A 72,089-nucleotide genomic window follows, 5' to 3' on the forward strand; every position below is an offset into this window, starting at 1 on the left:
CCTTTTGCTGCTCATTTTCGTAGGCTTCGAAGAAAGGTTGATGTGCTTCTATTACTCGAAAACCCAACGTGCGTCTTTCCAGAAAGATCCTTAACATTGGCCAGCCAACGAACAGTGGTGATCCGTGACTGCTGTCAATGATTTTTCATAGAATCTACTGATTGGCTGCAAGGCTCCCCTTTGCAATTGTAGAATACATTCCTTTCCACTGCATAGCATATTCTTTCTCTTTATTTTAGATGGCCAATGTTAAGGATCCTCCTGGAAGATGCCCGCTGCACTCTCAGGTTGCAGAAGTAGCCTTTCCTAGCAGATTACGGAAAGGAACAGCAGAAGGATTTAAACAATTGAAGTCCATCATTACAACTCTCAAGAGAGGTAACACATATCAAAATTATCAAATAAGAAATGATATGCTATACAAAAATCGTGTGGGACAGCAATGGCTCTTGATAGTACGGAAAAATTTTCGTAATGATATTCTAAGAATTTTTCGTTAGTCATCTGGGATTTGTCTAAACATATCAACTGTTAGTCATCTGGGATTTGTCTAAACATATGAACGAATAAGGCTTTTTAGGAAGTATTTTTGGCCAAAGGGAACACAGAACGGTATGTATCACCCTGTTGAGAATGCCAAAGACTGAAATCATCGCCTCAGATTCCACCAGGACAGCTTCATCCAATAAAAACTCTTTGACATAACGTTTGCCAAAACTGGTGTAGATTTAGTTGGATGTTTCCCTGTTATTCGAAGTGGGAACCAGTGGATAATTTATGTGCACAGATTACCTTACCATATTTATTGTTACAACAGCAGTACCAACTGCTGAGGCACCGAAATTGCCAAATTTATACTTGAAGAAGTTGTATTGAAGACAAGACAAAATTGTATACATCCTACACAATTCAAACAAAATTGTTTTAGTTATTAAGTTAACCATTTTTGTATTTTATACCAAATAGCTTTAATTATTGTAAATAGCCAGCTGGTGTGTCCGCTGGAGCAGGATTCTTAATTTTATTTCCTGTTTCTAGGGCAGACTTGCTAGCTCTTATAAATAGTTAAAATAATAAAGCTTACAAAGCTATTGTTAAAGCTTGCAAAATAATGTGAATTATTGTTAGTTTAGCATATATGCCATTATTCCTGCTAGTGCATTGGAATGGATGCACTGGATTTTCATACCATTTTGGGCCAGGATCTTAGTCTGCCATGCGACTTGCTCACCAGGCACACCCACCTTTGCCTGATCAGTATCTAGAGAATCTGTAGGCACGTTTAGAAATTTGTCAATTCATCAGGGAAAGGATTAACATGGCAACCAAGATGAAGACAAGATGTGATGTCAAGTCCAACGGAGACCAAATGTTGTAGTGGAACGTCCAAGTGCCATCAAGGGATCTCACCCAAGCTGCAGACCTCCTCGGAGGGGCAAATCTATATCATCCAGAAAATGAAGACATACTGCTATATATTTAAAGAACTTATAAATCTAATGTAGAACTCTTAATGATAGTAATAAGGGTTAATTGACTCTGATCATGGTGATCTCATTGCTCAGACATGCAAGTCCTTGGCAAGGGAGTGACGTTGTAAATTTCCGTAAATATTTAAAAATTCATTTGATTGCAGTACTGCATTATTTTATTTGTTGCTCTTAGGGAGACAATTTTAGGATTTGTTTTTTGGTTACATGTTTAGCATATAAGTGTCTATATCTCCTTGTTATACATGTTTGGTTACATGTTTTGCATATAAGTGTTTATATTTCCTTGTATATCCTTAGATCTTTCAATTCTGAATATGGTAGCATTTAAATCGTTAAAATAAGTCTAAAGAATTTTTTCAATACAAACTGCTACATTGTTCAGGGTGTTTGTAGCTTGGATCTTTAGTTGAATTAAAAATAAAGTACTTACCCTAAAAAAATCATGCTTCACCGTGAAATGAGCAGATGAGCAGATGTGCAGACTGAATCAGTGCGGTATGCAGACTAAATCAATCCTAAAAGCAAAGTCGAAAATGTTATATATCTATTTATATACCAATTAAGTAGAATTGTTCTAATAAATAGCTCTAAAGAAAAAAATATATATTTTATTAGCATTCATATACAAACATCTACTCAAATCAATCACCAGTTCCTTCTATTTTAACCATTAATCTTTATTAACCAATTATAATAATATATGTACACTGCTCAAAAAAAAAAAAAAAAAATGGGACAGTCCTATATCTCCTGATCTACTGGGCCGATTGACAAAATTCAAATTGCGTTCTTCATGTCTCGAAAGCGCGACTTAGGATATATATTAGTTTTATATATAGCACTATTCTAACATAGGTATTTTGACACAAAATCGGACTTTTTCTGAAATAACATACCAATTTTTTTACATATTTCGATTCTACGACTCAAATTACGCCTAAATATGAAATTTTGTAAAATTTGGAGCGAAATTTAGGGAGAAATTCACAAATTTATGTTGGCACTTTTTTGTCAGTTTGCGCCAAGAATACTTCACTTGGCGAACTTCTTAATATATGGCAACCTAGTTTCCTTTCCTGTGAGCAGAAAAAAAGTCACCATCGTTCCTTTTTTCCAAATAATATTCTTTATATTATATTTTTAATTATAACTTATTATTTTAAGTAATTTTTTCTTTTTCGAATTTCATTTTAATTGTTTAAGTTGCATGTTTTTTTTTTTTTTTTTTTGAATAACTATTTTAAAAATTTCTACTTACCTATTCGAACTGGGTAAATAAAGGTGCAGCATTTATTTTTTTTTCAAATAGTTTTCTTTATATATATTTTTTGTCATAGTTATTATTTTAGGTAATTTTTAAATTCTTAACTTTTATTTTAATTGTTTGTGTTGCATTGTCTCTTCAGATAATTGTTTTAAAATTTTCTATTTATTCCTTCGAATTGAGCATTTTAAATATATTTATTAATATAAATTTTCCAGAATTTGATTTTATTTATTTGAATTGCGTTTCTTTCGGAGGAATACTTTGTAACCCAAACTACGATGCGTTTGAAAACTGCATATATTAAAAGAGAAAATACAGTAAAGCACAGTTAACACGCCTTTCAATGTTCCGTTCAGAAAAGATATATATAAATAAGAGAGACATTTAACTTAGGATTGCGACATTTTAACTTAGGATGACTTGCATACACTGCTTTAAACAGTTTTATCATTGTGCCCATTGCTTTACACAATTTTATCCTACATTTGGCTTCTTAAATGTTATTCATATTTTAGTCAAATATTTTATTTTTGAAATCGTAAAAATCAAATATCATAAGATTAAAAAGTTTTAAATTAAAAAAAAAAAAAAAAAAATACAAATACAAATACTAAATTTTACCGTAAAATGTATTTTTTCTTCTCTTTTTCTTCAGGCATTCTACTTTATTCTTGCTCTTTTTCTTTAGGCATTTCGCAAGTATATTAAAAAATATCCAGTTTTCGAAATATCTTGATATTTCTGACAATCATTTTAAATAAAGTTATCGCCTTCCATTTCATAAAGGCCCACAAACGGCCGAGCGGTAAAGTCGCTGAACACTGATAGTTCACTCCGGGGTTCGAATCCCGGTAAACGGGCTGGTTGCATGGGTGTTTTCGTGGATTTTCTCATGTGTACCGTGTATGCCAGCTGATTTCCCTTAGAAAGTTCTTCACAAAGGCATCCTTCCTTTTAGGCAGATAGCCCTGCTTTGACGTAACTTAATAATTCAATTCAATCCATTTCATCAATATTTGGTCAGAGCTTTTATCAGTCTTTAGAGGCTAAACATTTTGAAGGTATGAGATGAAAGGAAAGACTGGTTTCATCAAGATGTTTTGGTTTATTTAATTATGACAAAGCACACTAGGGCTATCTGCCCAAGGGGAGGGATGCCTTCGTGGAGGACTTTCTAAGGGGAACTGGCTGGCATACACGTTGCAGAAACCACGAAAATGCCCAAGCAGCCAACCCGTTCGCGGGATTCGGACCTCGGACAGAACTACCAGCGTTCAGTGACTTTATCGCTCGGCCGCTGTTTCATCAGGAGGAAAAAAAAAAACATCTTTAGGTCACATCCACATACATCACTGGATAAACTCCTGAATCTTCAAATAATTCGAATGAGAAAATCATGGGATTCTCCATTTATGATACGATATGATGTTCTATAACGTAATTTAAATTTATACAACCATATAGTCTAAACCATATTGTCTTTTCTGTTAACCACAAGCTCAATTAATGGTATTTGCTGGTGTACACGTCCAAGTGTTTTTTCTTTGAACACCTAAATTCATTGAAGTATCCTGAAAGTATCTTCAAAAGAGTCCAACTTTTTTAAACATCTTGGTATGTCTGAGAGCCAAATTTCCCTGCAAATTTTTGCTTACTTTTCTCCCTAATTTTCTTCTTTCCTTCTACAGTTATTTTCAGTGCACACACAAGAAAATTAAGATTTTTCGATTGCTAGACTTCCATAAATTTTGCTTTCTTGTCAATTTTTTAAAATATCAATTACATGAATTGCGTTTCAGCTGAAGACAGCTTTTCATTTTCTAGTCATTTTAACTATAAATAAAAAAAAGCGAAGTCCAAAGGATGAATATTTTAATTAAAAGATTTTTGCTAAATGACAAAGAAATAAAACAGTCCAGCAGGGTTAATTCTGTACCACCGAGTAACCCGATTTTTATATCGGCTGAAACAATCTAAATCATATTAAAGATCATGTTTTTTTATACAATCTATAACGCGAGAGAAAAATTAGCTTCTTAAAACATTCTTTCTAAGAGGATTAATACAAAAGATTATATTTATATATATATTTTTAAAGCTGGGACTTGAACCAAACTGTAAAATTTTTAAAGTTTAATTTACATAGTGGTTATAATTAAAGTTCCAATTTGAAATGGCCATAAAAGGAAAACTACCGTACCAAATGTTATCAAACTTGGGAATCGTGTAAAGGAGGTTATGAGAATTTATTTTCAGCGAGGAAAAAAAAGTTAAAAAAACTCATCACCAGGGGGAAAGTGACGCTGTATACAAGATTCTTAAATGAAATAAGACACGAAAACATCTGTTTAAAATGTGTTTAATATTTTCCGAAACGTGTTACAAAGCATGTTCAATGTAGCTCCTAGCATTTTCCAAAAGCAAGTTAAATCCTGTTACTGCATTCTCAACAGCAGCTCTTAGCATATCGGGGGGAATGTTACAGACATGTCAGTGTTTAAACATTTTTCATTTCTGCCAAATTGTTTAGATTATCACCATAAACAGTGCTTTTGAGAAAACCCCATAGCTAAAAGTCACAGAGGTTGAGGTCTGGTGGGAAGAGGGGAAGTGTTGGCGTATAAGACGTTCATTCGTGAAATGTTGCCTAAGTAACTGTGCGACACACGTGAGGTGGGGCCCAGCCGTGCATAAAAATCGTAGTATCTAAAATGCCACGTTACTGCAGTTCATGTATCACAAAACATTTTAACATTGACTCTAAATGAGCTGCAATCACAGTAGTCCAGCTGTCGACTGTTCTTCAGAGAAAAATGGTTCAGTTATAAAACTAGCTGTCATTCCACACCAAACGGTGTGGAATGACTGCTATGCAATCAAATGCAGTAGGAGAATGCAATAGAACTAGATAGATAACATGAGGGATTTTTTTGGCCCAAATCGATTAAAAGCGTTTTGAATCAGTATCTTCATGTTTTAGGGCCGAATTCAGGCTTCAAAAATTACAAATAAGCGATCTGTAAGAAAACGATTTCCAGATTGTACGCACTTGTGCGAGTGATTTGCGATCTCACATTTTCTAATCGCTAATTCGTGGTTTTCACGGACAAATTTCTCTCTTACACGGATGGCGCACTCGACGTTTATCTAATTTAACGCCTTTAAATGGTAATTTTCTTACTTCAAAATTTCTTAAGGGTATGCAACATATTAAACCCGTGTAACAAAAGGTTAAGTTAGATTCCGACCCATATTTCGTTTAAAAATATTGCATACAGCGCCATTTTCCCCCTGGTGGTGAGGTTTGGAACTTCCCTTTTTTCGCGGAAAATAAATTCCTATGATTTCTTTTACACGATTACCGGCTTTGATAACATTTGATCCAGTAGTTTTTATTTCATGACCGTTTCAATGTGGAACTTTAATTATAAACACCCTGTATATTATTAAATTTTAATTGAAGCTATGCGTTATATGTATACCATGCGTAAGATTTCCGCTTTTATAGAAAAAATAAAGAATCGAAGCAAATATACTTAGGATAATGGAACAAAACTGAAAAAAATTCCCCTCCCTCCGAAAATAAAATATTGAAACTTCGACCTTCAATTTATTGGATTATCGAAATATTCAATATGACCTATCTTCTAAGTCCTAGTTCCGACAACAATTCCGTCAAAAATTCCGAATTACTTAAGCTGATGTAAAAGATTTAGTATATATTCACTGTATGTTAGTAAAGTAATCAGAGTGTAATAAAAATAGATTATAGAATTTACGCTGATGCAACATTTTGTCTGACTGCACAACATGTAATGGAAGAGAAGGCTTGTAGAGATCTGTTTTTGATATGTCTCTAAAAGTAGATGTCATACTCCTTTTGTCTCTTCAATATCAAAAAACTTTCCTTTGAGAGGCAACTTTAGTTTTTGGGAAAGAAAAAAAATCACAAGAAGACAAATTTGAAAAACATGCAGGACGATTGAGTACACATACTTATTTTCGGAACACAAGCGGTTCTCTGACTGGTTATTGCATAATGAAAAGATGCATTATCATGCAATACAAAACATTTGGAATACGTTGTCTGACTGAAAACGTAAGATTAAAAGTCATCTGCTTAGTTCACAACCATTTACAAGTCAACTAATGGGGTAATTGCAGAATCATTTTGATCCTGAGCTTCTAAGACAAACCTTATATCACTGGATTTAAACACTTCTTTAATCTTCCGAGAACGTTCCATCTTTAGTTCATATTCCAAGAATATTAAGTGAATACAATTATTGCAAAAGAAAATGAATATTCATTTGCACTACGGCTTGGTAGTTCTGCTTTTTATGTCTAAGTATACAACAATATTTTAAATATTTACAAATAAAATATTAAATTGGAGATTTAATTGGTCCAGTTGCCTAGCATTTGAAGATTGTTAAATACTAACTGTTTGTTGCAAAGTCTAACCCAGGGTTTTGCATGGTTGGTTTTCGTAGTTTTCTAGGTTCTCTTTACAAAGGTTCTCTATGAAAGCATCTTAACCAAATAGCTCCCACATTCTTTCTATGTTCAAATAACCAACTAACCTAGTTTAAGCGCGATTTCCAAATGAAGTTACTAGCAAAACCCGAATACTCATTAAAAATCATGTAGCTTGCCAATCAGGAGTAACATGAAAGATACGGCGCCAATAATTGAATTGCTGTTACGGTACGCTGTTTCTAAATTTAGATGGTCATTCCTTAATTAAATAGCCTACTAGCAGCCGAGCGGTAAAGACGCTGAGCACTGGTAGTTCGGTCGGAAGTTCGAATCCCGCGAACGGGCTGGCTGCATGGACGTTTTAGTGGTTTTCCCCATGTGTAACGTGTATACGAGCCAGTTTACCTTAGAAAGTCCTCCACGAAGGCATCCCTCCCTTTAGGCAGATAGTCCTCGTGTGCTTTGCCATAATTAAATAATCCAATCTAATCCTTAATTAAATATAATTGATTTGTAACTTCTACTAGAGCTGACGGTAAAAATTGAAGTGCAAATGAATAATATCGTGTACAATCTTGATTAATATAAATTAAAAATTTTGCATAGAAAAATATTTGCATTCAGACAGAAAGTTTTTTGAAATATTTGCAATTACTTTATAAGAAGGATTTATTAATAACCGTAATAATTACTTATTATATTACTGATGATTAGGATTCAGTTCTTGACAATTACATTCTAAATTAGAACTTTAAGGATATAATGAAAATAAGCTACGCACAAAAATACATTTTTACAGATTAAATTGACATTCAATACAAAAATACAGAATGTTGGGTGTCGTTTATATAATTATTCTTGCTTGTCCACAGAATCTGCTGACTTATCCAGCCATTAAGTAGCTGCAGATCATTTCTACATAACCATTGAACTTCCATTAATTCAGTCTCTACAGGGTTGTATGTTTATATCATAATTTGACTTTTATAAAAATCATTATTCAAAATCTTATATTTCTATAAAAATATACTATGCTTTAAAAATATGGATGATAGTATCTGCCGCTCTTTCAGCCACTTCAAAAGCCACAGTTTGTTTAGAAATAAATTATGCAGTTAATGTCATAAAATATTTTCATTAAATTCAAATAAACATTAAACGAAAATTCTCAGTTTTAGACAATTCGATTTAAACGAAGTAAAGTAGCAGACGATAAAACGCCGAAGGTAAAAATTTACTCTTAGAAAAACGTACTCTTATTTTTTTTAAAAAAGGATAAAAGAGAGAAATTAAAAAAAATTGTTAAAAATTTGAATAATATCATCTATAATTTAAAAAATAGATTTTCATATAGTATTAATAAATATTTATTACGTCTTATTGTGGGAAAAAATTTCATATAATTAATTCTCCGTAAAATTTTACTTGAAATTTAAGGTTAAAAATAGCTGTGGCAATTCAGTGTAACAAAAATCCATAGACCACATTTGGCGTTATTATCGCTCAAAAAAAAGATGCCAAATTTCAAAACGCGAAAATATGTAAATTCGTGTATATCTTAGAAAATTTTGAATAAAAAAGTCTAATTTTTTGCAGATATGCTTAAAAATACACCTACTTTATGATGATGGTAAAAATTTTATAGGTTATAATTCAAAATTTTTTTCGAAAAATTTATAAAAATTATTTAAAAATAGAAATTTTAAAAATAAAACACAAAAAATGGGTAAATTTTATTTGGAATGAACCTAAATTTCGAAATGTGAGAGAAAAAATAAAAAAGTTTAGTAAACAAAGAGATATTAATAAATATTTGCCGAATTCAATTAACATTGAGGAGCTAAAATTTTGAGAGCTAATATTTTAAAAACTACTCGTACGATTTTTACAAAACTTGGTATTCTGGCATAATTTGAGCCGTAGAATCGAAATATGTAAAAAAATTGGTATGTTATTTCAGAAAAAGTCCGATTTTGTGTCAAAATACCTATGTTAGAATAGTGCTATATATAAATCTAATATATATCCTAAATCGCGCTTTCGAGACATGAAAAACGCAGTTTGAATTTTGTCAATCGGCGCAGTAGAACGGGAGATATAGCACTGTCCCATTTTTTTTTTTTTTTTTTTTTTTTTTTTTTTTTTTTTTGCAGTGTACATATTATTTTATGACATTCGTTTCCAACATTATACTATTTATTCAAGTGCAACCCTCATTTCAGTGGAAGAATTTCGAACTGCTATTCATTATCTGACGATGCTTGCATTGTTATTTGATAAACATCTGTCATGCTTATTCTTAAATAAATAAATATATATATATATATGAGAGTATCAGGAAAGACAGGAAGATTCAACATAGAGAATAAATAACATTGAAACTATAGCATTAAAACCATTTTCTGGTATGAACGTATTATCACAACCAGTAGAGGCCACCTAATTTTAGAATGTGCCAAACTCTAACAACAATGGTTACACCTATTTATCGGGCAAGCATGCTCATAAGAATCTTTCAGTCAAGCAATGTCGCAATTTTCGTATGTTTCTTTCTGCTGCAGTCAATGGTTTTTATAGACAAATTGTGGTATTGTTTGCCTTAACCCAATTTTGAAATATGCACTTGTAGAATTTGTCAGTAATGGAAGAAACTGCAGTAGAATTTCTGCAGAAACACAGTATTTTGTTGCAAAATCACTAAAGGGAGACTATGAGATACGTTTGGTAGACAGCCAATGGGGAATGACGAGGTTGTGCAATTTTCTGTGTACATCAAAAGAAAAACATTAAATTACTAAACCTGATATACCGATAAGGTTTGTCGATAAATATCAACAGTTTGGGAATTTCTTAGAAAAAAATCGCAAGCTTCTTCCCAATAAGTAATTTTTACTTGGTTAATGCCAAACTGCAGTAAAATGGTTGTGTTTATATGTAAGTATCAAACAATCTATACTATAAAACAGCGGTTCTCAACCTTTTGACTAACGCGTACCATCTAAACAAAAATTGAAAGCCTTTAGTACCACCACTACATTTACAACGATTATTTTTCAATTTCTGACTAGAAATATTTTTAAAAAAATTGAAAGCCTTCAGATTTTATATTACGCCCAAAAGGGTATTTTTTAAACTTTTGGTGCATTACCTTTATTTATTAAATAGCATGTTCTTAGTACTTAAAACACATAAAAATAAATACAACAGAAATATCACAAAATATTGAAAATTGCCAAAACAGCATACCTTCAGAATTTCGATACACAGTCTCTCGCGCTGGAGATTAGAAATTGTTTTTTTCCGTACAGTGTTGCCACTGCTCGCCTTGAAATCGTTCCATTTGTTAATCAAAAGTTTGTTAAAGTTTTACAAAATTTGAAATAGATAACAAAATAAATCAAATTCAAAATTCGGGTTTATAAGTGGTCATGTTCGTTTGGAAGACTACATTATTCAAAATTTGATGGGTCTAAGTACCGTTGTTTTTTCACAATGCATTCATGCAGATTCTTCATTATTCTTCTTTAAATATAATACATGGCGATAATATTAGGTGGCAACAGTTTGAAAAGTAAATCAACGCAAATTCCCATGTTAGAATTAATAGCCCTTCTGAGCTTCCCTTTGGGCTAAGTATTTTGCATTTGCACAACTTATTATTTGAGTTAAATATGCACACATAACAGCATTATATTAACACTGGTTACCATTTTAACTATCAAAATTTAATTTATAATATTTTAATTCTAAAATTTAGTGCAAAATTTGGCCCTGTTTAAGAGAAATCAATGTATGTTTATGTCTGGTCTTATTTCACTTAGTTTAAGAATTTAAAGGAAAAAACTCAATCACGATGTTGGGGTTTTAGTTTTTGAATTTAATAGTTAAAAATACTTTGCTTCTTTGCGTACCATTCTTTTTCCTCTTGCATACCACCGGTTGAGAACCCCTGCTATAAAAGGTAAAGATGTAAATGAAGTCTAAGAGAAGAGGCACTTCCCAGTTTAATATTGGCTAGGAGATCATTTGACCTACTTAGCACATCACTAGATGCTCAGCATCAAAATATCTCCTAGGATGCACTGCAAGGGGTTGATCTACATTGCATCTTCAGGGAGAAGGCATATCAAACAACTCTTCATGATCCAGGATTCGAAACTCGGCCTGATGAAACTGGCTCTTCTAGCACAGCAACCAAATGATGAGCGAGAAACCCAAGTCAGTTTAGAACCCTACTACAGTACAAAGTCTGTAATCTGGACTCGTCGGAACTTCGGTGATTCCGAGGGTTTTTTCCGGATTATAGATCATCAATTTAAATATGGTAAGGTGGCATGCAGAAATTATAAAATTAAAAATAGGAAACCGTAATTTATGAAATAAAGAGCAATTATGATCTAAAGGGTAACAAAATTTTTAAAAACAAAAGCTTAATATCTATTTTTTATTACTTTATTAAACATTTCTTTCAATGTAAGTTGTTTAAGTTGCTTCGTTTTTTGTGCTAATACTTTCTCTTTAATTCTATAAACAGACATAATTTCTTGTTCAGTCACAAAGTTCCACTGTTCAAGTCCTGTAATTGCTGTGTCGAGAATACCGACTAACTTCTCAATCGAATTTTTTTCATTTTCAATAACCTCTCCGTCATTTTCTTCACTATCGGAAGTGGAATTTTCTGGATCTAGAACTATATTACAGATTTCGCCCTCTGTTAATTGATTGATGATTGAGGCATTGTCGTCGCAATGAAAACCTTCTGTTATATCATCTTCATTTATTACCGTTTCTCTACAATTTTTACAAAATCCAATAACTGAAAAATTTCACCTTTATTTTGCGATGTTTTCACCTTCAAAATCGTGGCTATCATCTTCATCGTCCTCACCATGAAATATGGTAGCTGGCCATAAATTATGCCAAGCATTTTTTTAGCGTATCTGGAGACTCATCCTCCCAACGCGCACGCGTAAAGCATACAAAAAAAAAAAAAAAAAAAAAAAAAAGGTTTCTGGCTTTGACGTCCGGATTATAGATCATTCCGGGTAATGAACGTCCAGATTACGGACTTTGTACTGTACTACCTCTAGAAGTATAGAGAAAATTTCAAAATGCTATCAAGTCTCGAGCAAGCTTACCTTATAATCAAACCCAAACAATAATATAAACGCTACATTTTCATAAACTGACCAAAATGTGATGATAGATACCATATTAGAAAATCTACTAAACAGTGTTAACTCCACTAGTATGTTAATGTTGATATGAAACATTGAAATTCTTTTTCTAGATAAGATATTTTGTACTTATTCCAAGTACTTCCCACTAAATGACAGGCAACAAAAACCAACTTAAAAAAATGAAAAATGTGTCAATGAAACAAGAAGTGTCCTGTTTCGAAATCTAAAATGTAAAGCTGCAAACAACGTTGCCACTAAAGAAACAATTGGGTGGGTTTTATAAGTTTCCCGACTTGCTTGGCTTTATTATGATCACAATTGTGATATTTTTTCCTTCCCTTTATTTTTATGCTAAGGATTAAGGGGATTAAAAATACATGTAAACCTTATGCTTTTAAACAGCAATGAAATATCTGTATAAACAGTAAATATTTTATCATAACTTTTGCAGAGTGCCGAAATAGAGATTGAGAGTTTGAGTTGCAATTAAATTACAAACTTGGTCATAAGATGCAATGTTTGAATCATACTCATCAATGGAATTTAATGACACTATTACAACTGATAAGATTCATTCAGAAATAGTAAATTATTGAGATCCCGAAGGACTGTTAGATGATTTGGAGCCAGTGATAGTAGATTTATAAACTCGACAAAGCAGCCAAATACTGATGATAAATTATGAATATTATTAGAAAAGGAACCTGTTCGAATGAAAAAACATAATAGTACTTTGTAAGGATCTTAGTGTTACTAACGTTTATTTTATTTTAAAACTGTACTGTCCTCTCTCATTTTCTACTTCCGGCCAGAATAAATATTATAATAAAATAACTTGTTTATGCAAATTGTGCTTGCTAACGCCTAAGTATTTAAGTTGTGGCTTTTTGCCAAGAGCAGAGTTAGATGGAGAGAAAGTGAACATCCTTGCCACTGTATTTCACGCGAGCTTGCCATCAGTTGCTGTCTGCCTTTAAGGCCAGAGGTTTTATTCCTCTCGAAAGCTAAGGATGTATTGTAGTTTTTCGCAGTTTGCATACTACATACGTAGTAATTTAAAAGGCCAGTCTTAGTTAAATGGTTAAAATAAGGTGCAAGTCTAAGGAATTTTTTCAATACAAACTGCTGTGTTGTTCAGTTCCTGGATGATATCTCAGGGTGTTTGTAGCTTGGATCTTTAGTTGAATTAAAAATAAAGTACTTACCCTAAAAAATCATGCTTCAGTGTGAAATGAGCAGATGTGCAGACTGAATCAGTGCAGTATGCAGACAAAATCAATTTATAAAAGGAAAGTCGAAAATGTTATATATCTATTTATATACAATTAAGTAGAATTGTTCTAATGAATAGCTCTAAAGAAAAAATATATATTTTGTTAGCATTCATATACAAACATCTACTCAAATCAATCACCAATTCCTTCTATTTTAATCATTAATCTTTATTAATCAATTATAATAATGTATGTACATATTATTTTATGACATTCTTTTCCAACATTATACTATTTATTCAAGTGCATATATATATATATGAGAGTGTCAGGAAGGACAGGAAGATTCAAGATAAAGAATTAGTAAATAACATTGAAACTATATCATTAAAAACATTTTCTGGTATGAACGTAATATCGCAACTACCTTAGTAGAGGCCACCTAATTTTAGAATGTGCCAAACTCTAACAACAATGATTATACCCATTTTTCGGGCAAGCATGCTCATAAGAATCTTTCAGTCAAGCAATGTCGCAATTTTCGTATGTTTCTTTCTGTTGCAGTCGAATGGTTTTTATAGACAAATTGTCGTATTGTTTGCTTTAACCCAATTTTGAAATATGCACTTGTAGAATTTTTCAGTAATGAAAGAAACTGCAATAGAATTTCTGCACAAACACAGTATTTTGTTGCAAAATCACTAAAGGGAGACTATGAGATACGTTTGGTAGACAGTCAATGGGGAATGACGAGGTTGTGCAATTTGCTGTGTACATCAAAAGAAAAACATTAAATTACTAAACCTGATATACTGATAAGGTTTGTCGATAAATATCAACAGTTTGGAAATTTTTTAGAAAAATTCGCAAGCTTCTTCCCAATAAGTAATTTTTACTTGGTAAACGCCAAACTGCAGCAAAATGGTTGTGTTTATATGTAAGTATCAAACAATCTATACTATAAAACAGTGGTTCTCAACCTTTTGACTAACGCTTACCATCTGAACAAAAACTGAAAACCTTTAGTACCATCACTACATTTTACAATGATTATTTTTCAATTTCTGAATAAAAATATTTAAAAAAAAAAAAAAAAAAAAATCTGAAAGCTTTGTGTAAAGTATTCAAAGTTAGCTTTTATTTAAATTTTAGTCAGTGGTTTTTATATTTTTACGTTCAGACCACAAGTGGTTGGTCTTTGTATCCCAAAGTGCGGGAGCGCCTGTGATATCGTAGAAAATAAATTTAAACCCTTCTTATCTTGTCATCCTTATTATACTCCACAGGACATAGTTTTTAGTCAAACTCACTGTCGAATCAGGACACGTCATGTTTGTCAAGCAGATTAAAAGAAATAGAAGTCCTGATATCTCTTCCAATAAAATGCAATGACGAGACTAGAGATGAAAACATTACAGAGGGAAAAGATTAAATCGATATACTGTAGAATTATATGGCTTATCATAGAGGACACATGTGCAAAATCCTTACTGGGACTCAATCCGGACCTTCCAACTGCTAGTCAGACGTGCTTTCCAATTATGCTACAAAGAAACTCAGCGAGGAAAGAACAAAACCTCAGAACACTTGAAACATTTCTTAAAATTGAATGAATTAAAATAAAGATATGAAAAACCAAACTAGTGTTAAATCTCACACATGACATTATATAAAAATGGAAAAGAAACATTGGTCCACAATTTTTATGAGATCAATTGAAGTAGTAAAATTCTTTTTTTTTTCGGGAGGGGGGGAGGAAATGTCAGTATTCAATTCTTAGAGAATTTTCATTCCGTATCAAAGAAATGATTAACATTTCCTGAAATTTCAGTATGAATATCAAGAGAAATCTCACAATCAAGAGAAATAACACAATTTAGATGCTATACGGGCATTATTAAGTAATTTATTTTTTTGCTACTGAAAACATATAATGATAATTTTAGTTTCTTACAGAATTTGTCAGAAATCGATAAAAATATTTAAAGGAAAACGATTTGCAAAATCTGTTTAAGAGTGATGACAGAAAAAACATCAAATACATATGCTTTATTTACACAGATGAATTTAAAACTCAGAATACTTTTGAAATTCTGTAATTAACTGCATCTTGCACTTTATCATTTTATAATTTGTATTAAAAATATTACTGACTTTCTTTACCTATTGATGTCAGCAATGAAACATTAATTTCCGAATAAATTAATAAAGATTTATTTATGTTTGAGCATGTTACAAGAAAGACTTGTGAATCTTGAATTGAATAGTGTAAAGACATAATTTTTAGTTTCCTTCAGTTTTAAATGTAGAAAAATAAAATTTCTGATGTTAAAAAACTTATTTATTCTTAAATTAACTAAATTTTTAGCTAATTATTCTTTATTAAAACATACTTTTGTTATTTTATTATGATCCGATCATGGATTTAGTTTGATCCAGTCATGGAAATACAGGTAGCTATATTTCTACAACAAAAAGACAGTATTCATTATATCAGCAAATATAGCCAAAATGAAATGCTTAATTCTTTAAGCTATGCAAATTAGGGGAACATATTTGTGACGTCTATTCGAAATGTTTAAATTTTGTTCAATAATCTTAGATTGCATACCAGATGGAAGTAAGACAAAACAAATAACTACTTTCTGCTCTGTTGTTTAGAGATACCAGACAATTCTTTTAGGGTTTTTGGAAGCAAATATAATTTCACTGCTTTTTCATCAAAGCATTGATAAATTATTTTATAAAACTTTTATGAAACAGTTTAACTTTGAAGCAGCTATCATATACTTGAGAAAAAAAAATCCAAACAATTACTCCTCTATGACAGTGGTCTTCAAAGTGGGGTACATAACGTAAGGTCAGATTATATCTTCCACGCTCTAAATAGTTCCATTTTAAAGTTTTTGGATAATATCCGACACCAATGAAATTTTACATTTATTAGAAAAAAATTTTTAAAGAGTTCTATAAAATAATAATTTAAGAATAACATCACGATTTATTATAAACAAAGATATAAAGTGATTATATTCTACAAAATTATATTCCCGTCCATCACAACCTTAATATCGTTAAGTTCCTTTCGAAATAATGAGAAAACATCTTCGTTAAAATTCGTAATTTTATATTTTACAATACAATATTCACTATTTGTAGAGCTAGAACTTTCCGAATATTCAATTTTATATTTTGAAAGTGAATTATCGACGATATGTAATTAACTGCATTTAAATAAATGGAGTTACTAAATAATAAAAATTTTCGGAAGATTTTTAATTCGAAATTAAGATTATAGATGGCAGCACCAGATTATTTTCGCTTGTGGAATGTGAACGAAAAATACGAGGGTAATATTATTAGTTCAAAGGGCTTTGTCTCTGAGGGACTATTGTTTTCGTTTTGCGATTTTGCCTCGAATCACTCTGAATGTCAGTTTCACTTTTCAAACTGCTGACGCCAAATATTATCGCTCTGTATTATATTTGAAGAAATTAAATAATGAAGAGTCTGCATCAATGTATGTATGGTTCTCGCATTGTCCTAAAACAACGCTACCTAGAGCCATCAAAATTTGAATAACTACCATCAAAATTTAAATAACGTAATCTTCCATAGAACATGGGATGGAAGGAAAAAGGAAAACTGTGAAGCGAAGCATTACTTCTACATGCAAAGAAGATGACAAACAAATACTCGGAAAAAGTATGTACTGTTCGTAATATTTCTAAAGATAAACCGTTGGTAACCAAAGAAAATTCGCCGACAAAGGAATCAATAGCAAATTCTTTAAATACATCTCTGGCACAATAAATAAAATAATCAAGCAAGATTTACAAATTAAAAAAGCTAAACAGCATTCACTAATTTTGCAGAGGAATATGTCGCTTCACACAAAACAATTTGCAAAACACTTGTATGAAAACTATCAGGAGTTAAATGGAAATACATTTCGACCCTCGCTGAAGCATGTGTTTATCTAAATCAACAACAACAAAAAAAAAAAAAAAAAAAAAAAAAAGGGTCTATTTGTATCGAAAACGAAGAGAAAAAAGTGCACAGACTTGTTTCCGTCGATATAAAGAAAAGTTTCAATGAGGGATTTATGAGAAATTAAAAATAAGAATATAAGGATTTTAAGTTTTACTAACGTTTATTTTATTTTAAACTTTGCTATCCTCTTTTATTTTCCATTTCCGGTCAGAATAAGCACGAGTAGAAATTGTTTATGCTAATGAGTTTCCAAACTGTGTAGGCATTTAAGAAGTGGCTTCTAGCCAAGAGGAAGAATTCTTGCTGCCCTGCCGCGCGCGTGCTTTTCAGTCAGTTTCTGTCTGCCTTTAAGAACTTAGTTACGTTGATATACGACACGTACTGTAGCATTTGCATTTCGCTTACTACATACGTAGTGTCAAAAAGCCAATCTTCCCGTTAATAGTCTCTGTGCAGAATTTAAGTTTAATTCTTATTAAGCCAGAGCTTAAATTGCGCCGGAGCCCACCAGATTACGGCTCCGGTACTTCTTAGATTTTGGGATATATTCTAATTCTAACTGGAGCGCCCTAAATAAGAAAGCTTCGGCATTTTTTTATGTAATGGAACAATTATTTTAGTAGAAATCTGATCTAGAAAATTTTATTTTTAGCAATAAAATTATATAAAAAATCGCTTATTAAATTATATAAAAAATCGCTTATTAAATTTTAATTTATCTCTTTACATTTTATTTAATTACTTTAATCTTTAATTATTTTAATAAATTGCGAATTAAAAACAATAATTACAAGTTAAATAATAATTAATAAATATTAATTATCAATATAAATTAAATAATTATTAATTTGATACTCATTAACTATTTAATTTTTAAATTATTAATGATTTTAATAGTAATTTTGTTTATTTATTTACTCTTGTTATTCTTTCGTGATGGTCTTTCATAGAGCTCCGGCACTTCTACTTTTAGAAATTAAGCCTTGAGTTAAGCTAGTTATTAAGCGTATATTTCTTATTTTCTACGTTTTAGACTAAAAGTTTTGGTCTCTGTATCCCGAAGTGCGGGAGCTCTTGTATGCTGTGAAAAATAAAGGAGTAAAGTTACCCTTCTTACTTGCGTTGTCTGTTCCACGCACGCACGAACGTAGCTTCCCGTTCCCATTCAGGATTACTAGATGTTTCCCAAGGCAATTAGAAGGAATAGCAGTTCTGACAAGAAGAGGGAAAAAATGTTAAAATAATGTTACTAGTAAGAAAAAAAAATTACGTATGATATTTACAGAAAAAATTCCATTTCTTTGTTCTAACAGATCGAACACTAAAAAATGTATTTTTCACATATTCGATATTAACTAAACTACTTCAAAATTGTTTTAAATGTGCAAACAACCTCTCTATAAAAGAAATATATTATCTTGAGTAATAAAAGTACTTGATGGTTTGAAGGAGTAATTTTCATAAAACTATTTAATATTTCTAATAGACATCTCATGATTTAAGTGCATTTTTATTTAAATCAACTGAATTAAAACTTAGAAAAACCATTCTTCAAAACTGCGTTTATTGCTTTGAAATCGCTTCTTGCGTTACTCGATAACAGACAGATTCAATTTGAAAGTTAAGTATCTTACGCTCTGCCAAATGGCAACACGTTGTCGTTGGAGGGTGAAAAAGGCATTTTTATATTTTACAGCAGGGCTTCTTAAAACTGTTTTCAGTCACGACTTCTTTTTATCAACTGAGATATTTTTCGCAACCCCAGGACCCCATAATATTTAGGAAAATTTTGTGGAACCCCATAAGCGTTACGCAAACCCGACACAAGCGTAAGTGAAACTCGTCAATTTTTTTTCACTTGTACTGTAATGTACTATTGCAGTTTTAGGTCATTAACTTTAATTTCTAATTTTAAGATATAAAACAATGTGAAAATTTTAAATAAATAACAGACGAAATGACAGCGTCACGTGCAAAGCAAGGGAAATGAACGTTTATAATATAAAAAGAACGCGTCGAAACGTTTTCGTTTTTTTCTTTGTCTGTATTATCTTATCTTTATCTATTTTAAGATGCACTGTGTAAAAATATTTGGTAATTGTAAAATTATTATAAGAAAGTATAACTTAAAGAAATATTAAAACTGCTAAAATTTTTGGCGACCCCCTCCTGCAGGTCCAGCGACCCACAGTTTAAGAAACCCTGTTTTAGGGAATGGCAATACAATGATCTTTAAATAGACAAGTATTTTCATTCAAAGTGAAAGATAATATATGTTACACTTTGCCGAATGGCAACGGACCGAATGTCCTCCATAAAAACCATGATTTACGTTCATTACTTTATATCGATAAATAATGTATTGAGATAAACTGCAAGATAACTGGAAGAATTTATAGTATGTGATTTGCAGCAACTTTCAAGTTTGCCAAGACGGGGCTTTTTTTCCCTACTACAGGCCGAGTAGTTATGATTGGCTGCTGGGAGTTCGACCCACCCAGGTTCGATCTCAGGCAAACGGGCTGCTTATTTGTTGATTTTCCTGCTATTTCTTAACTTTCCTCATCATTTGTAACGTGAATACGAACCTTTCCCTTAGAAAAGCCGCTTTGGAAGATAGTCCTCGTGTAGTCAGTCTCCTTTAGTGAGTACTTCACGAAGCCATCCATTTATCTACCGACACAATCCTCGCGTATTTTGCCATATTCGAATTACCGGGACTTTCTTCCAAAAGATAATGCATAACTGTTTCAGACTTTTCAAAAAGAATTTCCAAAGAGTTAAATTGCTTTTCTTCATCAACAGCATGCAAACAAATGTCACAACAATGCCGAACCTGAAATACACTGGTTATCATAAAATAAGGAAAAATCACAAAAATAGCGATAACTCCCTCGAAAATAAGCCAAACGGTGTAAAATTTGAATATGTTACCAAGTAAGAGTAGCTGAGTAAAACTCCAATATGCAAATTAGTGGCGCTGCACTCGGAATACGTCATCTGCGAGGATCATAAAAGTCCATGTTTGAGAGCAAGCTCACATATTTCACTGTGATAGTGACATCAGAAATCTAAGATAGCCGATTCGTAACAATGATCTCCAGGCATCATTTGCCTGCAGAACTACGACAAAAAGCCATTGGGAGACTAGAGGCAAGACAAAGTCCAACAGAAGTGGCCAGATGGCTAAATGGGAGTCCTTCTGTGGTTCATAGACTTTGGAGGCAATTTCAAATCACAGATTCGGCATCTAAAAAGAGGTTCAGCCAAGGACGGTTAACTGCTACGACGAGCGCCGATCAACGATATTTGACATTATGTGCACTCAGGAATAGAACCACTACTCCGATTCTTCTTCTTCCCTTGCTTCAGTCACCGGAAGGTTGGTGTCAACGTCAACTGTGCGTAGAAAGCTTCACGAAGGTGGTCTGTATGCGAGGCGAACAATCATTTGCGTGCTGCTCAAGTCACGCCATAGGAGGGACCGTTGGCAGTGGGCACGACAACATGTCCACTGGACGCCTGAGTAATTGAGGGCTATTCTCTTTACGGATGAGTCCAGGTTTAGTCTAGAATACGATAGTAGGCATTATTTGATGTGGAGAGAACATGGAACCCGTTATCATCCGTCAAACATCCGTGAAAGAGATGCATACGGAAGAGGCAGTGTCTATGTTTGGAGTGGCATCTCTTTGGGTGGACGCACAGACCTACATGTTTTTCTAAGGGAAACCGTGAATGCTCATGTTTATAGAGATGACATCCTTGATGCTTATGTGCGCCCATATGCCGGGGCAGTAGGTGATGCTTTCCTGTTACAGGACGACAATGCAAGACCACACAGGGCTCGCATCGTATATGATTACCTTCAAAAGGAAACAAGTATGCGCATGGAGTGGCCAGCTCGATCCCCGGACTTGAATCCTATCGAGCACGTTTGGGATGCTTTAGGGAGACGTCTAGCTGCTCTCAATCCGACACCTTAGACCCTTGCCGCTCTTGCAACTGCTTTGCAAAAACGATGACTCTCGCTTCCTATGAAACTGATAGACCGCATAATTGAAAGCATCACGCATCGCTGAATGTGCTGTATTGCTTCTATAGGCGATTATATTCCATATTGAAGGTACTTTTACTATAACAAACTGACATCTTCGATTTGTTCATTTTATACATGTGCTAATTTCTATACTACCATAATTGTCTGGTAATTTCTTTTTATGTTATTTGATACCTTACTATGTGTTGTATATTGTGGGTAAGTTTCATAAAATTCTACATGTAACTTTTTCAGTAATCGTGATTTTTGTGATTTTTCCTTAATTTATGACAACCAGTGTACTATATTACTGAACTTGATGAAAACAGATCATTCAACAACTTTCAAATCCATTTAATTTTCTAAGCACCACGGGTGCTATTAGTCCCAATCCTTACTATGTTGTCCGTATTACTTTTCAAATAAAAGATGTTGCTACCAAAGAAATAACAGGAGGAATATATATACATATACATATGGCAACGTATGGAAAGGACGCTGCCACCCACTGTTATCGGCATATATTGTTTTTTAAGAAATAATGTAGCGAATTCAAAAAATAAAGTGGGGCAACATGTATCTCGCATAACTCAAAAACGAGTAACCTCAGAATGTTTAAATTTTGTATATAGGACTGCTATAACATGCAGATGTGCACCTCGTATTTTGGTTGCAATCGGCCGCACCAAAAGTATATAAATATATGCATATATATATTGCAATATCTTGTTATTTAATAAATAAATATAATTATTGTTGAAGTGGCAACGCCATATTTGTATTAAATCGTTACTCAGTAACGTGAGATATTGTTTTAAAAGGATTAGAATTCTGAAGATTCTGAAGATAACCTCAGAATGTTGAAATTTTGTATATCGAACTGCTATAACATGCAGATGTGCACCTCGTATTTTGGTTACAATCGGCCGCACCAAAAGTATATAAATATATGCATACATATATTGTAATTTCTTGTTATTTAATAAATAAATAATAAAAAAAAAATCTGAAATGTTTCAGATTTTAAATTACGTTTTAAATTACGCTAAAAAAAATTTTTAACATTTTGTGTGTTACCTTTCTTTATTTAATATCATGTTCCTCGCACTTAAACCATAAGATCCAGTGCAACAGCAATATCGCAAAATAGTTTTAAAACGAGCATATCTTTAGAATTTCCGATACAGAGACTCACGCGCTGGACATAAAAATGTTTTTTCTGCACAACGTTGCCATTGCTCGCTTTGAAATCCTTGAGTTTGTTAATCAAAAATTCGTCAAAGTTTTAAAAAATAGGAAATCGATCATAAAACAAATTTCAAATTTGGTCTTCCACATGCTCATATTCGTTGGAGGATTACGTTATTCAAAATTCGATGACTCTGTGTACCGTTATTTTATGACAATGTGAGAAATATACATACATTTACGCAGATTTTCATTATTTAATTTCTTCAAATATAATGCAGGACTCTAAAATTTTATGGCAACAGTTTGAAAAGTGAACCGACATTTATCCGTCCGACGCAAAATGCCAAAACGAAAGTAATAGTCCTTCGGGACTCAAGTCCCTTTGGACTAATAATTATTGTTGAAGTGGCAACGCCATATTTGTATTAAACCGTTACTCAGTAACGTGAGATATTGTTTTAAAAGGATTAGAATTCTGAAGATTTTGCCAGCTAGAAGTAGTATAAAAATTTTGCCACTTAAGAATTGTATTAAATTTGTCTATCACCGTGACTAGAAATAAAATTTATGTTCTACTAAGAAGATTGTCTGTTTTGTAAATTACTGCAAAATACATTACAATATTCACTCTATTACTCGTGTCAGTGAGCTCAGTTTCTTTATTCTTATGTGTTTGCAAGTTGTGCATTTTTTGCTTTAAAAATTATCCACTTATGTTGTTCTTATCTTCCGGTTAAGGTTTTTATGCCTTTAGTAAATCTGCATGAAATTATTGTGGAATTATCAACAATTTAAAAGTGCAGCTAAGCCTAATGAATTTTGAAATGGCGGACATGTTTGTTTGCATTTCAAACTTGGCAAAATAGCGGATTTATTTTCAATCTAGAGAAACTAAGTTTCGCAACAACAAGGATAATGCCTTCTTTTATTATTGCGAATTGAATCATGTTTAATCCATTCTGGAATTTATTCGAGGAAATAAGTGTTTCAGATTTACTTCGTAATTTTCAATATAGATATTTTGAGTTTTTATGTATTTTTGCCTTGTCGGAAAGTGAGAACTGAATTAATTGAATGAGAAATACTGAATAGTCTGTGAATAACTGTTTCTTTTTTGTTTTGTTTGCTTAATTTTTTTATACATCGTTTTAGATTTATTACAGTATCTGAATAGAACATGTGGCAACGATTAGATAATTCTTCAAATAATACAGATTTATATGCATTCTGATTTATAATATGAACGAAGTGGAACGCTATTAAGTGAAGCTAGCGCCAAAGTGTGGCTGTGGTAAACAAATATAGTGAATCTTAAAGATTGCATTCATTCTATTGTGGTTTATGCGCTATCGACGAAGTAGATTTAATTCAATCCAATACGTTTAAATGAAATGCAAGAAAAAATGCGTATAGTTTAATATTCCGTGCAAGGAAGTCATGTGGTCTACACATCAGATTTGTTATAAATGTTCTCATATAAATCACGATAAGACGTCAATGACCTTTAAACCCTCAGACCTGGCTGTTGAACAGCGTTGGCTTTGCTTTTGGGGTTTCCCTTTATGATTTTTCCGGAAAAGTTTCAATGAAGATATCCATCCCTTCGAAAGAGAGGACGACAGCAGTTTAATTTGACACAATTAAATAATCCTTTTCTTCGCAGAACTGTCTAGAAATCCTTCTGTATCATCTAAATCCATCTGCAAGATCTTCGTCAGTGGAAACGAGGCCAGTGGTTAATTATATGCACATCGTCACAAAACACAAGAAAGCGGCTAATAATGTCAATATGTAGGAAACTCGAGTCACAAGAGTTTCTGCGAATTAATAACATCCCTAGATTATATCTACTATGCAGTTAATTCAATTCCTAATCCATCCATCATACAGTGGTTCCAAAGGTTAGATCAGATGCCTATGGCCATCGTATCGAAAGTTGCTTTCGTTTGTCTTCAGGGCTTCTTTCTACTCAGGTGCACCCATAACTGCTTATCTGGGCGAAAGTGAGTGCTGCCATTCGAACCGATTAAAAAAAAAGCCGAATAGCAATATGGAGGCAAGGAGAGTAGATCAGACCGTGGGCCTACTAACCCCTGACACCTGGACTTTCTTTGTCTGCAGGAAGAAGGAAATTCGGAAACGAATTCGACGTTCGGGTCATCGAACGCTTTTTCTAAGAAGACTCAAGAGCGGGTTGAATCATTTTCACCTGAAACTGAAAGTTCCAGTGGTCGGGTGGAGTGTGGCGATAGAGAAAAAAAAAAGGGTCGTTCACGTCTGGTCATAATTTAGATAAGATCGCTCTCATTATGAGGTTAAATTTGCAAAGTGGTGTTTTTCGCCCGAGCACGACCGAGATGAAAAGTGAACAAAAACGCATTAACGGCATTAAGAATGATTGAAACAATACCTGCTGTTGAAAATACGCAAGCATGTTATTTTTATCTAGAGCCGGGACAAAAGAGACGCAAGTGAGGCACTTGCCTCAGGTGTAAGGCTAGAAGGGGAGCTAAATTAGCAGCGAAACTTTAAAATAAGTTTAAACTGATAAAAATGAAAGAATTCAGATATTAGAGTCGCACTAGAGGATTTGTTAAGGTTTTTTAAGCTCCCGCTTTATTTAATTTTACATTTTAGTGTTATTTTAAGGTTATCTCGCCACAAGTGGCTGGCTGAATTGTAAGCAAGAATGGTGTATTTACATTGCCAGTTCTGATTCAATAAAAGGATTTATTTTAAAACTTTTTCAAGGCTCTGCAGTTAACTTTAAGACTTAGCGATCATTCGCTGTCGGTCTATCTAGAGTTTGGTTCCAGTTTATGATAGCTAAGAAAGGGGCTGTTAGTTTCGAAACATGATTTTGCGTTGTTTCTTTTTTCATTCAAGTGAGTTGCCATTCGGAAGAACGTAACATATTATTTTTTTCATATTTAATCTACCCATTATTGACTAACAAACTAAACTACTGAAAAGCAATAGAAGCGGAAATAAAAAACATTAATTTTTAACTCTTTTAATCTGATCGATTTCAATAAAAGTGCATCTAATGCATGATATATCTAATTAAAAACATTCTATAGTTTTGTAGAATTGTATTACACATTTTCGCTTTTTAAATATACAGAAAACACCTAACGTTCCCTTGATAGTCTAAATGCATATTCATCTAAAATGTTTCGCCCTTTCACCTGAGCCATCTCTACTGATACACCATATTAAATGATAATATAATGTTTAATATGATACACCATATTAAACTTTAAAACGGGGGTGTCCCATGGTTATGTTCTATTTCAGGGTTTCACAGTTGAGGCATTTTTAGAAATCGTGTCATTTCAGCCTCTCTAGGATAGGAAAAAACGATTCCCATATCGGCCTTTTCAGGGTCGACGCAAAATCCGAAAGCGCGATAGATCACGTGCCTATATGAAGGGATGTCACAATGATTCTTCACCAGTTAAACTTTAGACATTACTTAAATAAAACATTAATGACATTTTTGATTATATACCTAATACAATAGGCAAGATGCTTTTAAAATTTGAGTATGATGTAGTATTACTATTTTCTTAAAGCAGACTTCAAAATCTTGAAAACTGAAATATCAAATCCAAAAATCACATAAAAACAGAAAAATGAAAATTTTTAAGGATTTAGTTAACATTAAATCTGTATTAAAATCATAATGTCCTAAAGCAGGTTTTCTTAAAATGTGGATCGCCAAAAATTTTAGCAGTTTTGATATTTCTTTAACTTATTATAATAATTTTACTATTACCAAATATTTTTACACAATATATCTGAAAATAAATAAAGGTAATACAGACAAAAAAAAAAAAAAAAAGGGGGGGGGGAAACGTGTTGACGGATTCTTTTCGTAATATAAACGTTCATTTTCCTTGTTTTGCACGTGACGCTGTTATTTCGTCTGTTACTTATTTAAAATTTTCACATTGTTTAATGTCTTAAAATTAATGACTTAAAAATGCAGTACTATATTACAGTAACAAGTGAAAAAAAATGACAGTTTCACTCACGCGTGTGTCGGATTTGCGCAATACTTATGGGGTCCCACAAATTTTTTTTTAAATGTTATGGGGTCCTGAGGGTCGCGAAAAAATCTCAGTGATAAAAGGGGGTCGCGACTGAAAAAAGTTTAAGAAGCCTTGTTCTAAAGAATCATGAAAATCGTGAGTCGTACTACTATAAAAGCTTTTAATGAAATAGATTTATTATTTTTGAGAATTTTAAAAATGCAAACTTTCATTTAAACAAAAAAAGGATGTTAAACTACACATAGAGGCAGTGCCATTTCTAGCGGGGGGGGGTGCAACGCGTAAAAGTACGCGGAAGGCCAAAATCAGGGACGGCTGGACTCTCGGATTACTACACCTAAATATTTTAAATTCATTAAATTCATTATTAGTACTTGTCATATGCAAGTGCGTTTTACACAATTTGTCATATGTAAGTACTTAGTGATTATGAAATAAAAATTTTATCAATCATTAAACACTTTTTTTTCCCTTAAATTTAGGGGCTGCAAACTCAGGAAAGTACGCAAGGAACGGCCCTGTATAGAGGAATGGAATTTTTATGACTAATCTATCAAAGTGACTGTATGGTATTCAAACAAAGAACATGTCTTCCTTTCTAGCTGAAATAGGTGTTCTCTATGCACCTTAAATACCCTCCCCTTAACTATATTGAAATGTTAAAAACTGAAAGCCTGACATGATACGATTGTTGATGTCATCTTGAGCACATGCGGAAGGGGAAAAAACGCTTGATATGGCACCATATTTGTTGCGACCTACCGGAAGCCTGAATCTGGAAAGCCTGAAATGGGCTTTCACGCTGCCCCATTACAGCCTCCGGCATTTCAAGCTTTCTGAAAGTGACTGCAAAAATCGGGCAGCTTCGCGGATTTCTTCCCATCTGCAAATATTTGAAAAGAGAAAGTTAACATTTCTGCCAATTTTAATCTTTATATTCCTTTCCTCCCCCCCTTTTTCCCTCTGGAGGAGAGAAAGTGGTCAAAGAAAGAAATGATAAGTAAATATCAGAAGTACACTGTAAAAAAAACCTCGAAGTTTACAGACAAAAGTCTTGTATAGTTACAGAAATGCGAACAATTACGAAGGAAATACCTGTAACGAACACAGAACCAAACGAAACTGTAAACTCTACAGGAGTTTTTCAAGAAGTTTTGCTTGGATTTTGTCCGTAGCGTGTGATCACGTGGCTTAAAACGGCTGAGAGAGAAGAACCAATCAGGAAGAAGGTGGAAAAACAGCGTCTTAGCAGGAGAGTTCAACGATAGTCGCCATGTTAGCCATTATTTTTGCTATGGTCGAGGTAAGTTCGAAATAGTGTTTGACGTGTATTTTACTAATTTTATGTAATGTATTTGTTATGTTCTTTACACTATCTATAATTAAATTCTTTTAATGTTTAGCTTATAATTCTAATGCTCCTAAATAAACCTGTGTTGAATTATTGTTAGAGTTCAAATCACAGAGCTTGTGTTCCATTTAGTAAAATAACTTTTATTCGTTACATCTGCAGGTGTCTGCAGTTAAACTGCTCATATTTATAAACAGAAACAAATTTGTTAATATGTTAGTTTAAAAACAAATAAGCTTAATATTAATGTTCTATCTATAGTCTAATAATTTCTCATGTTAAATATTTATGTATCTTTTAAAACATATCGCTTTAGAATATTCATATTTTTCATTTTGTTGACAGATGTAACATTATTATTCCATACATGTTATCATTAATCCCAGCGTGAACTGCTTTAGAATATTTTTCAGAGCATTATTACACTATGTATGTTATTATTAATCTCAACGAAAAAGAAAAAATAAATGTAATATATTTAAAAAAATTCGACAAAATAACTTAACATACATTAAAAATGGAATATCATTTCCTTAATACATGCGATAAGTTCGCCTTAAAAGATTATATAGTCGGATAGCAATTACATATTTGTAAAAGTATTCAATGTATATTATTTTTTGTGTTAAAGATAGTTTTAATCCAGGACAGTCTTTACCAACTTATAAAGCATCTATTAAGTTACATTATAACCAACATTTACAAAAGGCAATCGAAATGCCGTGACTTTGACATATTTTTAACTATGATGTGTAACATATTAGGAACATTAAAGAAAAAAAATTCTATTTTTTCCTTTATGCTTGTTGAAAAGTAAAATATTAATAAAATGGTACAACATTCATTCTAGTACTTACAATGTAAATTTACATATAAATTTACTATAAATTTTGGTGCAAAGTTTATTATAAAATGCATTTGCTAATATTTAATAGTTACAGCATTCAATATCAAATCATGGAAATATTAGTAATGATACGTCAGTTGCATATATTAATTTCAATACTCAGCTCAATGTCAAATTTCTTCTATATCTGAGATAACATGTATTGTTTGAGAATAATTCTTTTGTGTCATCTTTTCATTTAAAAATCTCTTTGAGATATATTTTAATGTGAATTATTTTCAAAATTATCCTCATTAGAATGAATGTTGTTCTCTTTATTATGTTTGAAACTGCCGTTACGCTAAAAAACATATTCAGAAAACTATTTATTGCTGAATGTTTAAAATAAATTCTACTGCTCCTTTTTGACAAAGAGTATCCATTTGAATTGCAGTTGGTTTTAATTAATCGTTGGTTGTATTTTTAAGAACTACTTGATAAAATTCAACAAATTAGTTCAATCTATGAGTTCATCTAAAAAACCTAAAATTTTTATTCCAATTCTGTCATGTGTATATATTTCAAGAATGAAAAAGAATTACAAATTCACTATCCAACAATACTGAGTAATATAAGTTGTTGATATAGCCAAACTTAAAATGACCCATTTTAAAACCAGATTAAATAAATCATCGCATATTTTCGGTCATCGAATTTCTTTGGCGTTAAAAGTGTCATAGATTTAGTAAATCCAAGGGTCAAGGTAAGCTCAAATATTTTTTTTCATAGTTCATATTTGCTAAGTTATAAATTTTGCTGATGCAAAAGTTATGTAACTAATGCAAACATATGCTTAGAGTATTTGAACTAGTGTTGAAAAATCACTGGAATTTAAAATGTAATTGACAGTAAGCCTTAAAGCTTGTTTTGGTAAAAGCATATTTATGGGTGCGCCTTGGCAAAATTTGGCGATTTTTGGCAGTACATGGATACCGAGTTTGTGCAATTCTTTGACCATGTTATTTTGGCTTGTGTAGCGACGATTTGTGTGCCAAAAACCGCCGCTACACGAAGACAGATTGCTTATACTCGGTATCCATGTACACATCGACCTATTTTCACTTTAAAAAAAAATCTGTGAATTGTACAAACTTGGCATCGCGCACTCCCTCGACTTTATCCATGTACACATCGACCTATTTTCACTTAAAAAAACATCAGAGAATTGCACAAACTTGCGCTCCCTTGATAATACAGGGAGCACCCTTCAATATACTCTAACTGCTGTTTTTCATAAATTAAAACATTTTAGGCATTTAAGATATCTTCCTGTAAGTTACAACTAAATGAATGACTCTTAAGCATAAAAATTTCAAATTTTTATGCTTAAGAGTAGAAGGAGTTATACACTTTTTAAATAACAGTGTCAGAAAAATATACTTTTTAAAATATGTAAACCATTGTTTGAAGTATAGAAAAACCTTCCTTAGCAACTATACCTCTTTAAGTGATTATGTCAAGTATTCTGGTGATACAAACATTGATATTAATTATCACTGAGAATCATGCTTTGTGAAGTAACCACCTCCATTAAATATCAAAATTGTACAAAATTATGGAAAAGTTATAGAGTGGTTTTACTGTATCATTATATCACTGTTAGATAGTATATCATATCACTGTTAGATATTGATGATGTAAAAGATATTATCTAATCATAAATATTTCAAGCATTAAATAGCTTAGTGTAAGTCAATAAGTTTTCAGATTCTGACTTTGTACCCAGCCCACCAGCGGCCGAGCGGTAAAGTCGCTGAACACTGGTAGTTCGGTCCGAGGTTCGAATCCCGCGAACGGGCTGGCTGCATGGGTGTTTTCGTGGTTTTCCCCATGTGTAACGTGTATACGAGCCAGTTTCCCTTAGAAAGTCCTCCACGAAAGGCATCCCTCCTCTTAGGCAGATAGCCCTAGTGTGCTTTGCCATAATTAAATATACCACCTGACTTTGTACCCTGTCTTTCACTATGTAATATTTTTCTAGCAACTGTGTTAAGTACCAGTAAGTAAGTTTCTGTCTTAAATACCACTTAATGTAATCAGGTATCATCTGTTCTGTCTGTAAAACTTAATCGTAATAAGTGAACAAATGAATATCTGTAAAACTAAAGATGACACTCTATGTAAAAAATACAAGTATTAAAATGTCTATGAGAGGAACATTTAAAATATTAAATCCACGATCAATTTTTTCGACATCTAAGATAGAAAATACCCAAACTGACTAGTTAATTCAGAGGATGAATGCATGTAACATCATTGTTCATGTGTTTGTTAATTGTGTAAGTATTGAAGTTCATGCATTAATTGTTGATAACTATATTATTGGCCTTATATATATATACTTGCATTTCAAAATTTTGTATATTTTGCCAGTGAGCTAAGTATTAAATGCTGTTACGTATAAGTTCATATTATGTGGAAAAGTAGTTTTTGATCTAACACTTTCTGAGAATTTTTTAATGTTGATCATCAAGCTTAAAGCATATGGCTGAAATTACCAGTATTAACCATAATTTAATTTCATAAAGAAATAATAAAAAACAGGAGAATAATAAATATTTCATAATAAATAGCAAATATTTCATAATAAAAAACAGGAGAATAATAAAAATTTAATTATTCTCCTGTTTCAGCGTTTTTCAAACTTTTTTCGAATAGAGATTATGTGAATTATCATAATTTGTGAATCACCTTGCTGCTGTTCCCTTCGAAAGCAATTTTTTAGCATATATTACTACTAGTACACTTATATTTTAATATATAATTAAAATCCGTTATATTTCATAATTAAATCCATTGAAGAAAAGTTATATTTCTAATATTTGAAGATTATTAATGAGAAGGATGATTTGTAATTCTTGCATGGCTCTTCTATATTTGGATATATGATGGTAAGACCACAGTCTTAGTGGATATATGATAGTATATTTGGATATATGGTGGTAAGTACCACAGTTATAGTGCTTTAAATCCATCTTTTACTGCTAAGACTGAGTGGGAAGTCTATAAGTAGGGTAACCAATAATAAATTTCATAAAATGTCTATCTTACGAGAAAAGGTGATAGATGATTGTCATATGTAACTTTTTAAACTCTGAGATTTTTCAACTAAATTTTTTTGTCTCCTTTGGAAACTTCGGAGGACCATGAGGGCAAGCTGTATGATCCACAGCTTACCTTAATACATTTCAATTTCTAGAGAAATTAATCTTAAAAAAAAATCTGATCATTATTAAAACTACTTTACAGATTTATTTTATATTACAAATAAATATAGTAAATATCTAATAAACCTCAAATTACTTTCTGCAAAATGAATTATTTAAATTTGTACTGTTTTTGCTTCAAAAATGGATGATACATGCAATTTATGATTTCATGAAAGGACCAAAAGGAATCTTGTTTGCAATTTAATTATTTAATTTAAAAAAAAGATTTAAATCATTTGGAATATGTGCAAGTGCGTGCAATTATTATGAAGAGATTCTAAATTAAAATGTCACATAAGAAATTTAGAATATGTTATGTACTTCTAACGAATGTGATTTTTTCTTTATTTAGGAGCCATGCTTTGAATCCTAAGAAGAAGAGGACTGCACCTTCAAAACTATGAATAATTAAAAATAACAATAATATAAATTTTTTTATTTTATTTTCCTTTTGGATAGTTTTCAAATAAAAATAAACCTATTTTTGTTTCTATATTCTGTGTATTGGAATAAAGAGTCGAAATCCATTGCAATATCCAATATTTTCAAAATATGATATTTTTTGAAATAAAATATATGATTATGGAATATTACGTTAAAATGAAATGGTTCCTTATGTAACCTGAATGTTACACTAAAAGGCTTCATCGAATACTTGTAAAGTAATGAGCAAATACTAAGTTAATATCTTGTGTGAATGAATATTATGGTTACAGAATTTTTGATTCCATAAAAATCTATCTAAAAATATAATTTTGTTGAATGAAGATTTAAACATTTTTCCCGAAGATTTAAAAAGTCGCTTGAAATAATGATAACAAAAACATTAATCTGAAGCATTTAATAAATGAATAGAAAATTTTGAGAACAATTAAATCATCCACAGGAATTTTGAAATAATCATCGTATTTTTGACATCAGTTAAAGAAAATCTGAGTCATTTTGATTATAGTGATAAATTAGTTCCATTAATAGTAGGATAGAAAATTAAAATTTTAAGGAGCCATTATGCATTATCAATTTTTCATTAAAACATTTTTAGTTTATTACTACTATCATATCAATTATTAATGCTGAATTCTTTATCTTCAGTTTTTACATTCTTAAGTCTACTTTTCTTAATTTTCTAGGCATAGCAGAGAAAAATATAATTATAGGATCAAGACATTTCCAAATACGTTATATTTTCTTCCTTAAATTTTTAAGATCATTCTATATTCATCATGTATTATAGACACAGTATCAGGGGATTCTGTTAAATTTTTCAGTTAGAATTTGGGACGAAGTTGTGAAGTCATACCTACATTAAATGCTTGAATTGATTATTTGAAATATGACAAAGCAAGAGAGGGCCATCTGTCCAAGGAAAGGAATATTTTAAGGAAAACTTCATGTTACACAAACATTTACACAGGCAGCCCATTCTCTAGGATTTAAATCTAGAGCCAAATGCTAGTGTTCAGATTACTGTCTGGCTGCCTGTAGGCAATAAATGTTTTAGTAGAAGGAATACTTGAAAAATTAAATTTAGGACTAACTAATTCTTCAATTTTGTATTCAATGAGAAGAATGTAATTTATTAATAAAGTTTTAAATCTGGGAAAATACCTGTACAACTGTCCGATTAATTAATCTATTATTTCAATTAATGGTCAGTAGCAGAAGAGATTAAAAAGCATTTATGCCTAAAAAAATTATATGTTGTAATTAAAATGAATAATGCAATTAAGCATGAAAATAATTTTGGAGAACTTGTGATAACTGAATTTAAGTTCTTTGTTGAGTTACATAAGTAATTTTTTTTAGAATTTGAAAAAATATTTAGAATTGTTTATTGAAACAATTTCATTAAAATATTTTTTTTACTGTAATCATATCCAATTGCAGTCTCTTTAGATTACACTGTTGGGTATAAGGAGAATGATTTGGTTTAGTTTACTTAAGTATGGCAAAGCACACTAGGATTATCTGCCTAAGTGGAGAAATGCCTTTGTGGAGGATTTTCGAAGGGAAACTGACTTATATACATGTTACACATGGAGAAAACCATGAAAATACCCATACAACCAGCCCATTCGCGGGATTTCAACCTCGGACCGAACTACCAGTGTTCAGCGGGGGGAATTCTAGAACATTACTATTATTGCCAAAAAACCATTAAGTCTAATACACAAGTTTTTTTTCCAGCTATTTCGTGATGCATATGTAACTTTGAGATGTCTTAAAATTCAATAAAGGAAAGTAATGCAGATGTAAGAAAAACATAAAATTTGAGCTTCTTTTTTAACATTGGGAATATTTTGAAAGAAAATGTTGTATATCTTTTAGAAAATCTAAGGTATTTTTCCTTAAAAAAACTTAATATTTAAAGTTACATAACTTCCCTTTCCCCACAAATAAATAAATGCAGCATATTTTGTTACAAGCAGTAGCTGTAGACATTTCACATAAAACATATGTTCTACATGTGTAATTATTTATAGTAATATTACAATCAAAATATTTAATATTTAGGAATACATCATTTTTGTATTTTGTATAAGACAAATATGTTCTATATGCATAATTATTTGGAAGAACTTTTAAGTAAATTATCTGCAACTTTTACATATATATCCTTTAAAATTTCACATGAAAATACATGTTCTTACATAATCACTTGCAATAACCTTACAAGCAGAACACTAGTAATCTACAAATATTCCCTTTAGTAATTCACATTCAAAAATTAGGATCTACTTACACTATTATTTCCTGTAATCTTTACAGATGTTTACATTGGTAAATCACATATGAAAAACATGTTATACTTACACGATAATTTCCTGTAACATTACAGATCTTTGATCTGTAACCTTTACAGGCATATGCTTCGGTAATCAACATACAAAAACTTTGTTATGCCTACAGAATAACTTCCTGTAACATTATATGTCAAACATCTGTAACCATTACAGGTATAATCTCTGTAAAGTTACTAAGAAAATTCCTGTTTTGATTACTCAAATAATCCATGGCATCCCAGTTTCCACGACTTTTCTTAGTAACTTTACAGATTTTTTTTTACAGTGTAGTTGAAAGGCCCTGCAACATATGCAGTTGCCGGAGACCCCAGATTTTAGAATTGTTCCTGTTATGCACGAATGTTAACAAAAATAATTAAAATTTTCCAACTGTAACAGAATTTTTCATTTAAAATTTTTAAAATCTTGCATGCATTGAAATTCTACTTCAGCAATCAATATCATTAAAGTTATAAAAATTATTATTTGATAGGATATAATTAATTATATTATTATATAAATTATTTATTATATAATTCTGATTAAAAATCTATTATTAAAAACAAACTAAAAATTGATTATATAAAATTTATTATACATTAATTTAAAAAAATTATACAGGGTGTTTATAAAGTACCGGACCCATTTTGATGTTTAATAACTCATAAAACAATGAAGATATAAACAAACTTATGGCATTTATTGATGGAATAACTTATACATTTTCCTTTTCAGGTTTGAATATCTTTACTTTTGTAAATATCATCTACGCATGTGGTTAATTTCAGATAATTTCACTTTCCAGTCTAAATATCTGTACTTTTCTAAATATCGTCTGCTTATTAACTGCCTTTTTTTCTCTTTTGTTTTTGTCATCTTTCTGGCATTATTAATCGCCATAATGTGCGCATATGGGAATCTGAAAACCCCCATGAATACCGTGAGGCACAAAGGGATTTCCCAAAGGTTAATGCGTCGTGTGGACTAATGCACGACCGAGTCATTGGGCCTTTCTTTTTTACAGAAAAGACGGTCTCTTCCACAACTAGAAGAGCTTCAGCCACATGTCTTTTTGCAACAAGATGGTGCACCACCTCATTGGGGCACCATCGTTCGTAGTTCTTTGAATGACCATTTTACAGGAAGATGGATTGGGCGAGGAGGTCCAATTCCTTGGCCACCCAGATCACCTGATAGAACGCCGCTGGACTTTTCCCTTTGGGGATTTGTAAAAGACAACGTTTACAGGAGGAGAATGTCGAACATTGATGCCCTGAATGCCAGAATTACAACCGCAATAGCCTCTGTGGATGCCGACATGCTTGCCGGTACCTGGCGTGAAATTGAATATCGACTTGATATTCTCCGTGCGACGAAGGGGGCACACGTGGAAGTTCATTGACAAAGGTCATGAAACTTTTTGAGTCTATCTAACATTTATGTTATTAATTTTAATCTATCTCTATTTATATTTTATAAGTTATTAAACATCAAAATGGGTCGGGGACTTTATAAACACCCTGTTTTATATTACTCGTCTAGTTCCATAATACACGTATTTAAAATTAACATAAATTTTACTGTATTTTTATTTAATAAGTAATGCTGATTTTCTCCTCAAATTTCTCAACTTTGCCTTCCGCTTAAAGTGTAGAATTCTTGAAATATTTTAGCCACATTTATTGCACAGAAATGGATGTTGGAACTGACGTCACCAATTCCAACATCTGAACAAAAGTGCTGGAATAGGATGTTTCTTCAAAAAACATTATCTGGGAGAACTTGAAGTGAATAAAACCCTTAAAAAGAGCTCTTTAAAGTGGGCATTAATATTTGAACCCTTTCAAATTAAAAAAATAATATTTTATTTATTTATGGTATTTCCCCCCGTATTCCCCCTCCTATCTTTTTAGCGCCCTCCCCCCGCCGCTAGGGTCTGGAAATACATATTACATTAGCATACGTTTACCATTCCTCTATTGTACGTAGTTTATCCTCCGAGGCCTGGTTTATTAGTAAATTGTATTCCCTTGATTACTTTTCTTTTTGTTCAGTGGGTTCAGTTTGTATGGGAATTTTTGCATTAGCGTTCCATCCATTTTATTTTTCTCTCATTTATTATCTAAAATGTATTTTATGCGAAATGATCGTTGAGCTACCCGTAAGTGGCAGATGATGTTCTCCCACTTTAACTTTCCAAATACATGATTTCACCTTACTTTCTTATTTACATTCCAGCTCCCTGCTGCTGATGCGTTCGATCTTTCGAAATCGGGGTCTTTTATAGGGACCGCTTTTCCTTTGTTCCTCCGATGTCATCTTGAGAAAAGCGGTCAAGACTCATTCACGTGTCCTGCTCAATTACTATAAAAAATCGACCGATTATCTGTCAGATATTGTAATGCTAATATTGCTATGTATTCGTATCTAAATTTAGATTTCTTTTTTAATGAAATAATATTGCGAGAGTTATCGTGAAATGATTAACAAACTAAAGGCATTAATTAAATGATTAATTTTTATAACTTAAATAGTGCATTAATTAGATACTATTTAAGTTCATCAAACGATAACTGTTTTACTTAATTACTTATTTTTCAATTTTAATAAATAATAAATTATAGAATTAATTAATTTTATTTTATTAAACTAAACGCATTAATTAAATGATTCACTTCCCGATTATTGGAAGATAAAATTAGTACAATAAATATGATGTGTACACCACATGACTTCTTTATACGGAATATTAAATTATACGCATTTTTTCTTGCATTTCATTTAAACTTATTGGATTGAATTAAATCCACTTCATCGATAGCGCATAAATCTCAACAGAATCTTAAATCATAACAGCACTCATAAACCACAACAGCACTCTTTAAAATTCACTATATTTGTTTACCATAGCGACACTCTTGTCGTTAGGTTCACTTAACAGCGTTATATTTCGTTCATATTATAACTTAGAATGCACAAAATTTATATCATTTGAAGAATTATTTAATCGTTGCAACGTGTTCTATTCAAATACTATAATAAATCTAGAACGATGCATAAAAGAAATTAAGCAAACAAAACAAAAAAGAAACAGTTTTACACAGAACGATTCAGTATTTCTCATTCAATTTATTCAGTTCTCACTTCCGACAAGGCAAAAATACATAAAAGGTCAAAATATCTATATTAAAAATTACGAAGTAAATCTGAAACACTTATTTCCTTGAATAAATTCCAGAATGGATTAAGCATGATTTAATTCGCAATAATAAAAGAAGGCGTTATCTTTGTTGTTGCGAAACTTAGTTTCTCTAAATCGGCAACAAATCCGTTATTCTGCCAAGTTTCAAATGTAAACAAACATGGCCTCCATCGCAAAAATAATTAGGCTTAGAGGCGCTAAAACCACTTTTAAATTGCTAATAATTCTAAAAATATCGCAAGCAGATTTAGTAAAGGTATAAAAACCCTAACCGGAAGATAAGAACAACATAATTCAATCATTTTTAAAGCAAAAAAATGCACAATTTACACACGTATAAGAATAAAGAAACAGATTACTGAGCCGAGTAACAGATTGGATATATATATATCTATATGCATATATTTATATACTTTTGATGCGGCCGATTGCAACCAAAATACGAAGTGTACATCTACATGCTATAGCAATCCTATATACAAAATTACAACATTCTGAGGCTACTCGTTCTTGAGTTATGCGAGATACGAACATATGTACGCACAGACGCCACGAAAATTTCTCTTCAAAATTCATTTTCAATCAATTTTCTAACTTTTTTTTTGGGGGGGGGAGAGTCCTTTATTCTGTCCTTACGTACGGATGTCACGCAAAAACATCGTTAAATTGCATTCGATAGCGGTCAAAATGGATATATTCATTGAAATATGAGACCTGAAGTTTTTCGCGATTACAATACTTCCTTTTTACTTCGTACAAGGAAGTAAAAAGGGGTAAATACGATATTTGCATTTATCTCTAGTATTTCATACTTAAGTAACGTAGTGAATAAGTTGTTAATCTAATCACATTGTAACTGCAAATATTTATTCTGTATTATTAATCCTAAACGCGAGGTAGTTCTGACAGCCGCAGTGATGGAGCAATAATAGAGTATTCGCTTCGTTTCGTTTTGGTTCATCCAATGCTTCCGTCTCCGACAATCATTGCTCTCTGAAAATTAAATTGAACGGCGACGGGGAAAACAACTTCCAAGCTTATCATTGTGGCTATCAGTGACTTTAGGATAGTTCTTTCATGACATGTGAGTATTATCTGAGAAGATGAAAATGGAGCTTTGCGTGTAACAATGCTTTGCGCGAGGGTGAGAGTTTCTTCTCACTTACAATAGAGGTCAAAATCAAAAAGCAAGGAAGGTCACTGAAAAAAAGAGGAAAAAAACCTTTTGCCCTGCAATTAATTATCTGCTTCTAATTCGGTGCTTCCTCTAAATGAACTCCCCCCGTTAGCTTCCCGAAGGAGTATTGTTATTTTCACTCTGTAAGGAAAATCGTATCCTATCATGCAATATAAGATTTCACTCAGAAGTTCTGCAGAAATAAGCAAATAAACAAAGATCTGAAAAGTTTCCGATTTTAACATCGCTCTAAGGAATTTATTAAGGTTTTTTTTGCTCTCGCTCAGCATCACTGGCTGTTAAGAATACACTGCTATTTTAATGTTTATTTTTCTCTTATTTCCTGGCTCATGAGCATGCGTCACTTAAATTTAGCAGCTTGTGCATAAAGTTGAAGAACGGTGTAGAAGCGATTTTTTTTTTAACCCAAGGGGCGTTAACCCAGTGGGCTATTAATTTCGTTTTGGCATTTTGCGTCGAAAACTTTAAATATCCGTTTCACTTTTCAGATTGTTGCCACCATATATTATCGCCCTGCGTTATATTTAAAGAAATTAAATAATGAAGAATCTGAATAAATGTATAGATATTTCTCGCATTGTGATAAAATAGCGGTACCTAGAGCCATCCAATTTTGAATAACGTAATCCTCCACCGAATACGGGCATCTGGAAGCCCTAATTTGGAATTTGCTTTACTATCGATTTCATATTTTGTAACACTTTAACGAATTTTTTGAATAACAAACTCAACGATTTCAGTGGCAGCACTGTACGGAATAATAAAAAGAAAAGACATTTTTATCTCCGGCGCGCGAGACTGTGTATCGGAAATTCTAAAGATATGCTCATTTTAAAATTACTTTGCAATATTGCTGTTGTATTGAATTTTATGGCTTCAGTGCGTAGAACATAATATTTAATAAACAAAGGTAACACACAAAACGTTAAAAAAACGCCCCTTTTGAGCATAATATAAAATCTGAAAGCTTACAGATTTTTCAGTCCATATTTAAAGAAATTAAATAATGAAAAACCTGCATAAATGTATATATATTTCTCGCATTGTGATAAAACAACGGTACCTAGAGCCATCGGATTCTGAATGACGTAATCCTCCTACGAATATGGGCATGTGGAAGACGAAATTTGGAATTTGTTTTATTATCGATTTCCTATTTGTGAAACTTTAACAAACTCAAGGATTTCAAATCGAGCCATGGCAACGTTGTACAGAAAAACATTTTTATCTCCAGCGCGTGAGTTTCTGTATCGAAAATTCTAAAGATATGCTCATTTTAAAACTATTTTAGAATATTGCTGTTGAACTGAATTTTATGGTTTAAGTGGGAAGAACGTGATATTTAATAAATAAATGTAACACACAAAATGTTAGAAAAACGCCCCTTTCGACGTTATTTAAAATCCAAAACAGTTCAGATTTTTTTTTTTTTTTTGTATTATTTTTATTATTATTTTGTTTTGTTGAAGCTAAGTGTATTGAGAATAATCCTTCAGGGACAAAGCCCATTTGGACTAAAAATCACTAAATAACTAAAATAAGAGATAAAATCGCCAAATTAAGAGAATTTCGTGAAATCTACTTCTACTCCCTCCCAAAAGAAACCTTTTCTTTTCCTTCTGCGTAAAGCCTGGGCAATGTCTGCTGATACAAAATAAATACCAAATTAGCTGGAATAAAATCCAGCTAATACGAAATAAATACAAAATGATCGGAAATTCAAAATTCGGGCCGTGGAGGACTACTTATATTCGAAATTCCCTGGCTCTAGTTGCCGTAATTTCTGTACAACGCAAGGGAAATACAAAAATTCTCAGATATTCTTCACCATTTAGTAATCGAAATTTATCAATTTAACGACTGTACTATGTTTACGTATTTCAGATAACGTATACTTACGTACTGTAATGGGGAAAAGTCAGTTTCTAAATACTGTGTCATCCTCTGCTGATACTGCTATTATTCCACTCATTTTCTTTTCGCTGAACACTGGTAGTTCAGTCCGAGGTTCCAATCCTGCGAACGGGCTGGCTGCATGGGAGTTTTCGTGGTTTTCCCCATGTGTAACGTGTATACGAGCCAGTTTCTCTTAGAAAGTCCTCCACAAAGGCATCCCTCCTCTTAGGCAGGTAGCCCTCGAGGCTTTGCCATAATCACACACTCATTTTCTTCTCCTTTTTCTACTTCACGCAGAAATTTTACTTTTTTCCGACAGTTAATAATAATTGTTTTTTGCATTGTTTCACAATAAACAAACTTAACCTTTTTTTTAGAGGAGGCCCGGTTATTCCGTTTAATTGGAAGTTGAGTGCGTATCCATTTATACATTTTGCTCGAAACAAAGGAACGTTTTCAGCAATGAAATTCCCAGCTTAGCTTTCATCATTCAAACTATCACTTGAAACGCACAATAACATAATAATTAGTATTCTACAAGCATATCCAAAAGAAAAAGGAAAAGAAATCCACAAGAGAATCTCGTTTAGAGAATTTTTCCCCCCTCCTGCAACTCTATTTTGAAATTCTCACTGGAATTGAATTAGCTTCTCATTCATTGTCTCAGCGCCCTTACTATTAAATAGCACGGCTTTTGGCCTAGTTTTAAAAATATACAACTCAATTTACCACAGAGAAAAAGCCTCAAGCTTCAAGATTGGTTAACTTTCCGAACCCTATGTCATCTCTCTCTGGTTTGTAATAGCTAATACATTAAAATAATTAATTTAAAAGAAGATTATTTGATGGTTTGAGCTGCGAGAAGCAGGAAGAACACGCCCTTCCTGGATTCCTCCACCTGGATTATGTTTTCCAGGAATGAGCACCTTTTTATTAAGTTCTGATTTCCAGGATTAAAAATATCTCCCAAGTACTTTACAGGAATAATAAACTATCTTAAATTTCAACATAACTGACATAGATTGCTTTACAGAGGCACTTTACAGAGGCATATGTTTCAGTGACTTGAAGTGTATGGCCAACAATTGCGAAAATAAAAATAGTAATTAAAAATAAAATGTCGTTTGAAAGGGAACTTCACAGATAATTGTGGAAAATATTTATCTATATATATGTAATAATTTTTTCAAAAGACTAAATTGAATAAAAACAGATTTAATTAATTCTTTGCGCCACTGCTGCAAGGAATGAAATTTAAATTTTAACAAACATGTATATACGTAAAAAAAGCAAATTTAAAGTTAAAATAATGTGCAAACATATAAAAGATTTACTTTTCGAACTAATCTACAATATCATTTAAATTCAGATAGCATAAGTGCAAAACCAAAACATGAAAATAAATTCACCAATTTAGCAAATTAAAATTAATCCAATTTTTTTTTTTTAAAAAAATGCATAAATGAATGACTGTTGAGCAGCATAGTCGTGACGGCAGAGTGGCAAGAAGAGACGAAAATGAAATGACGAAACTGGATTCCGGAAAATCACCAATCTTTATTACTGTCACTTTTTTAGTTCCAAAGGGGAACCCCTGAAGGACTATTGTTTTCGTTTTGCGATTTTGCGTTGGTTCACTATAAATGCCCGTTTCACTTTTCAAACTGTTGCCACCAAATGTTAGAGTATTGCATTACATTTGAAGAAATTAAATAATGAAAAATCTGCATTAATGTATGTATTTCTCGCATTGTGGTAAAACAATGGCACATACAGCCATCGAATTTTGAATCCTACTGCGAATATGGGCATGTGGAAGGCCCAAATTTGGAATTTGTTTTATAATAGATTTCATATTTTGTAAAATTTTTGATTAACATACTCAACGATTTCAAAGCGAGCCATGGCAACGTTGTACAGAATAAACATTTTTATCGCCAGCGCGCGAGACTCTGTATCGGAAATTCTAAATATATGCTCAATTTAAAACTATTTTGCGATATTGTTGTTGAACTGAATTTTATGGTTTAAGTGCGAAGAACGTGATATTTAATAAAGAAAGGTAACAGACAAAATGTTAAAAAAATGTCCCTTTGGAAGTAGTTAAAAATCTGAAACCGTTTTTAGAAAAAAAAAATTTTTTTTTGCTTCCCCCCCCCCGCAGTGTACTTTAGTTGAACATTTTAATTTAAAGCATGATGCAATTCGTCCGAGAATCGAGGGCTTACTAGCTGTCTTATAACAGAACATTCAATCTTAACTACTACATGCACGATAGAAATATAGTAATATGTAATCCATTACACCGACAGTATCTAAACCAGCGATTCAGTATAATAGTACATGTGGTACAGAATTTTGAATTTCATTTCTGGATTTGAAATTTAAAATTTATTTTCAAATATGAATTGTATTTATTCATATGAAATGATCACCGTTTTTCTTTAATATGCATTTAGTTATATAAGTATAGGTCTAGTTTCTCTATTAGTAAAAAGTTATTAGAAAAATTCAATGAAGGTCTAGTTATTAAAAAAATTCAAAGAATCCTTAGACATGATACTCTGTGATTTGAAAAGACTAGTTGAGTTATTTGGTTACAGCAAAGGTTTATTTGATATGGCAAAGCACTCGAGGGCTAGCTGCCTAAGGAGAGGGACGCCTTCGTGGAGGACTTTCTAAGAGAAACTGGCTCGCATACACGTTACACATGGGGAAAACCACGAAAACTCCCATGCGGCCAGCCCGTTCGCGGGATTCGAACCTCGGACAGAAATACCAGTGTTCAGCGACTTTACCGCTCGGCCGCTGATGGGCCGGTTACAGCAAAAGACATTAGGACTATTTGCTTAAGCAAAAGGATGCCTTCGGAGTAGAATTTCTAAAGGAAAGGGGCTCTATTTATGCTACAAATGAACTTCTTAAATAATTTTACGTTATAAATGGTTAAAGCACTTGAGAAATATCTGTCTAAGATGAAAATGTCTTCGTGAAGTTCTTTCTATGGCAAACTACAGTTCCTGTCCACGTTATACACGGGAAAAGCCACGAAAACGCCCATGCAACCAGTCCGTTCCCCTGAAATCGAATCCGTCCAACTACCGTTGTTCAGCAATTGGATCACTCGGCTGCTTCTTTTAAAAGAAACTTTGAATAAACTCAGAAAAATACTGTTTATCGAATCCAAAAATTTTAAATAAAAAAGTTTTGATTTAAAAAAAATTGTTATTTTTTCATGAAATCTATAATTGTTTTCATAAACGGAGGAAAAAGGTGCCTGATAGTCCTAGTAGGGATCTAGTTAGTTATAACCCTCCAAGTTGCCAGGATTGGCTCCAAATCCTAAACTTTCCAAAAAGGATACGAGTGAACTTTTTCGTTTTTTCCCTTGATTATAATTTAAAAATGAACCTCCCTGTTTGTAGTTTGACTCCTTTTCCTCGTACATATAAGGTACTCTGTTAATTGTCTCTGCCCATTTCAAGATGAATGACTGCGTACTTTTAACGTATTATAACAAATATTTTTGAGCGTGTATCAGAACTATTGTTAAAGTAAAATTAAAAAGTTAAATGCAAAATAAAGCGCTCCTACAAGTTAGGCCTTCAATCTGTGAAGCAACAAATACGGCTAACAAAGCTAAAGTCGATTTAAATCAGTTGCTGGGAGAAATAGTAGCGAAACGGTCAAGTAATGGAACTCAGCTGTTAAGTAGATGAACTCATTTGAATCCTGGTGGCAAAAGAAGTTGTCCTAAGTATAAAATAAGGTAAAAATATTAAACAATTCGACCGATGAGAAGAAGTGCCAAGATCCGAATTTTCGAAAGTCAAATCTCTTTCAAGATTCTCGGAACTTGAAGATTTTAATGTCTTACATTAGAAAAAGCGAAGATAAAAAAATGTGCGTGCTGTAGGAAGTTTGCCTTGATACTGCAACACTGGAGGAAAATAAAATTAACCTCCTTATACTTTTATCACTTTTTCGGTAGGTTTTAATTTATTTTGGAATTATAAAATAGTATAAAACTGAAATTGTTTTCTGTTAAGTCTTCCTATTCAACAAACACACACCCAGAACAGCAGTCTCCAAATTAGAGTGCGTCAGATTCCCTTAAAAACGTCCTCCACGAAGGCATCACTCCTCTTAGGCAGATAGCCCTAGTATGCTTTGCCATAATTAAATAAACCAAACCAACCAAATTAGAGTGCGAGGAGCAATTATTAGAACGCGCGGAATAATCACTAAGTTTTAAATCGTAAATGCATTTACTTGTCAAAAATGTCATAATACAAATTAATCTTTGAATTTAAAGTTTATTAAGAAAATCAATAACTTATACTCTGCATTAAGATAACTTAAACTGTCTTATAGATAACTTAAACAATAACTTAAAATCTGTATTACATTTATTAAATTTTGTAAAATTTAATTCTTAGCATTTTTGCACATTAAAGTTAATATAATTAATATTTAATTTACAATTTAATTTTTCAGAGTTCATTAAATTTAATAAAAATAATATTTATTAAATATAATTGATGGTAAATATTACAAATATTTTAATTAGCTGATAATACATTATAATCTATAAATGTTGCACTAATCGCGTTATTGATATTTTGTAAAAGTTTAATCTTAATTTATTTCATGTGTCGGTTTATTTTACTAACCTTTGCTCGATGTTGTGCAAAGTTTGTTATATTGTCAAACAAAACAATAAAACAATGAGTACACCTTCATTTAATCTTTATTTAATATTAAACATTTATTTATTATTTAATCTGATATCGCCGAGTCTTGGTTCCTAAACGATGCCTGCAGTTACAGTTACAACCTGATCAACAGAAGTCGCATTTCACCTTCAGTTGCGTTCTAACGTAACTTCTTCAGTTGCGTAACAGACGATACCTTACAAAATAGTAAGAGGTTTCAATTAGTATGCTAAAACATCTCATAAGCGCTTGATAATTTTGCGCTTTCGGTGTCCGCAGGGGATCCCAAATGTCATGAAAATAGGTCAGTTATTGTTTCCTAGGATTTTGAAGTTTCGAAAATGGCGCTGAAGAGATAAGATCTGAACGACTAATTGTCTAAATTATCCTATTATGTTTTCCCTTAAAGTAATGATTATCATAGATTTCGTGATGAACCGTTGGCAAAACGAAGCCTCATCGGAATGCGTTATGGCGAGGAAAAAGACATAGCAGTGAAATGTTGTCAAATTTTATTTAATAATTCCTAAAAGAAGGAAACAGGAATAGAAAAAATTGAGCCCAAGAGAAATTCGCACATTTAAAAATGCAGCATCAAAACTTCCTTTTCTAAGAGCTATTAAATGCCAAAATCTACCTTCCTTTTACGGTTAACTGAAACAATGGTTTACGTTTGTTTTCGGACACTTGTACATTTTTAAACTCATTTATTTATTCTTGCACTAAATATTGGAACACAGTCTTCAATTTTTTTCCCTAATATATTATTCATTTTTTCCCTCTCTTTTAGGCCTTTTTTGTAGCAAATTAAATAGCATCAAAATAGTCCTTGAAATAAAATAATTTGTTCTAAAAGTGTTAATCACGTAATAATTCAAACGTGCCAAATTTTTCTGGAGATGTTTTGGTAAACAATGCTTCTTGTCGTAATTTTTTGTTTCAAATGAAAATACATCACAAGAACTATCGCTTGCATTTGAAAATCATTACATAGCCAAAATATATTAATTAACAAAATATATAAATATTTTTGTAGATGAAGTAAACATGGGAAAACGCTACAAGTCAAAGAAAATTTTGTTAGAAAATTTCATAATTTATATTTTTAAAGATGGGAAAAGTATTGGAAATATATATATATTAAAAAATTTTGATGTAAAGCGTTTAATTATCTTGTTGTTATAAAACGATGGAAATTGAGTGGAACCGTTGAAAATGTGCTGAAGTCTGAACCACATTCCAAGCTAATACCAAGAAATCTCTGAATTATTTCACGAAAAATCGTATAAGAGCCCAAAATTAGTACTGCCAAACGTTTAGCAAATTTAGAAGAAGGCTTTACAATAACATACCCTTGGCAGACGAAATTTAGAGTAAGCAAACTTTAATCATATTGGAGCAATGTTGCATTTGCAGAAAAGTCAAAATTTTAAATATTTCGCTCAGATAGACAAAGTAAAGTATGGCAAAACTCGAATTAGAATGAATTTGTGGATGTTTCATTGTCTTTCGAACAAAAAATTTAGCGTTAATCGAAAATAACATGGATTAGTACAGCTATGGAAACATTATTAATGAAAACCTGAACGCATTTGCAAAAAATACAAAATAGTACATTGAAGTTGTATCGAGATAACAATCTTAAACACACAGCCCGAAATATTCGCTTGTGGTTATTATACTAATGTCCTGAAATTACCAAAACTCCTAAATATTCTGCGAAATTAAAGCCTATCGAACATGCAAGCAGTGAATAGAAGAAAAGAAAAGATATTTTTTCGAAAGCTCTACTAAAAGTGGTTCTTACGTAGGAACGGAATAAATGGAGCATTCTTACACGTTTGGTTCTTATGTGATAACGAAGTGATATGGAAGGGATGCCTTTGTGGAGGTCTTTCTAAGGGTAACTGGCTAGTATAAATGTTACACACGGGAAACCACGAAAGCGCCCATGCAGCTAGCCCGTTCGCGGAATTCAAACCTCGGATCGAACTACCAGTGTTCAACAATCTTACCGCTCGGCCGATGGTGGGCACATTCTTACCCGAAAAAATTAGTTGAATTCATGCCAAAGCAAATGAAAAGCGTAACTATAGTTAAAGGATATCCAACAAAATATTGAATGTCTAGTAATTTTCATGTTTGTATTTATCCAATGAAATATCCAATGTCTAGTAATTCTTCAGATTTCTATTAAATGAAAACTTTTTAAGGTGCCCGAATACTTATGTAGGTTCACTTTTTAAAATTTTTCAATACTTTTTTTTTTTTTTTTTTTAATTACCAAAAATGTTTGAATAACTTCTTTCAAGACAAGCAGGTTTTAAATTAGATGATTTATAGCATATATTAAAAAAATTCATTTTGTTAATATTTAGTAACTGGTTTTTTCAAATAAAACTAAACACAAGAGTGTCCGAAAACTGTGAGCCCTTGTGTTAGGAATTCTGTTTGAGGCTCATTTAGACGGTGTCAGAGAGATGGCGTTAGTGAGAGAATGTAAGTTAGTCACATTTCTACTTCGTTCTGGTACAAACATGAAGAAAATGCAAAGCTCGAACTTCTCGCCCATCTGTTTATTTCACATTAAATTTTAACACATTAATTTTACATTAAAACAAGTCCGTTGTTTTATATTTTAACTGATGATAAATAGTTAAAAACTTCTGAAAAATGTATTTCGTATTACGGATAGAACGATTAAAAATAAAGAAAAACAGCATGAATAATATAATATTATTGTTATATCAGTTAAACAGTAATAAGAAATAAAAGAATACAGTGCAGCAATAATTATGTTTCCCTCGCCCAATTTTGATGCAGAGCAACCCGGGGAGGAGTCCAAGGATCTCTCACCCCTCCTCCCCTACTACCACCAACCTCTCGAGAGGACTTTCGGCTCGCCCCCATGCCGCAAGGATACTATACATTTACAAACATCCATGCCTTCTTCGGAATTCGAATCTGAACCCTTCGGCACGGCAGTTACCGACGCTAACTACTATACCGGTTGGATGGCAGTGGAATATCTTAACTTTATGTACTGTCTCTACCTACTAGGTAATTCACAAAAAATCTAGTTATTTTATGAAATAACAGATTGAAGGCTTTAACAGTAACACATATACTTTTTCTATGAACAATAAATACAGATATAGTAGAAGTCGCGCAACGTGACTATGTTTATTGACGACTATTTTGATAAGGGCCGAGGAAAAAAAAAAGTTCGTTCAGCAGTGGAATTTAACTAATTTAATTATAAATATAATCAGAAACATAAGTATTTTCACAGCATTTTATAACTAAAGAAATGCAAAAATTTGTATATGATACAAAATTTCATTTATGAATTGTTCATAAAATTCATAAATGAAGCTCAGGAGAGCATCCCTCGTTGAAAGAGAAGATGACAATGTGAAATTAAAAATTAGCCCCCCCCCAAAAAAAAAGCAATCAGTGTTTTATCTTTTTCTTTTCTTTTTTTTTTCTTTTTTTCTTTCTTTCTTTTTTTTTTTTTTTTTTTTTTTCGGGATTAAGGAAAAGCGGAAAAATTCTACAGACTTCTTTTTGCTTCTAAAAAAGAGGGTTCTACATCTGACTGTCGATAAAATCTACGTCAGGTTAAGTTTGTTTTGCTTAATGTTAAAAAGTGGATTAAAATCTAAGTTTGTTTGATGGCATAATCCTTTACTTGGCGACCTTTCTGTGTAAATTGTCTCTTTTATAATGCGTTTTAAACTTATTTAATGACTTAAAAAAAGTATTAGTCCAAAGGGGCTTTGTCCCTGGAGGACTATTGTTTTCGTTTTGCGATTTTGCGTTGGTTCATTATAATTGTCAGTTCCACTTTTCAAACTGTTGCCACCAAATGTTAGAGTTCTGCATTATATTTGAAGAAATTAAATAATGAAAAATCTGCATAAATGTATGTATGTTTCTCGCTTTGTGATAAAACAACGGTATATACAGCCATCGAATTTTGAATGACGTAATCCTACTGCGAATATGGGCATGTGGAAGCCCAAATTTGAATTTTGGAATGCGTTTTATTATCGATTTCATATTTTGTAAAACTAACGAATTTTTGATTAACAAACTCGAGGATTTCAAAGCGAGCAAATGGCAACGTCGTACAGAAAAAACATTTTTATCCTCAGCGCGCGAGACTCTGTATCGGAAATTCTAAAGATATGCTCAATTTAAAACTATTTTGCGATATTGCTCTCGAACTGAATTGTATGGTTCAAGTGCGAAGAACATGATATTTAATAAATAAAGGTAACACATAAAAAGTAAAAAAAAAAAAAAAAAAAAAAAAAACCGCCATTTTGGGTGCAATGTAAAATCTGAAGCTTTTCAGTTATTTTTTTTTCCCCTCTTGCAAGTTCGTTAAGAAAGAGATTTAGAAAAATTAAGAAGAGTCGAGTGACGAGGTCAGAGATGTAAGAGCCTGTTGAAAAAGTGTTGTTGACCTGTTTAGCAGAAAACATTCATACACAGTATCACGTGCAGCGAGTGCTTCGTTTATGTACAGTATATAAATCACCCACTGCATTCATATTTTAGTACTAAACAGTGTTAAAGAAGAATAAGATACTTTTATAAGAATGGATTAATTACTATTCCCTTTATTTCTTATCGGAAAAGTTCTTTTTGGAACGGATGAATGACGTATACCGAGGTACTAGTGTAATATTAACTCGGACTTTAAATAACTAAAATATTGAAATCTTTGCAACGAATACATAACTGAAATGTCTTCGGGAGCCACCATTATAACATGCCTCTCAAAATTTTTCTTTAATCAGAAAGTAGATGTTACGATGATCTCATGAATCTAACAAAGTGACCAGATTTTCATTGAGACAAAGCGGAACAAATAGAATGAAATGAGAATTGTAATTTTGTTATGAAAGCAAACTAATAATTCAAAAAATGTATTTTATTGTATACATTCATATACTTGGCTGTAAATATACAGCCAATACAATAAATAGGTACTTTTCGGTTTCGAGGGCCGTAAAAAATCGCCAAACTATTGTTGATGCTAATGCTGCCAAAAATAATTGCGTCAAGAAAGGAAGTATAATATTAAATAATTATCTAAGATTGATGTTTTAATTTAGATGAAAGGTTAATTTCATATAGTACTTTTTTATTATTATAATTTATATGAAAAAAGCTAAACACGACTGAATGGAAGCATAAGAGTCAATAACTATTTCAGATCATTATTATAATTTATATAAAAATTGCTAAACATAACTGAATGGATGCCCGCATCGCTATTTCGCTACCGACTTATAGCTAAAGCATAATTTCATCTCGTTGGTTGTTCAAACGTAATTTTCTATAATGAATGATTCCTTTTCTTTGAAAATATTCTCGGTACAGTGCAGAATCGCTCACTTATTTGTTTGCCGCTTTTTACAAGGGTAAAAACAATTGAATTTTTGTCAATTTTCTTTTACTTTTTAAGTGAAAATAGGTCGATGTGTACATAGATAAAGTCAAGGGTATGCGCAGTGCCATTTTTGTGCAATTCTAGGATTTTTTTTTATACACAGTATCACGTGAAAATAGGTCGATGTGCACATGGATACCGAGTATGTGTAATTCTTAAAAACGCGTCAAACAGTGGGTGATTCTGTACTTTACCCAAAATTCTATTGCCGACTTTTCGTCATGGGTAATTTCCAAATTGTTATATCCATAAGATATCAAAAAAGGATTTAAAATCAAAAAAAGAATTAAAAATTAAACTAGTATGTCAATGGCGTCTTAAGAAATATAGAACTATATAAACTTACGCAATCTGAAATCAGCGCGTACGCTAGATTTGGCGCGCTGTTAAATGACAGCGTTTGCTAGATTTGGCGCTTTTGCGCACACATTTTCGCTGCAATATTTTTACAGCCCTCAAAACCGAATAGTACCTATATTATTAGCTATTGGTAACTATATAAATATTTGTAAATAAACTATGGTGAATCTTTACATTATGGTAACTTGGCGATTTTTTGGCGACCAACCCTGCTACAGCAACCTGCTAGTTTTTTTTTGGACGCCATTTTGTTTTCACGAAGTAAAGGCATGTTTTTTTTTTTTTTTTTTTTTTTTTTATTTTACTTAACATTTTTTCTAGCAATCTGCTAGCCGAATTACGCTTATGCTAGAACTTTTATGGAACAAAAGTACTTAATCATGACGAAGATTAGGTGCGAAATCGGGAGAAAGTGTAGAGTCGCCCACTGCTTGCCGCGTTTTTAAGAATTGCATATACACGGTATCCATGTACACGTCGACCTATTTTCACTTAAAAAAACATCCGAGAATTGCACAAAATTGGCATTGCGCAATTTCTTGACTTTATCCATGTACACATCGACCTATTTTCACTTAAAAAATGAAAGAAAATTTACAAAAATCCAATTCTTCTTACTCTTGTAAAAAACGCCAAACAAATAAGTGGGCTATTCTGCACTTTAGCAGCGAAATTGTTTCTAAGTGCTTATTAGCTAAAATCCTCATTGGAATTTTCCGGAAAATGTCACATTACATGTCTCATGATCTCTCATTTCTCTGAGACAAAATAATCTGTGATTCGAACTGTGTACTTCTCAGATTATTGCTAAAGTCCTAGCTAGTAACCTTCATGACCTTACCAAAATGTCGCCAAACTACCTGTTACCATATTCTACAGATTAGTCAAAACTATAATTTGAATATTTTGTTTTTTAATTAATTTAACATTTTACTTAAAAATTATGATTTTCTTTGGCGGTCATATTTTTATTGGAGTGAATACTTTGCAATAATTCCGTCCACTTTTTGTCTGTTTCCACATTTGCAGACAACCAACATTTAATTTTTTCTTCAATAACATATTTTTTTAGCAATGACACCTTATCAAAAAGATCATTTTCGAAAATATTATTTTTTGGAAAATGGTTACTAATATATTAAAAAGATTTTTCCACATATTCCCATAAAATCTCCTTTTTTAATATTAGATTTCTGCGCAGATGCTGTTTGAATAGTGCTGTATAGAATATGCACTGTACAAACTTCTCCAACAATTTTTTGGTTCATATGTTCGTTAAGTTTCGTAAAAACGGTTTTGATACCTCTTCTAGCTTTTTCCAGCAAAATTTGCATTAGTGTTATCCTCACAATAAGCAATAATATTATTGTTCAAATTAATTCTTTTTTAAAATAGTACTTATTGAATCAATTATTTATGAAGTTTCACCCGGCAATGAAACAAAATCTAATGTTCTAATTTTAATTCCTGTTTCTGGATCAAAAAGTCTAATAATTGTGAGAAATAATTTTAAATCTTTGTGGTTGGAAGCATCATAATATATGGATATAAATGTGCATTCAATCTAATTCTTTCTGCAGTTGTGAAAACGAATATGGTGAAAAAACATTAAAAATAATTGCTTCGTTTTTTTGTCCTTGCACGTGCAAATTTTTTGTCGTACAATGTTTCGATCATTTGTGACGTACAATCAATTGATCTGAAACTTTGATACTGGTTTATGGTGTGGAAAGCAAATAACCCTTCAGCTAATGCTAGCTGTTTCTCCGTTAATAATACATATTCCTTGGCAAGACGTAACGACAATGACCGAAAACCACCGAGTAAATCTAACTTGTTGCATCGCCTAATTTAATTAACTCTGCATGCATTTTATGTTTTTTTTTTTTTTTTTTTTTTTTTTTTCATTTCTTTATATTTACTATAATAATTAAAAAATATAATTTTACAGTAAATTTAAAATAAGAAATGTAGATGTTTTCTAAAAAGCGGGACATTTTAAAAAATCAGCGGGACATTCCTTCAAAAAGCGGGGCTGTTCCGCCAAAATCGGGACGTGTGGTCACTTTAATCTAACAGCTATCTGGTTTACCTCAGGAAATTTGGCTGAAACATTAAAAGGTTGAAAAGTCAAAAAGAAGCTGAATTCAAAGCAACCTTAGTAACGCACGACACTCCGTTTTGAAATGCTATCGTTTGGAATCTCCTTCGCCACGAACACTTCAGCGGAATACGGAATTACTCAAAGGCGTTACTTTTTGCTTCGGGGTTGTCGTGTGCAGTATCAACGTAATGAGGCAGACGCTTCCGAAAGAAGTAAAAAGTTCATAATGGTGTATTTAATTATGGCAAAGCACACGAGGCCTATCTGCCTAAGGGGAGCGAGTGCCTTCGTGGAGGGCTTTCTAAGGGAAACTGGCTCGTATACACGTTAAACATGGGGAAAACCACGAAAACGCCCATGCAGCCAGCCCGTTCGCGGAATTCGAACCTCGGACCGAACTACCAGTGTTCAGGGACTTTACCGTTCGGTCGCTGGTGGGCTAGTTCATAACGAGACGCGTCACGCTAAACAGAGAGCGGAACATCTATTCAGCCCATCATTTCCCTGCTGGTCTCGAAATCTTTTGCCGGTTCCATATATGGATTTCATGAGCCGCCGTTCCTATATGAGAACAAATCATTCATGGCCTTGCCGTACTGGCACAATTCGAAAAATACGAAATTCGAGTTATGACCTCTCTTTACAATGTAAAATCGTCCTTCGGTACTTTTTTATTTTGCCGGCGCAGACCATAAAGTCGCCAAAACTGATACAACCGATGCCAAACGGAATATCCTGGTATTCTTTTACGCCTCATTTTCAAAACATGTAGCGGCCATTTCTTATCAGATTGATTGTTTCTTTCAATACTGGCATACAATTACATAAGAGTTTTTACCAGATAGTTGTTTTATGCCTTAAGGCCATTCACGGTATTTAAGTCAATTAGTCAATTAGTCTATTATTTAAGTCAATCGCACCACTCATCCGAAGGCGAAAATATAGAAAACGCGAAGTCAAGGGTTAAATTCCTCAGCTCTAATGAGAATGCTTTAACGAAGTAAAACACTGCGGTTTTACATAACTTCTGAGTAAGCTATTCGTACGAATTGAAATGATTCTTGCATTTAAACTTGCATTCCAAATTAAGATTTAACTTGAAATTAATGCAGATAATTACTGAGAGGATTAGATTTTTGTAGCGTAGTTTACGTGAGATGAGATCACTTGGGAATCTCGTGATCAGGGGCGTAGCTAGAGAGAGCAAGGGGAGCATCTGTTCCCGGGCGCAGAATCCAAGGGGCGTGGAACTCATGTTACGACATTTTAGAATTAAATGTTTTCCATCCTTGGCAAGCAGTAGGGGGCGCGAAATCTTCAGTTGTCCCTGGGCGCTGAAAACCCTAGCTACGACTCTGCACGTGATATGCTTTCAATCAGGAGGTTGAACCATGAGAGCATAGTAAATTCTTATATTAATGTCTTTATACAAATTTATTGGCTTTTTACAAAATTTTAAACGATATTAAAATGTTCATGGCTTTAGAATAAAAAATTCTTAGAACTAACATTAACATTTTTTTATGTGTATACTGTATGTTGTCGCCAATAAAGTCTGCTTGGCGAGATTAGCGCCGGAGAAACAGAAAAGTACCAATCATTCATGGCCTTGCCGTACTGGCACAATTCGAAAAATAGGAAATTCGAGTTATGACCTTTCTTAACATTGTAAAATCGTCCTTTTTACCGCCAGCACTACTGGCGCATATTTTAGTTATTGCCATACTAACAGATGACAGTAGTGTCTCTGTTGCATTCTTTGGTAGCAAGTGCACATTGGCTGCAACTACTGCAACTAAATCCTGACATTTCTCAGTTTGCGCTAGGCGACTTCGGATCTCACAGAACCGATATGTGAAAATCTTATTGTGAATGCTAACAGTGACACTATTCACTTCAACAACCTTTCTGTTTTCGTTCTGTTACATTTTCCCCCCCTGTTTAAATGTTGTTAATTGTTCGCAAAAAGAACTTAATGTAAAATAAAGTAATAATGTAATTGTCTCATTTGAGTGGTAGAATTACATGTTAACTTCTGCAAAATGCGCAGTGAGTTGCTTATAGTAAAATATTTGATGAATGAAAACAGTATGTATTACCGTTTACTACATGATGTTACGCAATGAAATGTTGGTTAATTAAATATTATTGAATGTTAAATGAACGATAAATGTTAATTTTTTGTTCTCTCGCGTATATTGGCTGCGAAACCAGTATTTCTCAGTTTGCGCCAGATGAGTTTATTGAGGTCAGGGGTTTCACAATCGAGCATTTATTGTCACCTGCTCCTATGAAACCCTGGAGTTATACATCGGAGGTTGTTACACTGAAACATTAGGATGTTAGATCAGATGGTTGCACTGGAATTTTCACATTTTTATGTTAGTACATAGACATGGGGTTCGATTTTTCTAATATATTGGATTGTCTGGTTCTTGCTAAGTGAGAATGCTTGTTACAAGTGAGATTATACTGAGCACAGAACTATCGAGTGTCAGAATTATTATGTGAATTACTCTTTAACGCTTTTCATAAATTATTTTATTACATGGAAAGTTTTGAGGATATTTATTTTACAAAAATAAACAGAAAAACAGAGAAAACACTTAAAGCAGAGGAAAAATAATATATTACAAAAGAATCTTCCAGTATATTATTTTTAAATGGTGTTCTTAATTAATAAATAATAATGGTGTTCTTAATTAATTCTTAATTAACAAAAGAAAATGAACAATTTACCAAATGTAACTTACTATATTTCCATAAGTTTCAAAACGGAACTTTATTTATTTATTTTTTTCGGTACTTGTGTAATATCCCATCGAGCACAAAATTTGACTACTGTCGAAACTTGAAACTTGGTGGAAATGTCGTGAATTTTGCGCCAATCTTTCATGCGGAATTATTATTATAAACTCTATGTTTCAGTGTTTAGTACAAGATAGCATGTAAATAAATTTCAAAAATACAAATGTGAACCACTGGTAATCCCAGGGTAAAAAATATCTACATATGTCTATTAAATTTGGCGATCGCGCTTGCGGCAAAATAATAAATTGATTTTCAAAATAAAAGTTCTGGTAAATGTCAAAGAAAAAATAAGCAACAACAATCGGTTTCATGAGTTAATTTCCTATTCCTGTTTTTTGAAATTTCGTTCTTCATAATATTCTTTTTTTACAAAGTTATATCACTGTAACTAAACTAAAAATTCTCAAGACAACAATGTATCTAACGCTAGGCAATCTTACTTAATGCACGATTAATATAGTAAAGACGACTCTAAATTAAATCAAAATGGCTTACCTTTAACGGATTGGAGTTTCAACGTCACACTGAAATCACACAGGATCAATCAAGATCTGCAAGATATGATGATCTAGTAACTTTTGTGCTTTAAACGAATACAGTAGCTAAACTAAAGATTTTCAAGACAAAAATCTATCAAAAGTTAAGCAATCTTATTTAATGCACAATTAATATGGTAATAAATATTCTAAATTAAATCAAAATGGCTTACATTTAACTGATTGGAGTTCTTTTCAACGCCACACTGAAATCACTTAGGATCAGTCAAGACCTGCAAGTAATGATAATCTAGTATCTTTTCTGCTTTAAACGAATACATACTTTATGAAATTCATTTATTAAAAAATCTGAGTAAATTATTCACATTCTGCAATTACTTAATAGCTCTCATCATTTACAATTAAAACCACTGATATGGCTAAGTTCAAGTATTAGATTATTTTCTTAATTCGGTCAAAATATCAGACGATTATACTAAGCGCATGCGCAGTATTATTGTTTTCAGTAAAGGATATTTTTACGTAACTAACAAAAAGAATACGTCAGATTTATTCACATAAATATTATATAAAATTGTTTTTGGCTCAAAGGGCGTTAGCCCAGAAGGACTATTAATTCGTTTTGGCATGTGTCGAAAACTTTAAAAGGCTGTATCACTTTTCAAATCGTTGCTACCAAATATTACCGCCTGCATTATATTGTTACGAATTTGGTATTTAAAAAGTTAATGTTAGTTCAATTATAAATTAAATGGTTTTATTTCTCGCGCAGTGCAGCGCGTGACGAATATTAAAAGAAAGCTAAGCCGGAAAATTGAAAATACAAGAGCGCGTGCATTAAATAAATAAATATCTCTTTTTGATTTCGAGAAAGTACTGGAAAATTCTAGCGCGTGATTTTGAAATCTTATAAAAGGAGGAAAACATCTCAGTTTGTAGGAGTTGCTTAGTTTGTTGTTGTTTAGAAAACTGCCGTTGTTGATTATAGCGAATTCGCGGATTAGCGTTCTTTAGCTGTTTTGAATTACGTTCTATTGTACATTTAAGTAGTTAAAAGATAACTACTGTGAGATATTGTGATACTGCATGATAATTTGAGAAAATTTAAGCATTTCTGTTGTGATAATAATAAATTTTTGTTCATTTTTCATCGGACTTGTGCATTCATTTCATAACGAACCCGTACGCACGCAACAATTTTTGGTGGCAGCGGTGGGATTTTGAATGCCAATCACAAGAGCGACGGAAGAACAGTTAAAACAATTCATGGTAGCCTTTGCTACATTTAAAGAAGAAATGAAAGACTCTGTTAAAGAAGAAATGAAGTTGGGCCAGGAATCCGTTAAAGGAGAAATGAAATTGGGCCAGGAATCCGTTAAGGAAGAGATGAAATCTCTTAACCGCCAAAGAAGTTGACCGCCAAAGAAGTTGACAGCCTAAAGAAGTGCATAGCGACGGTAGGAAACAATTCTGAAGGTTTCAAATTTTTATCGATGCCTGCTCGTTCCGTTCTGAAACTATCTACAGATGAAAGCAGGTCAGGACGAAATGAAAAGAGAAATTACCTGCGTAATAAATAAATTTGAGGCTATGGAAGGCAGAATAGACGCGGTTGAAACTAAAGTTGGACAAATAGAAGAAAGAGTTTCTTCGGTAAAAGAACAAGTAGAAGAAAGAATTTCATCTGTAAAAGAACATATAGAAGAGAGAGTTTCTGCCGTCGAACAACAAATTGATGATAGGGTTTCTGCTGCCGTCGCCAAAGAAGTTGACCGCCAAAGAAGTTGACAGCCTAAAGAAGTGCATAGCGACGGTAGGAAACAATTCTGAAGGTTTCAAATTTTTATCGATGCCTGCTCGTTCCGTTCTGAAACTATCTACATATGATGGGAAGACCTCCTGGCAGGTGTATAGGACACAATTTTCTATCGTTGCGGATGCGAATGGATGGGATTCCCAAGCTAAGGCCTGTCATCTCGCCGCTTCTCTGAGAGCAGACGCAGCGGATATCCTGCAGACGCTTCCCGAAAATCAAAGGTTAGATTTCGAAGCTCTGTCCGGCGCCTTGGAGTTGCGCTTTGGGGAGAAGTGTTTAAAAGACTACAGCAGGCTCCAGTTAAAATCTCGTCAACAGAAGCCTACCGAAACACTTCAGGAGCTCGCCGCGGATGTTGAAAGGCTGTCCCATCTTGCCTTTTCGGAATGCCCGACAGAAACAAGGGAAATCCTGTCCTTGCAATACTTTATCGACGGCATCCGAGATACTGAAATACAGAAAGCACTGCGAATGGCAGATGTAAAGGATGTAAAAAGCGCTCTGTTGTACGCCGTGAAATTGGAGGCAGCCCAGCAAGCAACTCTTAGGGATCGCTACCCAGTCAGAGCTGTGCGAGTCCACGACCCAGGGGACCAATTGATGGCTCGTTTAGATGATTTATCCAGATAAGTCGATGCTTTGATACGGAGTAGAAGTGAGAACAAAGTGGCTGTAAGATGTTGGAGATGTGGTTCTGAAGGTCACCTACGACGGCATTGCAGAACACCCCAGGACACGGATAATGAAACGGATGAGTTGACAAGACCAGTGAATGCTTTAAGACGGAATAGTGGCGAAACAAAACCGACCCTAAAGTGCTGGAATTGCGGTGTTGAAGGCCACCTACGAAGGAACTGCAGAACTCCCCAGAGCACGGAAAATAAGGCATACGATTTAAACAGACAATTAAATGCCACGGGAAGGAAAAGGACTGACAAGAAACCAAAGTGCTGGAACTGTGGAGCTGAAGGCCACGTACGAAAGAATTGCAGAACACCCCAGGGTACGAAAATTGAGACAATTTCTGAGCAACGACGCAGGAAACAAATTAATGACCATATCAAGGAACGGAGGTTGCCAGAAATGAAAAACCCTGTTTTAAAGCGCTTAAGATCTCTATAGTGAGTGGCAACAATAACGGACTGTCCATCAATGGGAATATCGATGGAGTTCCTTGCAATATGATCATTGACACAGGAGCTAATGTTACCATCATTAGGAAAGATTTAGCTGAACAGTTTAAAGATAAACTTATTTGGACGCCATCCTGTGTTACCCTTCAGACTGCGTCTGGTGACAAGATCGACATAACTGGGAAGTTAAACGTAAACATCACGTTTGGAAGTGCCGCCTACCATCACACGGCATATGTGGCGGATATTACAGATCCATGCATACTCGGATTGGACTTTTTAAGGAAATACAATTTTTCCTTAGATTTCAAAAACAATAAGCTGCTTTCAGCATCTGATGGCATGACTATCCATCCTCAAAAGGGATCCTCGCCTGGAAATGTCGACGCCTTGTCCGAAAGATCGAGCTCGGGAAGCTGCCGAAATCATACCAGGGTCGAAAAGAAACTCAAGACTACCAGCTATTCTCCATCCCAGAAGCTCTTCGGTCGAGACCTTCGTCTGTCTTGTGACCGCCTGTTTAGTCGCCCTACGGATGCGCCTTCATCGTCTGAGGAACACATCCAAGATGCCCAGGCCCGGTTTGAGGGGATGCACCGTTCTGCACGAAAGCGAGTCAACTTGGCGACGGAGAAAATGAAGACCAGATGCGACACAAGAGCTACTAGACAGAGATCCAACAAAGGAGACAAGGTGTGGTTGTGGAACCCAATTCAACGAAAAGGACTGAGTCCTAAATTACAGTCACCTTCGGATGGTCCATATACAGTGCTGAACACGAATGACGTCGTGGTTCGGATCCGTGAGTCTTCGAACTCTTACGACAGGTTAGCTTATTACTATGGCCATAGTACGTAGTGTAAATAATTGTAAATAGTATCAGACCATGGTCCTTTTTGTTTATAAATGTGTATTTGATTTGATTTGCATTTAGTATTTGTTTTGTATTTAGTATTTGATAGCATTTGATTTGTTTAAGTTAGTTATTGCATATATTGTTTATATTGGTTGATATTGTAATGTAATGTTTATGCCTCAGTTGCATTTATGCCACAGTTGTAAGTTTAGCTTCCTGTCTAGGGATTGTACTGCCCGGGACGTGCAGTCCTTGGGAAGGGGGCAGTGTTACGAATTTGGTATTTAAAAAGCTAATGTTAGTTCAATTATAAATTAAATGGTTTTATTTCTCGCGCAGTGCAGCGCGTGACGAATATTAAAAGAAAGCTAAGCCGGAAAATTGAAAATACAAGAGCGCGTGCATTAAATAAATAAATATCTCTTTTTGATTTCGAGAAAGTACTGGAAAATTCTAGCGCGTGATTTTAAAATCTTATAAAAGGAGGAAAACATCTCAGTTTGTAGGAGTTGCTTAGTTTGTTGTTGTTTAGAAAACTGCCGTTGTTGATTATAGCGAATTCGCGGATTAGCGTTCTTTAGCTGTTTTGAATTACGTTCTATTGTACATTTAAGTAGTTAAAAGATAACTACTGTGAGATATTGTGATACTGCATGATAATTTGAGAAAATTTAAGCATTTCTGTTGTGATAATAATAAATTTTTGTTCATTTTTCATCGGACTTGTGCATTCATTTCATAACGAATCCGTACGCACGCAACAATATTTAAAGAAACTAAGTAACGAAGAATCTGCTTAAATGTATTTATGTTTCTCGCACTGTGATAAAACAACGGAAACTAGAGTCATCAAATTTTGAATAACGTAATCCTCCACTCGAATATGGGCATCTGGAAGCACAAATTTGGAATTTGTTTTATTATCTATTTCATATTTTGTAAACTTTTAACGAATTTTGAACAAAAGTATACCCGCATATCTGTACCTTGAAGCACGAATTTTGAATTTATTTTTGATTTATTTCGTATTTTGTACCAATTTAATTGATTTTTGATTTATTTCGTATTTTGTACGAATTTAATTAATTTTCATGAACAAACTCAGCGAGTTGAAGGCAAGCAGTAGCGAACAGAAATATTTTTATCGTAACTAAATAAAACAATTTAGTATTATTTTTATTTCCAACGAAAGAGATTGTTGCCATTCGCGATTCTTTGAATCTAATTTTCATCTTTCAAAATCTTTCACCTTTATTAAAAAAAACTCGACTATTTAAAAACAACGTTTTGCCGCTGAATGAAATAAAATACTTCAATCTTTCAAGCGCCGGCTTGTTGTCATTCAGTAAAGCATACATAGGTTGTTTAAAGTTCAAATTTAATCTATCCGTTACCAAGCTACTTCAAAGCAATAAACGCTTTTAGATAATATTTTTTTTAGCTATTATTTATAATTAATAGCTAGCTTGACATTGCGAACAAATAAAAATTGCGGTATTTGTACAAACATTGATAAAAAAACATTGCGGTATTTGTACAAACTGCTAAAAATTTTTTTCGTTCTTTGACTACCGCATTATTTGATGCTGCATAACAGCAATTTACAAAGATAAGATAACCGCAGACCGAAATAGAAATCCATGTTGGAAGCTCGGTGGATAATTATGGAAACCACATCAAAAAAAGTATGCTTTTTTGATACAGAAAATCGGGTATCGAACTATTAATATTAATTTAAATGACCCACGCAATACCAAAGTAATTATAATTCGAGGAACTTGCTTATTTTCAGGTACCTCTTCCTGCTCAGTTGGAATAACCCAGCCTGTGGTTAAAGAGATTACACAACACCTCGTAACAATTTATATATAGTTCAAACCCGCTATAAAAAGCCGGTTGTTATAAACATGCTGGATGCAACGAATACCCCCTTTTTTGTTGTTTAAAACGGATAATTTTTTTGTGTGTGTATGTGCGTTTCAGTATTTAATTTTTGCACTTTTTTTCCGGGGGGGGGGGAGATAATCCATTTTTCTCGTTCCTAGAGCAAAAATCCGCTAAGATTTCTTGACCAAGTTCTCTTGTACATATAAAAAACATCTGGTGTGTACACCACGACTTCCTTGTACGGAATATTAAATTATACGCATTTTTTTCCTGCACTTCTTTACTCGAGTTTCATAAGAGATATATTTCTCATTTAATTAATTCATTTCACACTTCGCGGTAAAGCAAAAATACATAAAAACTTAAAATATCTTCATTAAAAATTGTAAAATACAGAAAAACCTAAAACATCAAATGCCGTAAAAACAGTTTAAAAAAAAAAATAGATTTAAATTTAGAGTTTCTACGCAAAAACAAACACTTCGGCTAACGGGCAAGAAGGCAGATTTTTCGGTGCACGAAACTGAAAGTTTACTTTTGGTCCCACTCGGTAAGAAGACAGTAAAGGTGCAGAAATTGACTTAATTCGCTATTCTACAGAGTTTCAAATGTAAACAAATGGCGATTCATTAGGTTTACCTCGCCACTTAAACTTTTAAATTGTTGATAATTTTACAACTATTGCATGCAGATTAACTAAAGGGCATAAAATGCTTAACCGGAACATAGAAACCACATAATTCAATCATTTTTTAAAGCAAAAAAATGCACAATTTTCCAACACATAAGTATAAAAACTTAAGCTTACAGATCCAGGTAAAAAAGTGGGAATATAAATACATATACTTATCTAAGACTGGTGTAGCCGATTGCAAGGAAAAAGGGAGGTGTATAACACATGTTATAACAATCACATATACGAAATTTCCACGTTCTGCGGTTACTCGTTTTCGAGATGCATACATACATACAGACGGCAAGAAAAAAAATCTTTTTTTAATCGATTTTAAAGGCCCACCATTGGCCGAGCGGTAAATGCCGCTGAACACTAGTAGTTCGGTCCGGGTTTGGAGTCCCGCTGAACTGACTGGCTGCATGGGCGCTTTCGTGGTTTTCATCCTGCGTAACGTGGATACTAGCCAGTTTTCCTAAAAAAGACATGGGATAATCGTTCCCTTTCCGCGCAGTGCCTAAGGGTGGATATCATTTTACAATTGTTTATGGAAAAAACAGTCCTTTATTGTGTCCGCACGTACAGATGTCAGGAAAAAACATCGTTCAAATGGTTTCGAGAGAGATTGAAATGGATATTTTCGTTGAAATACGATACCCGAAATTTTTCGCGATTACAATACTTCCTTTACTTCGTACAAGGAAGTAAAAATGCATTGATAAAGCTATTTCACAATAATATGCATGGAAATGCTTGCCATTTAATCTACTAACATCAGAAAACATTTTTTCTGCAGTTTAGTTACGAGCAAATATAAACATTTGACTCTTCCATTTGTGTATGGCCAGTGGTTAGCTAGAGCTATTGCCGCCTTGAGCGGTCCAATACTCTGCCATTCGAGGCAGTCCCTGACTTTGATGCCCCTCTCGATATAGAAATAAAAAACGGTAAAAATGTCAAAATGACATACAGAGAAATAAATTAAAACTCTCCTATTTTTGAAGAAAAATATTAAATCCAACATTTTAAAATTATAGTTTTTTTGTTTGTTTTTACTTCCTTGTACGAAGTAAAAATTAGGTATAGTAATCGCGAAAATTTTCAGGCATCATATTTCAACGAAAATATCCATTTTGACCGCTATCGAATGCAATTTAACGATGTTTTTTGCGCGACATCGGTACGCAAGGACAGAATAAAAGACTCTTTCCCCCCAAAAAATTATAAAACTGATTTTAAATGAATTCTAAAGAGAATTTTTCGTGGCGCACGTACGTACAGACGGCACGAAAAATTTTATAAACATGTGCACCTCGTATCTTGTTTGCAATCGGCCGCACCAAACGTATATAAATTTATGTATATATATCCACTCTGTTAATCGGCTCAGTAATCTCAGTTTCTTTACTCTTATATGTTTGTAAGTTGTGCATTTTTTGCTTTAAAAATGATTGAATTATGTTGTTCTTATCTTCCGGTTAAGGTTTTTATGCCTTTAGTAAATCTGCATGCAATATTTGTGGAGTTATCAACAATTTAAAAGTTGTTTACTTGCGGCTAAGCCTAATGAATTTTGCGATGGCGGACATGTTTGTTTACATTTTAAACTTGGCAAAATAGCGGATTTGTTGCCAATCTAGAGAAACTAAGCTTCGCAACAACAAAGATAGGCCTTCTCTTATTATTGCGAATTAAATCATGCTCAATCGATTCTGGAATTTATTCGAGGAAATAAGTGTTTCAAATTTACTTTGTAATTTTTAATATAGATATTTTGAGTTTTTATGTATTTTTGTTTTGTAGCGAAGTGAGAACTGAATTAATTGAATGAGAAATACTGAATCGTCTGTGAAAACTGTTTCTTTTTTATTTTGTTTGCTTAATTTCTTTTATACATCATTACATATATTTGTTACATACATTACATATATTTGTTTGCTTAATTATATAATTTTAGATTTATTATAATATTTGAATAGAGCATGTGGCAACGATTCGCTAATTCTTCAAATGATATAAATTTATATGTATTCTGAGTTATAATATGAACGATATGTAACGCTGTTAAGTGAACCTAGTGCCAAAGTGTCGCTATGAGTAAACAAATATAATGAATTTTAAAGAGTGGATTTATTCTATTGTGGTTTATGCGCTATCGACGAAGTAGATTGAATTGAATTCAATAAGTTTTAAATGAAAGGCAAGAAAAAAATGCATATAATTTCCGTACAAGGAAGTCTTGTGTACACATCAGGTTTTTTTTTTTTAAGTAAGTATACAGGTTTAATAAATATAAATATAAGGACCTAGATTTCGTATTTTTTCAAAATTTAAAAATGCCAAAACACGTATATTTCTGTCTTTTAAAGCACTTTTATAATTGCAAATATATGTCTGCGATCGATGATTTCGAAAACAAAGACCGGATTGTGGACACGGTGAATGTAATCTGGAAAACACAAACATCGTTAAATCATCCATTAAAAAGAAATCACTAAATCGTAAAAATAACTCTCGAACTCGATGAATAATATAAATATAGTTCTTTGTGACTTGACGTGTACTATTCTTGATGCTAATGCTAATTTAATTTACATAATGATTCTAATTAATCAAATTAAATTGCTCAAAGACTGTTAATAAATTAAATTAATCGTTAAGAGTATTTTTATGTTAATAAATATATATATCAAAATTCAATTAACATCGAAGAGCTAAAATTTTGAGAGATAATTTTTTTGAAAAACTACTCGTGCGATTTTTACAAAGTTTGGCAGTTTGGCATAATTGGAGTCGTAAAACCGAAATATGGGAGAAAAAAAAAAAAAAAAAAAAAAAAGCATTTCATTTCAGAAAAAGTCCGATTTTTGTGTTAAAATACCTATATTAGAGCAACGCTATACATAAATCTAATGCATATCCTAAGACGCGTTTTCGAGATATGAAAAACGCAAGTTGAATTTCATCAATCCGTAAAGTAAGACAGGAGCAGGGGGGGCCCAAGAGCGATGCGTAGTGCAGGGAGAAAATTATGCCACCTGCGCATGACGTCATGTGGGTGACAGTCGTTAGTTCTCGGCGTTTGTTTACATTCGTTGCATTTGATCTGGGATACATTTGATTTGTGTTGTTAATTTGCTTTTATACCTAGTCGGAAATGGCAAGTTGTGTTATAGCGTTGTGTCAGAATTATAGAAGGAAAACTAAAAGTCAAGGCATCACATACCATCGTTTTCCAAGTGATCGTAAGTTATGGACTATTCGCTGCAAAAGAGCAGATAATTTCAACATCGAAAATGCCAGAATATGTGCTATTCATTTTATCATAATTTTCCTTTTATGAAGTAGACTTATAGCGAGATATTTAATCTCAGTGTCGTGTTTACCAATAGTGACTACCTGAATGATTAGTTGATAAATTCGCTTATCCAAGTTAATTCACATGTTTTGGTTACTTTCTTTACATCCCAAAAGTAATTCTATGTATTGAAGCAATGTCTGGGTTAAGCATTGAGAACTAAGTAAACTGATACATGCTTCAGAAGAAAGAACAATTTCTCGACCACACTATGATGCAAACATCGATGAGCGAGCAACATATTTCCTTCAATGTTGTTTAACTGATGCATATGTCTGATGTAATTTAATTGATATAACTAAGTGAACTTACACATAGCTGACTCTGAAGGAAAACAAATCTGTGTATAATGCTAGAATACAAATAGCGAAAGAGTAAGTAGATACTCTTCAGTGTTATTTAACTGCTGCATATGTTTTAATTTTGATTCCATATAACTTGTTTTTAATTATAAGAGAAAGAAAAATAATTTAATATTGAACACATATTTTGAGTATAACAAAAGTATTTTAAGAAACAACCTGATAAAAATACATTAGTAATTAAAAATATTTAATTTGTGTACAGGCTGAATTGAAACTAAGATGTGGTGGTGTATTTAATTATGGCAAAGCACACTAGGGCTATCTGCGTAATAGGTGTGATGCCTTCTTGGAGGACTTTCTCAGGTAAACTGGCTCGTATACACATTACACATGAGGAAAACCACGAAAACGCCCATGCAGCCAGCCCGTTCGCGGGATTCGGACCGAACTACCAGTGTTCAGCGACTTTACCGCTCAGCTGCTGGTGGGCTGAAACTAAGATGTATGGCAAGTTTATTATTATTATTATTATGCGTATATGTCTAAGAAAATGTATTTTAATTGTTCCATTTTTAATGTATGGAAGGAAGAATAGGATGCCGATATCGAAGATTATTTACTATAGCAAATAATCACGTCAGGATAAATGTTATATAGAAATCTTGGGAGTGTAAGGGGTTATAAGAGTACTTTTAGATTATACTGAAAAAATATGCACTTCTGCTTAAATCTGAAGTGAATCAGTATGAAGTCACTTTTCACTTTAAAAAGAATGTGATAAGTATACTATTTAAAAGTATAATGACGGATATTAAGAAATTTGTAGAATTTTATGGTATTTAAATATGAATTTGTTAAGTCAAATCTTTTTATATATATTTTTGCTTGAGATATGTAAATTAAACTGAAAATCACGATCATATCTTTCTCATGGAATGTCAAAGTTCATTTTTTGTATTAAAAAAAGTGCATGAGCAATGAAAATAAATAGAACAATACTTTTTTATTATGTTTTTACCATGGTCTTAGCAGTTATGCCATCATGTGTTCTGTTCAACAAAATTTATTTAGTGCAAACAATACTACGAAAAAATATTGAAAAATACCTTGTTTTACAATATTTATTTCCCTTAGTTAACTTAAATATCGTTTCTCATTTTCTAAGGCTTCCCTTTACGAAAAGAATTTAATGTTTATAATTATTTTCAGCATTCGTACGAATTCTATGCATAAAATAAACATTTTCTTTAACAAAATACTTAATCGGAAAGTATATACCCGGTATTTCCGGTGTATCTACCACATATAAAATGATCATTTTGCTTTAGTTTACATTTTTTCCATTACCAAAATCATGTAGCAGACGCGTCGGCCGATGCGTCCTGTCTCCCGGGTGACGTCACTACCAGCAACCAATGGCACGCTTTTTCCGTTCCTGGCCTAACCTTAGTATATTAAAGAACCTTGAGACAGGAGATATAGAACTGTCCTTCCCCCCTTTTTTTTTGGCGCAGTGCACATTCCTGGTTGAACTGCTGTCGATATCATCCCATAGACCTGTTATATACTAGACGGAGTATCGCCATTCAAAACCGGGTGAAAAAGCGGAACAGGAATGAGCTGCAGGAGTTTGGGCATGAAATGGAACTGAACCCAGACTTTGGCGTACTATCGCCATGACTGGCGATTTTTTTCCTCTCTTTTCTCTTAGTTCGAAATGCGAACTTGGAAAGATGTCATTTCGCAGAAGCTGCCGTTGAATTTGCAGAAGAGGTTAGATCAATAAACACCAGCCAAAATTATTAATTTCCCTAAAATTGGACACTTTGTTTTAAAATTTTATTTTAAATTTTAATTTTTAAAATTTAAATAATTTTCATGCTGTAGAATAATATTTTGTAATATGTTCCTCGGCGTCTACAAAATTTAAATAAAAAACTGGAGAGAACAAACTAAATAATAAACTAATAACTAAATAATAAACTAAATAATAAATAATAAACTAATAACAAACTAAAAAATAAATATGTAAAATAAATAAATAAAAAAGAAGGTTTATTTAGTACTTAGGACAGAATAAAAAAAAAAAAAAAAAAAAAAAAAAATAGATAACATAAGAAAAATGAGTGAAAACAGAAAATAGTACAAAAAGGAAATTTAATATTAATACGAAAAGGAAATTTAATGTTAATACGGTGTATTACAGAGAACTACATAGTAGGCGAATCAAAGTGAGAAAGATATTAAATTAATTGAACTAAAAATGAATGTCAATATAGCAGATATAAGTTAAAAGGAAGAAAGAGAGTGGTAAATAATTAAATTATGAAACTAAAAGGTGGTAAATTAAGACTTCCTTTTACTAGCAAATATATATATATATATATATATATATATAGCAAATATATATAAATATATATATATATTATGCACGTTGCACAATGTAGTCGCACTTATTTTAAATAATTTTAGAAGATAAAATTTAAATAATGTTCATTAGTCTTAAAAAGAAACTTAAAACTATTAAAGTTTTGAAATTTAACTGCTATATAATTTCTAGTTTCTTAATACTTAACAAATTCTTAATATTGGAATAAATGCCAGAAACATGATATAAGAAAGAAAATACGTGATTGAAAGTAAACATATTTGTTATATTTGGATGCAAGAAAAGGGGATAAAATAAAGTCATTCATGTCCCCCCCCCAAAAAAACATAATTTTATGCAGTTCTTACACAGTGTTACATCAACATTACCAAGTATTAACATACATTACTACTTCGCACATGTCCGCATAAGCAAACGCATATAAAGAATATATAAACAAACGCATTCAAAGCAGTCTGTTGGCGTATGAAAAATGTCGCCAAAGCAGAATACTAGACTAATTAAAATTATATTGTATTACTAAAATAATTAAAGACTAATTAAAATTATATTGTATTACAGCTCTATGTATCATCCCCGCCATTACATTGTAGTCTACTGTTATTAGAAAGAGAGTGAAATGTCACTTAGCAACATTCACAATTGCACGGAAACATCAAACTTTAAAATGTTCGTTAATAGCCCGCAATCATAAATGAAAATACATTTTTGTGTTCTGTCAATGATCAACTCTGTGAGTAGGAATAAGTCAGGCCTGCGGTGAACCCCGGGAACGGAAACGTTTTAGAGCTTCCTGTACCATGAATACGATCCATTTTCCCTCAGAAAGTCCTCCAAGAAAGCCCTCTTCTTTTACGTATATACCCACAGAGGCCTCTGCTATGATTCAGCGAACAAGCAGACAATATTTTAATGCATGTACCAATCAAAAATATCAAAGTAAACTTCTGAAATAATTTTGATTATTATCAAGCAACTCAAGTGTCTAGTAATATAAATTATTTATGCATTATTTTTTGACGTATCGAAAAGCTAAAAAGACGTTTAGATGTCAGGAGTTTCGAACTCAACAGGAAACGAACTTATAAGGATGTATCCGATATTATTTACTAATAACAATTTTTAAACTCGATTTGGCGATAACAAAGTAGAACAAGGAGCTGAGAAATAAATTCATTTTTAAATCAAAACACATCCTTACTGAGTTGATGTTTAAAATTTTTCCTCCTGCGAATTCTATTTCTCTACAACGATTTTAAAAATGCAGGTAACGTCGCCAAATTGACCATTACAATACATTTTTACAAACAATACTTGTTAAATACATTTGAATCTAAATTAGAAACATTGTTTACGCGGCTCAAATAACAATGAAATAAGGAAGATTTTGACATTAAACAGCAAAAAAAGACCCTCCCCTTTATTAAAACAACCCCATATGGCAAATTAATTTTCTTATTTTTTTTTTTTTTTAACTAGCTGTTTGTGTGCCTAAACTAGTTATCATAAAGAAGAAAAAAATACACAAAAACCCTTTGTTTTCGCAAGTGTTGGTCGTAGACATAACACTTCCAACTACAAAAATGTTTTAAATCCCTCAAAGTTTTACGTTTCTTTCTCTCTCTCTCTCTCTCTTTTTTTTTTAATATAAATTTAAAAAATCTGATGTGTACACCACATCTCTTCCTTGACGGAATATTATACGCATTTCTTCCTGCATTTCATTTACGCTTATTTGCTCGAACTTCATTAGAGGTATATTTCTCATTCAATTAATTCAGTGCTCACTTCGCGACAAGGCAAAAATACATAAAACCTTAAATATCTTTATTAAAAATTGAAAAATAATTAAACATTGAAAAATATGGAAAAATATAAAAAGAAAAAATCTGAACAAAATCAACAGCAATATCGCAAAAAAATAATATTATATCACACTAAAAGAATAAACGTGATTCTCTCATGAAGCGTTCGGACCATGTAGTTTCTCTAATTTTTATTCACATCTCATACATAAACATATTAGACTTAAATATAATCCAAGCATAATTAATCAGGTAATCTGAGAAAAAGAATAAAAATAAACTAATCTAGTAAGAAAAAAAAAAAAAAAAAAAAAAAAATCCGTTACATTCCGAATTCTAAATATTTGTTTACATAAACATTTATCGCAAGGCTTGCCGGGAAACAGATATCAAACGATTGCAAACGTAGGATCACCAGAGATCACATGATCATTTTATTTTCAACAATTTCAAAAGTGAATCGACGTAAAATGGCAAAAC

At 32.5% G+C, this 72,089-nt stretch overlaps 1 long non-coding RNA gene across 2 annotated transcripts; it reads right to left on the minus strand.

Annotated features, from left to right (window-relative positions):
• Positions 1 to 1,898: 1,898 nt before the first annotated feature.
• LOC118201702 (uncharacterized) lies at positions 1,899 to 57,770 on the minus strand. Of its 2 annotated transcripts, none has more exons than XR_015041926.1 (4): positions 57,600 to 57,770; positions 57,386 to 57,441; positions 18,735 to 18,838; positions 1,899 to 2,008 (listed from the first exon to the last, which is right to left on the minus strand). It is a non-coding gene; the product is annotated as an uncharacterized LOC118201702 (long non-coding RNA). The 2 variants fall into 2 exon arrangements; XR_015041927.1 differs by having other exon boundaries at positions 1,938 to 2,008; positions 18,744 to 18,838.
• Between the last annotated feature and the right edge of the window lie 14,319 nt (positions 57,771 to 72,089).

This window comes from Stegodyphus dumicola, chromosome 7, assembly GCF_044657685.1.
Source record: "Stegodyphus dumicola isolate Sdum_Otavi_A_Nest chromosome 7, ASM4465768v1".
NCBI classification, from domain to species: domain Eukaryota; kingdom Metazoa; phylum Arthropoda; class Arachnida; order Araneae; family Eresidae; genus Stegodyphus; species Stegodyphus dumicola.